A 72,089-nucleotide genomic window follows, 5' to 3' on the forward strand; every position below is an offset into this window, starting at 1 on the left:
ACCTGAGCAAATATGAATTTCTGTGCCAAAGGGGAAAGTGACTACAAAGTTATCAATCATTGTCTTACAGAGTTTATAGCATTGTTGGGTAAACTTAACTGATTTTATGATATTTACTCTTACAATCCATTCAGTGCCAAATTAAAGATATTAAGCAATATTTCTTCTGCTCTTTATACAGTTCTTCACTAAAAAAAGTGAGGAGGAATATCTGTGCCACACTGATTGATTGCTGTCTTCCTCTACTTTATTCCTTCTAATGGTTTCTCCTCCTCTCCCAACCAAATGGTGCTACTACTGTCTCTGTCTCTGGTGATACTGAGTCTGTCAAGAGCCCACACATTCAATTTTACACCCACACAAGTAGTCAGGATTCTAAACAAGGGAGCCTAGGGAGAATGGCTAAGCTTCTGAGAGATAATCCCTCATTACTGATCACACCTGAGCTAAATAGATCTTTAGCCCCATAGCAGGGACCCTCTAGTACAGGCTTCCTCTACATTCTCCCTCTGGGACTTGAAGGAGTAGCTGATAAATTCTCCCTCATAACCTATCCTTCCCAACCCGTGTATTGCTAAATCCAGAAATTTTTGGTGTCTCTAGTAGTCAACACAGAAAGAGAGGATTAAGAAGTCTTCAAGGAGGAAGGAGAGAATCCACCCCACTACCACTAGACAGTACATCAGGTCTACAGGTGAGATTTTGAGCCCACCTTCAGATAATAGAATTTTGGTGAATTGTAAGGGATATATGGGATAATCTAGTGCAGGAATCTGCAAATTACAGCCAACAGGACAAATATAGTAGATTACCTTTAGTATAGTGACTAAAGCACTGGGTCTGGAGTCAGGAAGACCTAGGTTCAGATTTGACCTCATCCTTACTATCTGTGTGACCCTGGGCAAATCACTTAATTTGATTGCTTCAGTTCACTTTCTTATATGTAGCAAGTGACTGAGAGGGAAACAAATAATATAAAGTTTCATACAGGCACTTGCGTCAAAGTGCTGTTCGCAATATGTTTGTTATTATCTTCTTCTATGGAATCCTTTTTGCCAGGGGAAAGCCAGAGATAGACTTCTTTAGGGAAGATGGGGCATCCATAGACAGTTCTCTGAAAGGTTTGGAATTGGGGAAAGGGAGAGATGTGTCTAATTGTTTTTCCTCCATGGGAATACACAAAGGAAAGTGTTGTATTACTTTTAAATTGAATTAGAGACAAATTTCGCCAAGTTCTTAATGGCTCATCTCTGACCACATACTTCCTTCATTTGCTTTTCCAGTTGTGTGAGACCAAGGAATTCCATCTGGCCTAATGGAAAGTATACTCACTTTGGAGTCATAAGACCTGGGCTCAAATGCTCGTCTTGGGGACAAAAAAATGAAAATAATGGGACCCAGGATTCAATCACATAAACATTTAAGCTCTTGCTATGTGAAAAGCAGTGTGATCAGCACTAGAGATTCACAGACAAAATGAAATGGATTCCAAATAACTAACCTTCTTTTAGAAGTTGGGGAACAATATGCTCAATAAATAGTTGTTATAAGACAATGTGAGGAAGGAGAGGATATTAACAAGGAGCAGGAAAATGGTAGGGGTGGACTCCATGGAGGACGTGAAACCTAAACTCTTGTGGAAAGAGAAAAATTCTGGGAGGAAGAAATAAGGGTGATGAATATTCCAGGCACTAGAAATGCCTTATTCAATTGCCTTGAGGCAGGAGATGGAATCTCAAGTTCAGGCAAAGCAGGTAATTTGGTTGGAACGTAGTTTATGAACCAGAATAAGCAATCATTTACCTGGAAGGGGAGGTTAAAGCTAGATTTGGAGGGCCCCAGAGTCATCTTGTATTCTTGAAGTGCCAAATGGTTACAAGCACTAAAAGTCAGAGCTGTGCCTTGGGAAAATCAGTTCAGTAGCTGTTTAGAGACTAAATTGGAGAAGGAATACACTGGAGTCAGGCAAGCTATTAAACTAGTATACACAAGATCAAATGAGATGATGTTTGTAAAGCACATTTGTCACAGTTCTTGCCATATAGTAGGCACTTAAGTGTTTACTTGTGAAAATTTTGTCAATTCAGAGAAGGGAATGGATTAGAGAAATCTGTCAGCTATAGAGGACAAGATATAGCAATTGATTGAATATGGAGTCAAGAATGACTCTTAGGTGTCTGAACCTGAGTATGTGGAAGTATGGCAGTATGCTCAATAGAAAAGGGAAATCTGGAATGAAGGGATGGTTTAATGGGAAAGATGATAAGCTCCATTTTTATCTTCTTAACTTTGAGACACCTATGGGAGATCCAGGTAGAAATGTTCAGTAGGGAGTAAGTGATGAGAGCACAAGGAGAGAGACTAGTGCTGTTAATGTGGATTTGGGGGTCATCTATGTAGAGATGAAAAGTGAATAACTAGTGTTGAGATCTTCAAATGATAAATGGTGGGGAGAGAAGAGAAGAGAAGAGGACTCAGGGCAGAGCCTTTGAGACATCCCTCCTTAGGAGTCAGGAGATGAAGCACCCCCTAAGAAAATTGCAAAGAAAAGGCTAAAGAACTAGACATTCTTTCCCCTCCCTTTTAGAGTTTTCCAGAGTCCCTGTATTCTCTGAGGTCTCAGAATGAAGGGAGTCTGAGCAAGCCTGGGAGGGGTAATGAAATGGGACCTGGGGCTGGGACCCGATCCCCTGGAATCCTGCCAAGAGAAAACGTGATCTTCAGTATTCTCCCACACCCTCCTTGGTACACACCGTGCTTGTTCTGTGGTGAGTTGGGCCCCTCTGTTACTGTACATAAGGGCTTGGCCCACCAAGTAGTAGAAGGGTTGGCCCCTTGGAGGGGGGGTAGGTTGGGGGATCTGGGCCCTTTGATTTAGTCAAGGCCTCTTCCTTGTATCAAGCCTCTCGAGTTTCTGAGTCAACACTGCTTACTGATGGGATAGAGAGTGAGTGGGATGGTGAGGCCCTGGCCCTGTATCTAAGAGAGGGGGAAGGTGTGAAGCAAGAATGGCTAGGAGTTATATTCAGGTAAGATAAAGCAGGAACTAGTATTAAAGATAGATTCAGGAGGCAGTAAATGGCTACATGGGGACCCTCCAAGGGGAATTCACCTGGATCAGATGAATAGTTCATTTGACCTCACATTTGCCCCTTCTAGTTTAGATGAGAGAACCCAGACTTATCCCATCAGCTCATTTATATCAAGTATTTTTGCAAACTTCAAAATACACATAAATACCAACTATTATCATTATAGTTATTATCATTGGGAGGATGTAGGGTTTCAAGCCCTCTTGTCAAATAGGAAGAAATAAAGAATGGATTCCATTCACTTTTTACTCTGGGAATGATCTAGGATAACTGAAAAAAAATACTAACAGTGTTTTGGGGAAATACCTTTTTTCTTTGTTACCCTTAAAGAAGAGGCGATCATTTGGAAAGTGATGGGTTTGGAGAACTAAAATCCTGACAGGTCATTTTGTGTTTGACTGAAAGGAAATCTGGGATAACAGAATCATAGTTTTGAAAGGGACCTCAGAGATTATTTTAGGATATGTAATGATTAAAAATGATAAAGGCTGATATAAGGAAAAATAATATTTTATTTAGGCCCATGTTGATAGAATAAAATCGGACCACAAGCCTGGCTATTTCAAAATCCCGCCTCCGCCATTTTGTTCCATACCTTCCCTACTCCTCTCAGTCCCCAGGGAGCACGCTCAGGTAGCAAAGAGGAAGTCAAATGCCACTTCCCAATATTTAAAGACATGCTTTACCTTGAAGATGTCATCCAAAACAGGAAACCCGTTGGACCATGGAAAATGCAGTTTCAAATTCCCCCACATGTCCACAGGAAGTTTGTCAAATACTTTTAAATGGAACCCCCAGAAATTCCAAATAACACAGATTTTAGCATTTTGGAACTAGAGGGGACTCTAATCTATCCTTAAATAAGAATCCCCTCAATAATATATTCAAAAAGTAGTCATTAAAACTTTGCCTAAAGGCCTCTAGTAATGCAAAATCTTCCCAAGGCAGCACATTCCATTTTTCATGACTAATTTTTAGGACATTTTTATCCTTATGTCAAGTCTAAACAGGTTTCTTTCACTGCTTGCTCCTAATTCTGACCTTTAGGGTCAAGGAGAACTTAGCTGACTTCTTTTCAATATGATAATCCTTCAACCCGTCATATACTTGAAGCATGCCTTCATTCTTCCAAGTTAAATAATCTGCTCTAAAATTTCACTCTTCCAGGTACATGGACCCAACTTCAATCAATTCTTGTATAGCATGCTTCAAAGCATTTCAGTTATCCTGGTTGTTCTCTTGGTGTTTCTTTCTTCCTTCCTTCCTTCCTTCCTTTCTTCCTTTCTTCCTTCCTCCCTTTCTTTCTTCCTTTCTTCCTTTCTTCCTTTCTTCCTTTCTTCCTTCCTTCCTTCCTTCCTCCCTCCATCCATCCCTCCCTCCCTCCATCCCTCCCTCCCTCCCTCCCTCCCTCCCTTTCTTCCTTCCTTCCTTCTTTCCTTCCTTTCTTCCTGACCTTGGAGTCAAGAGGAACTAAGTTCAATTCTAGCTAGACATTTACCAGTTATATGACCCTGAGCAGGTCACAAAATGACTGTCTGATCAGTATTCTCATCTCTAAAATAGGGATAATAATAATAGCTACCTCCCAGGGTTTTTGTGATAGCCAATAAGGTCAAAATGTTTTCCAATTGCTTTATAAACCTTAAAGTGTTATATAGGTACAGTTATTCCTTTTCGTTGTTTTACCACTACTATGACCATAATCACTACCTCTGCTGCTGCTATATATTAATATTAATCCTCTCCCTACTTCTAGTCTTTCCTTCCCTTTCTAGGAATCCTTCCTAGAGCAGCTCCAATAAGTCATCATCTAGTTATTCATCACCATTCCATGAACTTCTGCACAGTTCTCAATACTAAGATGATTTTCCTCATATCATATCAGACTGGAATCTCTCCATCTATAATTTTTACCCCCTTTTTTTTGAATTCTGACTTTGTTTTTTCCTGTAAATAAATATTTAAAATGATAAGAACTATAACTGACATTTGCATATGGTCAAGTTTTCAAAATGCTTTACATTTGTAATTGCATAACTACCTTGTGAAATAGGTACTGCTACAGGTATTGTTATCTCCATTTTACAGGTGAGTAAAAAAAAGGCATGGAGATTAAGTAACTTGCCCGTGGTTACCTAGCTAATGTGTCAGAGGAGGGATTCAAACCCAGATCTTCCTAAATCCAGCTCCAACTCTCCATCTATTTTACCACAGTGCCTCTCAAAGAGAAGAAGACACCTTGAGCCTCAGTGGCATATGGACAAGGAAGAGAAGCAGATGTGGGAGTCAGGGCCCTTAGGAAGTGACAATGGCAAAGATTTACTCAAATTGTGAACTGAGGGATCAAAGTTGGCTCAGGGAACAGGAAAGTCAGGGGTTTTAGAGATGACAGATTCAGGTTATAATGAGAGGAAACCCTGAGACAATCAGGTCAGTAAGTGATCTATTTTTTAGGGGAATCAGTAACAGATTCCCTGGTTTCTAGAGATGGAGCAACTATTAAATAAAGAATCATTCTCTTCCTATCTCTAGGGCAGACTTTGTCTCCTCCAGTCCAGATCAATAGTCAACCTCTTATCCCTACCCTCTAGTTCTTCTTAGATCATCCATTCCTGTATTGTAGAGGTTCTTGTCTCTATCTGACCTAAATCTTTCCTTCTTCAGCCAGAGACCAGTTGTCCCATTCATCTGCAGAGGAGCTCTAGAACTCTTCAATCAAGCCTACTGTGGCTGAGTAAGAGCAAATTCTCCCCATAAGAATCAACAGAGGGGGGCTCTCCATGGGCAGAAGAGACATGCAATGAAACAGGGTCATATCATCTATAACAGGAGAAGTACTGAACTCTGGAGAACAGGTATTATAGAGCAACAGTAGTAGAAGGGCATATTAGGACCCACTCATAGCATAGAATTCTAAGAAAGGACGGGTGGGTCAGTGAGTGGTTCAGGCATTGAGGAATATGGGAGATGCAGAAGAGAAAAAAAGAAATTGGAAAATTCAGGTAAGATGATAAAAATGGGGGTAATCACATTTTCAGACAGGGAATAGAGAAGTGGAAGTGGAGAAACAAGTTACAGAAAGAAGGGACTATTTCTGAAGGATTGATCATTATTCATAGTATCCCAAATCACTGGAGAGAAAGAGCAGAAAGGATGAACCACTTTGCAATAGGAGGAATTGTGCTTAGACTGAACACCAGGAAAGCATCCCTCACAATGCTGGGTGCTGAGGGGACATAAGAACAAAGCAATGAGAGGGCCTAAGGAACTCTCAGAGCAAGATGGAGCATGCTTCTCCAAACTCCATCCTACCTCTTTTTAACCTGAGCTTGGTGAGGCCTTGGCGACAACAAAGAACAGAAGGATAGATAAATTAAATAATCCCTTTCCTCTTCCAAGGTTCTCAAAGAGTTGTTCTTCCCATGAACCCAGATTCAGTCCCTCCAGGGTCAAGGCCCAGTCAAGGCAGTCAATGGAGCCAGGCCACACACTAATCCTTCTCAATCATACAACTCTGACCCTGGATCCCAGCTCCGGTCCTGGACCTTTTGTCCTTCTGGGCATTCCAGGACTAGAAGGTGCCCATGCCTGGCTTTCTGTGCCCATCTGTCTCTTGTATCTGGCTGCAGTGATTGGGAATTCCCTGCTCTTGGTCCTCATGGCGGCAGACCCAGCCTTTCAGGCTCCTATGTACCAGCTGCTAGGCATGCTCGCTGCAGCTGACCTGGTGCTGTCCACAGCTACAGTGCCCAAAGCCCTGAGTGTGCTTTGGGGCTTCTCCGGAGAGATTTCCTTTGGGGCCTGCCTGGCTCAACTCTTCTTTGCCCACGTGGCCTTCGTGGCAGAGTCCTCAGTGCTGCTGACCATGGCCCTGGATCGCTATTTGGCTATCTGCTGGCCGCTGCACTACGGAACTCTCCTCACTCCCCGAGTGGTGGGAGCCGCGGGAGGCGTTGCCTTAGTTCGGGGAATGTGTGTGATGGCGCCGCCTATAGCGTTGCTTCAGAAGTTGCCTTACTGTGGGAGGAGAGCAATACCGCACACGTACTGCGAGCATATGGGCGTGGCGCGGCTGTCCTGCGGGGATACCCAAGTTAACATCTGGTACGGTCTGGCCACCACGCTGCTGTCACCGGTCCTAGACGTCGGGCTCATTGCCGTGTCCTACGCGTTCATCCTCCGCGCCATCTTCCGCCTGCCATCCAGGGGCGCTCGCCGCAAAGCCCTCAGCACTTGTGGGGCCCACGCCAGCGTCATCCTCCTCTTCTACATACCCGCTCTCTTCTCCTTCCTCACCCACCGCTTTGGGAGACACACGGTCCCGGCACACGTCCACATCCTTCTGGCCAATCTCTATGTGGTGATCCCACCCGCTCTCAACCCCATCGTCTACGGCGTCAGGACGCGGCGTATTGCCCAGAGAATCCTGCGCTTGCTGGCACCCAGCCGAGTAGGGGTGGGAAGGGAATAGAGTTCAAATGGAGGTTCTCCAACAAGATAAGCAAAGAAACCTAAGCCAGAGAGCCCAACTGGATGCATATTTTGTCCTTCTGTGAACACTCTTTGAATATATGATTTTACCCCCCAGATCCCCCACTCTGCCCCAAGACACACACACACACACACACACACACACACTCTCTCTCTCTCTTTCTCTCTCTCTCTCTCTCTCTCTCTCTCTCTCTCTCTCTCTCTCTCTCTCTCTGCCTTTATGTCCTTCTCTTGTTCTTCCTATTTGCCCAATAGGAAATGTTCTCCACTTTCTGGATGCTAAGCCATGATCTAAATATCTCACTACCTAGGTATGCCTAGACTTTGAATTTTTCTTCACTTGCCTAAGTGTCCTCTTCTTACCTGCTTGTGGCCCCCCAAAATGCTTTGGAGGCCTGGGAGAATGGTTCCTGTCTATCTTTGCTGAACAGGAGGACGGAAGGTCAGGATGTCAAACCAGGTACACCAAGAGGTCAGAATCTGTTTCTGTGTCAGATTAGGAACCCTGAAGGGGGAATCTGGGTGGGTGCCTGTGTTAAATCTGGGGCCCAGAGGCAGGCTCTATGTATCTGTATCATTCGTAGCCTTGAGAGTAGTATCCATGTATGTAAGGTGGGGGAAATGAGGACAGTATCCCAATAATCGCATTTTAAGCCTCTAAAGAAGGACTTGGGTCTTGTTTCAGTTCAGCAAATTAAGTTAAATCCAACTACCATTTATGAAGTGCCTCCTATATGAAAGGTATTCTGGCAGAGTGGGCAGAGAGTTGGCCTCAGAGTCAAATCAACTTGGCTTTAAGCTATTCTACTGACTTGCTGACTTTTTAACACTAGGAAAGTCTCTTTGCTTCTCAGTGGCCTCAATAATTCTCTGAGGCTAAATTATAGAGTGAATGCCATACTGCATTAGGAGAGGGAATTTTCTGACTGGGAGCTCCCTTAACAGATGCAGTCCTAAGCCTAGGACAACTAGGGAATCTCCAAATTAAGAAAAAAAAATTGTCTAAGGGATATATATATATATATATATATATTTTAATGATGGTCTTTGCCTGATTTCAAAGAGCTGATAAGAATAATACATAGTAGAGTGTGCTAGGTACAAAGAAGAGAGTCAGGCAAAGGGACTCTGGGACAATTTGAGCAGGAAGAAAGCCCTGACAGCTAGGAACATCAGGCTTACCAGTGGAAGAGGCTAGAAGTTAAATTGGAGGATGATACATTTAGAACTAACAGGGACCTGGGATGTCTATCCTCCTTGTGTTTTACGGATGACTAAACTAAGATTCTGTAGGCCATAAGGGAACATGTAGAAGGAATGTACATGAAAATGGCTTGCATGAATGCAAATAAGAAAAAGAAATATGTCAAATTGGGAAGATTGATTATTTGTGGAACATGAAGTATGTGAAAGTAAATAATATTCATGAAATGAGGCTAGAAAGGTAGGCAGCAACCAGATTGTGAAGGCCCTTAAATAAAAGACCCTTTAGGGGTTGGTAATTTATCTTAGCAATACTAGAAAATAATTGAAGTTTTATGAGCATGATAGTGACAAGGAAAGGGTCTGGGCCTTAGGAAGATTATCTCAGCAGCTGTATAGAGGAAGGATTGGAGAAGGGGGGAGTCTGAGAGGGAGATAAAGACTCTGGAGGCAAGGGAGACTATTTGAAAGGCTATTTATAACTTTCTAGGCAAGAGATAAGGAAGGCCTGAACTAGGGTGGTGATTATGTGAGTTGGATCAAAGGGAGGGGTGAGAGGTAGTATGAAGGTAGAATGAATAAGAATTGGCAATGGGTAGGACACACCTCAACCAGTTGGTAAAACTGGATTTAGACACAAATTGATAGTTAAAATAAAGCTTAAGAAGGGAATGTTCAACATGTCAAACAACAAATTGTTTCTGTACCCAAAAGCAAAATGTTCCCTGAGTAGGGTCCAAATAGTGAGCCTTGGAAGGGCTGAGATAGAGAGGCTGGGAGGAATTATATGGGGTAAGAGGGGATGATGGAGTAGTTTAGACATATTTCTGCTGGGCCTCTCTCCCTCCCATTCCTTGACCATCCTTGTCCATGTTAATGCTCAAAAGTTGTAGTAATAGGGGGCAGCTGGGTAGCTCAGTGGAGTGAGAGTCAGGCCTAGAGATGGGAGGTCCTAGGTTCAAACCTGGCCTCAGCCACTTCCCAGCTGTGTGACCCTGGGCAAGTCACTTGACCCCCATTGCCCACCCTTACCAATCTTACACCTATGAGACAATATACCGAAGTACAAGGGTTTAAAAAAAAAAAAAAAGTTGTAGTAATAGTTAAAGGACTTTGCTGGGCTGAAAGAAACATAAACCTTGACTTTGTGGGCTGGGACCAATCTCCTGTCATTCTACACTTTCACTTTTCAGAAAAAAAAAAATGATGTAAAAATGGAATGTGTATAATTGGAATTGGTTTTCTCATGAACTTCCAGGTTCATAAAAAAACCCAATGTATTCTTATCTCTGAAACTCTGATGTTTGGGTTTGTAAGTGCTGTGGCAGATGAAAGATGAAATTCCTGAGGAAACAAAGATTTGATCTTTTTGAGCATATCAATTAATTAAGCAATATATGGAACAACAAATTGTTATCAGACTCCTTCCTCAGCTTTAGAACTAGACCTCAAATGCAAGAGGAGACAGATTTTTATGCATTAAAAACAATTAGTCAAATCAGACCAATTCATTAAGAGGGAAACAATACAATATTAGATAATCTGATTTCTAATTAAATGAAAGATTAAGAATCTTCCAAGTTGGAGTGGGGGGGGGGGGAAGTGAATTGGTGCAATTCCCTGAATTCAGAAAAAGAAGGATCCCACTACTCCCAGGTATCTGTGAACAATCAAAGGAACATGGAAACAATAACTGATTGATCAGTATGGGGCTAATTTTCAAGTAAGACATTTGGTTTGCTTGAGATATGTAATTGTGAGAAAACTTTTTGCATCAATTTATGGTTCTTACTGAGTTTCTGGTCAGCATAACATAGATTCGTTTAGTTAAGGGTTTCTAGAGGGCAGGCAGAAGTAGTCCAACTTCTCAAACACTCAGGGTTAAGTTCAAAAATATAATAAGATTCTCTCCCAATTCCCACAAATAAATAAAGTTTTCGAACAAGACAGAAATTGGACTAGACTCATAACTGAAGAGAAAGGGAACTGAGCTAACTCTGGGACTGAGTCCTAAGATGGAATCAGTGTGATTCACCCAGTTCCCACAATTAACCACTTATTCCCTCAATTTCTTCAAACCTTAGGCCTCACTTCATTCATTATGTACAAATCTGACCATGTCACTCCACTGCTCAATAAATTCTAGTGGTCCCTATTATAGTACTTCTAGGATCAAATACAACTACCTCTGTTAGGTAAATTGAAATCCCCCAGCCAGCCTTTGCAGGCTTTTTTATTATACATCATGATCCTTCACTCAGTTCACTCAGTACAGACATACTGGCATTCTTGTTATCCACCTCTCCTTGTCCCTCTGCTTGAAATGCCTTTCCCTGGAACTTCCACCTATTAGTATTCCTAGTTTCCTTCAAAGCTCTGACTAAAACTGCCTTCTCAAAGAGGTCTTTCCTTATTCCTCCCAGCTGCTAATCCCTCCTTCAGGTAATTACTGTGCCTTTATCTCCTATGTATTCTGCATGTATTTATATTGTTTCTACCATGGAATGAGTATAAACTCCTTGAAAATAGGTGACTCATTATTTTTGCTGGTGTATCTACAAATTCTTACAGTGATTTTTGTGTGCAAAGGACTATGCAAAATGCAGAGGACACAAATATTTTTAAAGATGAATCCATCTTTCCCTCAGCATGCTGAAATTCTGTTCTTTGGGTTCCATGCTTTTTTGGTTTGGAAGCTGATCCAGAATATCTTACCTTCAGGCTAGGGCTTTTGCCTTTCTAAGGTTTACAAACTTTCCTGATCCCTGAACTGCCTCCTACTTCCCTTGGAGTAATTCCTTCTCTTATGTTCCTAAAGTGAAAATCTCATCATTGACCCAAGACAACTCAAACTGTTTTAAAAATGTATTCATGGGAGCACACTGGATTAAGTTCATTCATTCATTTGTTCATTGATTCTCAACTGCCCTTCAGCCAATCAGGAAGTCTGAATGGGTAGAAGGTTTTGGTTGTCCTTCCCATATTAAATGCCCTCCTTAATAACACCTTATGGTTTGTAAAGCTCCATATGTAAATGTTATCTCATTTGAGCATCATAACAATCCTGGTAAATAGGTACTATTATTATAGTGTCCATGTTATAGTTGAGGAAACTCAGGCAGACCAGATAATTGACTTGTCAAGGGTTACACAGTTTGTGTCTGAGACCAGGTTTGAACTTAAGTCTTCCAGATTCCAGGTCTAGTGATCTATCCACTAGGCTACCTAGCTGCTATATTATCAAGTAACCACTTAGATAACCAAATTCTTCTCCCACTCCAACCAAATTTTTCCTTTCCCTTCCAACCAGTTTTTCCATCTAAAAAGCACAAATTATTCCAGCTGCCAGAAATGTTGGCCCCAAGCTTCACAGATATTCAGCAGAAGTCCACTCAAGAGACCAATCTAAAAGTTCTTCTGATATGGAAATGGGCCTCAGGTCCTATATTCAGGTTGATGATGTATTATTAGGGCCTGTAATCACCACAGTCTTACCAAAGGCCCACCTTCTAGAGAGAAGAGGGTAGAAATCTGGGAGAAAGGAAATCTGCCAAGAAGTACCACCCTAGAGAAGCAAAAGATATAGCAGACATGGGTAAGGCTGATTCTCTAGAAGAGTCATGAGCTAAAAACTGAGACAGACTGGAAAATGAAGGCTCTCTCTTTTTATGCTTCAAGAGACACCAAAATCTGTCATTACTGTTAGGCTTTAAACACTTACACTATTTTTATATTTATTATTTAAAGTTCCCATGGTTACCAGCAGTAAAATTCCTTAGAAACTCTAACAAAGGCTTTTTACAGTAACTTTGGAGCAGGGGAGGCAGATTTAAAGAAATTCCTACCAGTGCAAGCTGTCCCCAAATGCAAAAAGTTCTAGAAGGAACAAGGGAGTCCCCCTCCATATGCCTAGTTAGCATTTATGGTCTTTGACTGGGAGATTATAGATTGGATTCAGATTTCTGGGTGGGGTTGAACTAAGTGACCTGAGGTCCCTTCCCCTTTAGAGATGCTATCAGTTGAAAAACCTGGTCCTTTTATAAAGGATTCCAGATAAGGAGGGACCTAGGAGGGTAAAGTAACTTCTAAATAAAGACTTGTTGACTTGAAGTGGGAGGTCCAGTGATCCTAAGAGTTTAAAATGCAGATTGAAAAAGAAAATAAACTGTAGTCCAGGAAGTAGACCTGGTTCTGCTAAGTTTGAGGGGAGTAAGGGAGAGATTTCATATCATTAAGAGACCTCATGTGAAGGCCCTCCCAGCCTCCCTAGCCTTTCTGTCCCAGAGTTTCAAGCCTATAAATAAACTGTTCAGGATTAAGTTTCTAGGAGAGTCATTATTCCCTAAAGGTAAGAGATTGGGAAAGTGAGATATTTCCCTAATCTCAGCACCCTCTTCCCTTGGTTTAGCAGAGAGCACAAGTCCCTTTCTTGGCTATCCTAAATCCAGACTTAGAGTTCCCACAGATAGTCACCACTCCCCTGCCCCTTCCATTGGTACTTCGATGATGATAGCTAGGTCCTGGCACTGATCCATGGTCCCTGAATGCTATGTGTAATTGTGGGGGAAGGCGACCTGCCTATACCATCCCAAGGATCTCTGAAGACTTAGGAACCACACATCAGTCACTTGGATATTTCTTTATTGAATGCCGAATGGCTTAGGTCCTAGAAAGGGGTTCATGCTATAAAGTGTGGGAGGGGCAAAAATGAATGAAAAAGCATTTATTGGGATCCTACTATGTGTCAGGCACTATGTGAAGTGCTGACTGTATAAATAAAGGCAAAAAAATAGTACCTGCTCTCAAGGAACTCACAGCATGCAAACAAGATCTAAAAAGGCTAAATTGGAAATAATCAACAGAAAGAAGACATTAACTTTGAGGAGGAGCAGAAAAATTTTGTTGTAAAAGGTGGGATTTTATCAAGGTCTTGAAGGATGCCAGAGTAAGCAGGAGACAGATAAGAAAGGAGAGAATCTTAGGGATAGGGACAGATAGTGAAAATGCCCCAAGTTGGGGGATGTAGTGTCCTGGTCCAGGAAGGAGAACCGCATCAGTGTAACACTGAGTATATGAAGAAGAGTAAAGAGTAAGAAGACCGGAGAAGAAGGAAAAAGTGGGATTATGAAGGCCTTTAGAAATCAAACAGAAGATTTTATATTGGATCCTGGAAGTAACAGGGAGCCAGTGGAGTTGATTGAATAGAATAGTAGTATGGTCAAACCTATATTGAAGGCAGAGAGGAGAATGAGCTGGAGTGGAAATCTGAATCAAGAAATCCAGTGAGAAGAGCAATGCAATTGTCTGGTTGTGAGGGGATGAAGACCTTCCCCAGTATAGTGGCAGCATCCCTAGGTGAATGCAAAGCTTCTAGGTCAGTGTTCTGCCTGGGGCCCAAGACCACTCTTGCACCAGAGACTTGAAGAGGCACGGTAGAGACTTAACATCACATTGATATGTCAGGAGTTCAGGATTGCCAGCATTTTGAAGGGACTCTGGAAAGGTTGGTGAGCTTAGAGAGGCCCCATAGGTGATGCCCAGAAAACTTAGTTCAGACTTGGGGAGAACTGAGGAACTTGGGATTGGGAACTGAGGGCTAGGGCAGGTGGGGAATGAGGGAGCAACAGCCAGACAGGATGCCCAAAGAAAGTCCAGGCTCTGAAGCAAAGTCTATGTGGAGATGAGGATGAGATATAGACCCTGAAGTAATGCTCCCAGGGACACACACCATATCTTACAAGGCCTGTCCCACCTCAGGTGGTATAGGCTGGTAACACCCTGTTGTCCCAAAGATTCAGATTGGGTTGCAGTTCCTCTTGTGGGGCCTCATTTTGGTCCTTAATCCCCTGTGAAAAGACTTGCCCCTAGTAGGGCAGGACTGGAGAAAGGTAGCTCAGGTTCACTTTAATCTGTTTAGCTAGAGGGGCCTGGCTGACCTAAGGGTGGGATTAGAATGTTAAGGAAGTTCCCTAATTCCAGGGGCCCCTCCTCCCCCAGTTTCATCACCTGGGCCCTTGCTGTTTGGGGAGGAAGTCTGAGTCTGTCACTCATCCCACACCCTTTTTGTCTCCTAGGAACCATCATGACCCCCAGGATTAGTCTCCCCTTCCTTCTCCTCCCCCTAGAACAGGATAAAAGGCATTTGCTGCACTCACTGGTCCATTACAGCCACTTGGCCCATATTCCTGCAGACCAGATGCACTGCTCCTCAGCTTTCTTCCTAGGGCTGCTGTTGCCCATGGTGCTGTCCAGCCATCCCCAGGTAATAAGGAGAAGGGCAGAGTGGATCCAGAGAACAGGGAAAGGAGAGAACTCTAGAATTAAAGGTCCACAGAATGTCAGGGATAGAGGGGGACTTCGAGAAGATGTAGAGTAAATGTCAGAGGCAGGATGCAAAGCCAGATCTCTTCTAACTCCCAGAGTTCTATTATTCTTGCTCTACTTAATGGGGAATTCCATTGGGAAATGTCTTCTGAGAAAGGACAGAAACTAGGAAGAGAATGAATGGACTATAGGCTGATTTAGAGAAGGCTGCAGGAAAAGAAAATATTTGTAGGAGTTGAGGTCTTACCTCTGCCCTGTCACAATGGTTCTTTAATTCATTTCAACCTCATAATCACCCTGGAAGGTAAGTGCTATTACTATTCTCATTTTATAGTTGAGAAACTGAGGACACAGAGAGGTTAAGTGACTTATCCAAGACTCCTAGAAGAGTGACTAGTCCTGAAGGAAAGGTCATGAATAATCTTCCAAGGGTCTTCATCCAAATGCTGGTGGGACATAGCCTCAATATACCAGTTCCCCATTCTCAAGCTCTGCCTCAGGTGTCATCTCTGTGTAGAGCCCTAAAAACTTTCAGTATAGACCCCAACAGCTCTTTCCCTACTTTCTCCTCTCCTCATTATTTTTGTAGTTTTTATTTCCTCCTCTATCACTACTCAGATGAGTGGATACATTCAAATCCACTATTTACAACCCCTCAGAATCCTTCCCAGTCTCCTCCTTAGTCCTTAGTTTATTTATATCCTTCAACATTACTAAGTTTCCATGCCTTATCCCTTTCCTTGTCCCTGCCCTGTCACCTTCAGGAAGAAGTAGTATGCTCTGGTGAAAGAGAAAAGAACGTGGAGTCTTTGTGTTGCCAAGGCCTGTACAATGCTCATGAAATAATAATAATAATAATAATAATAATAATAATAATAACAACAACACCTAGCACCTTATGATGTTTATTGATTGAATAAATGAACTGGAATCAAGGGACCTGGATTCAAGGGCTGAATACAACTTACCACCTGTGTGACTTTCTAGATCATGGTTCACTCATATATAAAATGAAGGGATTGGTCTAGATCAAGGGCATCTTAGCCCTTGCCTAGCCCTTACCACATTTCTTAGAATTTATAGTAAGGTAGAAGGTAAGAATTTTTTAAAAATTATGCTAAGATGTCTGTAGGATTCCCCAGACTCTCAGAGTTGTCCAAAGTTCCTTCCAGCTCAAAATTCTAGGATCCTAAGAAATAAATGTGTGCTTGTTTATTCTTTGATCTTTCAGGTTGGAAAGGAGCAGAAACTTTGAAATCTGCTTTTAAAGAAACAGGGGGTTCTACTCAGCCCTCCAAAATGTAGTTTTCAGACAGTTTGCTTCTTCCCCTTGCAGGTCAAGCCTGAAATGGTCACTCACAATGACACAGCCTACAGTTTGGGTCAGCTCCAGGCAGGATCCAAGGTAGGATTAGGGAGGTCTTTCCTGCAGGGTGAAGACATCCCCATTGCCAAGTCCTTACTTCCTCTTCCAACTTTGGGTCTTCTATATGTAGATAGATGGATAGTCTGCAGAATAAAGGGCAAACACAGTCTATCCTCAGAAGTCCTGCAGTGGATCCTGGAACGCAGGGTCAGACCCACACTGCTCCTAAGCCCTGTCAGTGTTCCATTCCACCCCATTTATTGCCCTATACCATGCTTCCTAACATCCTTTCTTATCCTATGAAGTCCTTGCCATTTCAGAGAGTGAGCAATGTAGTGGGCTCCATGGATGAACAAGGCAACTGCCACTGTGTGATCTATCTACCCAACAGCCCCATCCCCCTGCAGCAAATAGAGAAGCTTCAGAATGCTGCAGAAGAGCTTGTGGAGAAGTATGAACTGGAGCTTTCCAAAGTAAGTATCCTCTAGGAAGAGAGGGAATTCCAGGAAGGAGAGGCTGGAGTCAATTAGTTACTATTTCCCATGGTGCTGATCTGGACTGAAAGTTAGATCCCTAAAAGTGGGGAGTGACAGAGGATGGGGATGGCATTGTTTATTCCTTACAGGATTCTTGGTCTGGAGGAGACCTGACTCTTAAACCTGGAGGGAGGAGATAGGATCCTGCCTTTAGGAATATCCCATTCTGATGGGCAATACCAATCTCAAGTTAATTCTGGGGTTTATCTATTAAAACACAAATGTGAGAGATATGTATTTTAGTTGATACCTTTGGAGAAAGTCCTTGGGGAATGAAATTTTAATGCTGGGAAATTCAGACCTGTGACTAGGGACATGGCCTCTCTGGTCACACTCTGTTCACCCCTATCTTGAGAATACGGCTTACTGGGGAATCAGGGATTGGCCTTTGGGAAGTTATATCTCATTAGGAAGACAGATGGTTCATTGGATGAACTAGAAGGGACTTTAGAAGTCCTTTATTGAACTAACTTGAAATATGTGCATAGGTAGCAACTGGCTGATCAGTTTGGTTCTTTTTATCAATAGGACATATGATTAGGAAAAGAGTTTCAACTACAGGTTATTTGCACCTTATTTTATTGATGATAGGAAAGAAAATAATGAAGGTTCTTGAGACAGAAGGGGCAAAAAGGATGGATGGATGTTTCTAAAACTAAAATTTTTATGTCCATATTTTTGTATCACCTTATTTTTTCTTTTTATTATTCCTACACTATCAACTAAATTTTTCTTTGTATTATTTCTTCCCCTTCCAGATGGATTTATAAAAAAAAAATTTAAGAAGGAGAAATGAAAAACTATTTGGCAAAAACTATCAATTTTTGACAGTGGTTTTAGAGGGAAGTAGAAGAGAATAGTCCCATGGTGCCAGGAAAAGAGCAGTTAGAGATTACCTCTGTTCCTCTTCTTGATTCTTTTTTCTTGATTTCTTTCTCTTTCTTGAATACCTTCTCCTTTCTTTCTTGTCAGGTGGATGAGCACACTAGAGTCATTGGAGCCCAGGAGAAGACAATGCTAGAGCTCATGCAGCACCTGGAAAAGAGGCAACAGGGCACTGGATCAGAATCTGTATCTAGCCATGCCTCCTATTCCTCTATTGATCGCGACTGGGATGCCCTTCGAGGGGAGCTACTAGGTGCTGAGAAACTCCTGACCCAACTCAAGACCCAGGGTAGAGTAATGGGAAGCAAGGGCAGCAACATTGATGGAATCCTCCAAAGGGTCAAGGGACAGGTAAGGCAAGCCCTATCCTCAACAGCCTCCTCAGCCCCTATTGTCTCTGCTAGGTACATTATCAAACGTTTACTTTCCCTCAGTTTACATACTCTCTTATCATTATATACTCCACATTCTTGATGTGACCCACATGTCATACACACTGATATAACTCTTTACACCATGCCTCCCATGACATATTTACTACATTATAGACTCACATATTACACTTCTCCTAAAACCCCTTCAGCATCTTCAAATTATATACTCCGGACCACCCAATTCCATATGACACCCATCTGGGTATAGTGAAAAAAAAAATAATGGATATGGAGTGAGGGCATCTGAGTTTCCATCCCAGTTCCATGCTTAGTACCAGTATGAGCTTAGGCAAGCCATTTCATTTCTTCATACCTCAGTTTCTTTACCTGTTAAATGAAGAATTTGGGCTCTATGATACCTAAAGCACCTTCTAGCTTCCAGTCCTATGATTCCATGACTCCTTGTGACTCCTCACCTCCACAGATCATAAACAGGACCAAATTATTATACGAATCATCCTATATTACATTTCCTAGTATCATACACTCCATGTGTCCCCCCCATTGCCCTACTCTCACATTATCTTTCTTATCCAATCCCTACAATATCACACCCTCAATTTTATTCCCCTTAACTCTTATCTATATCATAGCATCATTATGTAACTCCACCTGGCCCTGCTGTGTCATGTCCTCTCATAGATTTGTAAGAAAGAGGATGTCTAGAATTTCTTAATCTCCCAGTTACCTACAGAAAGAGGAAGCCACCTAACCAGACAGAAATCCATTTCCCCAGACAGAGTAGATCAAGAGCAGAATCAGGAAACAGTAAATGGACAAGCCAGATTGGGGCAGTCTAGGTGGCAGGTAGACAGAGTCTACATCCTCTCTTCAGTCTTCAATGGTAGCACAGAAAAATGGTGCCCAACCTAGCCTGAGGCAGTCAAGGTGTTAATCTTTTCCCCACCAAGCCCATAACTACCTCTCCCCATCCTAGAGGGTTCAATTAAACCGTTAGTGTAAGCCAACCTAAGGCAGAGAGAAGAGAAGGCTCAATCATAGTCACTACTCTCTGCCCTAATTAGCTCACAGTCTAGTTAGGGAAATCTGACATATTGGGTCAGGCAGTGAATAATATGGAACAGATTGTTAGGTATTATAGTAGAAAGGAAGAAGTCTAAGAGTAGTAAAGGGAAAAGAGAATTGATTTGACTGGGATGTGGCCTGAATGCCATTCATGTACTGTGTAACCGTGGTAAAGTACCCAGACCTCCCTGGGCATCTTTAGTTTTTCTCTTTCTGTAAACCCGAGAAGTTCATCTGTCCAATTTTTATAACATCTGAGAACTTTAGAGATGGAACTGTTGGAACTTTAAGATCATCTAGTTCTTCCCTCTAATTAAATGCCTGAAGGAACTGAGGTACAGAGTTTGGAATATAATCTGCCTAGGTTCACACATGTAAGTATTAGGACTCAGTACTAACTGTAGTATTATTTAATGCTAGTAAATGTTAGAATTTGAGTTCAACCTTGGCTCATCTTATCCCAATTTCAGGGCTTTCCCCCTTTATACCAGAGTCTCTTTTTACCTGGATGGAGAACTGGAAAAACAAAGGAAGTTTCCTTGGCACTAACTCTCTTTTCTCTCCTATCCAGGTGCAAAACGCCAGCATCATACTAAGGCATCTGGCCAGCTCTCAGCAAGACAATTTGCGGGTCACTCGCCAGGAGGTGAGTGCCTTGGAAAGCCAATTGAGTGACTGTGAGAAGCATCGAAGCCCTGGCCACCAGACCCAGAATCTTCCTCCTGGTGAGTGTCCCACCATATCTATATCTGGCCCAGCCTCGAAGATTAGAAACTTATTCTTTCCTCTTACAAATCTTTCCACCTCACAGGAAGGATGCCCTTGAGTGAAACATAAGCTGAACATTTAAATAACATGTTTTAAAATTCTACATGATGTGCTACTGAGAGGCAGATAACATAGACTCATTTGTTTATATTTTTGTTCATTCGTTCATTCACTCATTCATGTATTCATTTGTTACTAGATGTGTGATTTTAATGATGTATCAAACAATATAATGGAGAGTACAGTTTTCCATTTACTCAACAACTTATAGTCTTAGAGAGTAGAGCTGGAGTACTAAGAAGCCGTGACTAGCCCAAGGTTACTCAGCCACTATAGGTCAAAGAAACATGAGCTCGTGTTTCTCTGATTTCCAGATCACCTCTCTAAAGTGGCACTATATGCTATATGAATGCGTAAATTCATAGTCATTATCAGCTCAACACACACATATACAAGTATATATTTCTGCATGTTTTCTTAAATAAATAAATTAAATTTATAAGGGAGTAGGGGAAGGGAATAAACATTGATTAATTATCTGCTATTTATTAGGAACTATGATAAGTACTTTACAAATATCTCAATCTGGGAGTATTCAATACACAGAAGTTAAGGGTTTAAAAAAATTAAAAATAAAATAAAAAATAAAAATATTATCTCATTTGATCCTCATAAAAACCCTATTAGATATGCAACATTATTATTTCCCCCCTTTTTATGGTTGAGGAAATTGAGGTAGGCCAACATTAATTGAATTTCACAAGGCTATACAGTTAGTAATTGTCTGAGGCTAGATTTGAACTTGGGTCTTCCTACCCAAGGCCCAGTTCTATATCCACTGTTCTCTATCCACGTAGCTTCCAGGTAGATGGAAGTTCAGAAGTCGGCATATTTTATTATATTGACACATACCAACATCACACAGTCAACTAGTATTTATTCAGTCAGCTAACATCTATTAAGTGCCTGTGATATGTCAGGCACTCTGCTGTACTGGGGATCAATATTAGCTGCTGCCAACATACATACTGAAACAACTATACATTCACATTAGTACCAGCACAAAGGCTCATATACACACATGCTGTTGCACACTTATTCTCACATTAACATAGTGAACACAATGGTTCTCTAAGAGAAAATAGAAGTGACTCACTTTGCTTGCTTTCATGTTAAACAAAGTGCTTCTCTTACAAAAACCTTGAGTTCTGCAGTTCAGATATTATTTATATTATCTCCATTTTGCAGGTGAAGAACCTGAGGCTCAGTGGTTAAATGAGTGGCCAGTCATGAAGCTTCTAAGTGTCAGAGCTGGTATTCTAAGGCAGGGCTCTCAGACTTTACATCTAGTATACATTCATTTTGCCTCATCGCCTTAGTCCTACCTACCTTGCAGGAAAAATGATTCTGTAAATCATAAAGTTTCCACATCATGTAAAGATATTGATGGTTACAAATTCAAACACTCTAAGGACTCCCCTCCCAATACCCCTGAGTCTATTGGTTGTACAGTGGAAAACTTTGTTCCAACTCTCTGAGAAATAGCCCCAATCCCCACCCCTCCTCAGATTTTCCCCCAAGACCTTGGGGAAGGTAGACATGTAGAACTGGTTCTCTGCTCAGTCTGTACCACCTTTGGGGACCCCATAATGCTCTCTATTTTTCTTAGGCTCCTGTGCTCATGGCATCCTGCTCAGCGTCAGTCATCCCCTTGTAGTTCAGCTCAATTGGCGTGGCTTCAACTACAAGGCTGGTGCCTGGGGTCGAGATACTGGACTCAACCCTACCTCTTCTCTCTACTGGGTGGCCCCACTCCGTTCTGATGGCAGGTAAGCCATTTGGAAGCTGCCACATTTTGCCACTCAACCCTATCCTCTCCCTTGCCTCAGTACTCTCCGGCACCCTCTCCGCTGTCCTCTTCTCCTTTTCTCCTTCATCCACCTCCTCTCTCTGTCTCTCTGTCTCTCTTTCTGTCTCTATCTGTCTCTGTCTCTCTCACCTCCTCTTTCTTTCTATCACTCCCTCTCTTCCTCCTCCTTCTCCTCTTCTTTATCTCTCTCTGGGGAAGAGAGGTCTGCATATGCTAGAGTGGTCAGTCAAAAAAAGGCTTCTTGGAGTTGATGGACCTCCAACTCTGTCTCGAAGAATAGAGAGGATTCAGTAGTTCAGGGAAGGGAAGTCTATCCAGAACCAGACAAATCAGTATTTGTACCCAAATAATAACATTTTCTACTTTGCGTTGGTCCAAGGTACTTTGACTACTACCGGTTGCACAAGTCCTATGATGACCTATTACTGTTCAAAGACTATGAGGAATGGAAGATGGGCTATGGGGATGGGAGTGGCAACACTGTCTACAAGAACTTCATGTATTTCAACTACTATGGCACTGGCGACATGGCCAAGGTAGACCTGGCCACCAACACCCTGGTGCTTCGCAGGTCCCTTCCTGGAGCCACCTACAACAATCGCTTCTCCTATGCTGGAGTGCCCTGGAAGGACATGGACTTTGCCGGGGATGAGAAGGGGCTGTGGGTAGTATACTCCACAGAGGAGAACAAGGGTAACCTGGTGCTGAGCCGGCTCAATGCCAGCACACTAGCTGTGGAGAAGACCTGGCGGACAGGGCAGTATAAGCCAGTTGTATCAGGGACCTTCATGGCTTGTGGGGTCCTCTATGCTTTGCGTTCCCTGAGCACTCGCCAGGAGGAGATATTCTATGCCTTTGACACTAACACTGGCAAGGAGTACCACCTCAGCATCCTGTTGGACAAGATGCTTGAGACACTGCAGAGCATCAATTATAGCCCCTTAGACCGGAAACTTTATGTCTATAATGATGGTTATCTTGTCATGCATGACCTTGTTTTCCAGTGGCCTCGGCCACCTGCCAAAGGTGCAAAGGCAGGGCCCAAGTCAGGAAAGGCTTAGTCCCCCACACCTCAAGAATGGGAGTCCCCCTTAGTGGGGAAGTCCCATGAGTTCACAGCTTTCCCATCCCCTTCTTGGCTCTTATCACTCACTGCCCCTTGGTGATTGGGCAGCATTAATCAAATCAAGTCAACCTATTCATAATCAAATAGCCAGGTGACTTATAGCCACTACTTAATTAGTGATTTAAATGTTCTATTCTGGATCCTTCTAGCCCTAGTCTGTGCCCTGCAATATAAAGAATACTGAATCTGGTACCAGGAAGCCCCCCTTTCTCCCAGGCATTGCTACATCCTACCCTTTGTTAACCCCTCAGTTTCACTATCTGTCAGATGGAGACAATATGTGTTAGACTACCTGTCTTCAAGATTTGTTGAGAAAAAGAATTCTGAAAACTTTAAAGTTCAATAAAATTTGAACCATCATTTTGTAGTGATCTCATCCTGGGTCTGAGGGAATATGAATCTGCAATTTTATAAGTTGTGATTCTAGGATCTGCGGATCTATAGAACCCCTGGTTCTTGGATTCTAGGATTCAGAATTCTCAGATCTAGGTTGCTGTGAGTGAGTGTTAAGGTAGGCCACCTGCAAAGAGTCACTTCTGGTGGACAGAATAGGCCACAGGCCTATTATGACTATATCATGCTGACACAGTGTGGTATGCTTTTTTTCCTCAATAACTCTGTAGTATGGGTCATTATCTCTTCTTTACAAATAGGGAAACTGAGTGTCTGAGAGGAATTCCAGAGGTGATCTTTATTGGAAATATCCCATTGAATCTCAAAATAATTGCTTCTTATACTCAGAGTGCCTGCTATATAGAGAAAGAAACATACACACATTTTGACCGTGGTAGGATAAGGAGAGAAGATGTCAGATCCTCCTTGTCTAGCGATACTCTAAGGGAATGGCTTAGATTTTCAAACATCTCATAGACATTCCCTCCTAAGCATTCATGGCTATATTCTGGCTACATGACCACCTTTTGGAAAGTAGCTCTTATGCTAAAAGCCTTGTGGTCTGAAAAAGAGAGAGGATTTAGCAAGCTTTTCCACTCATTTATGCTTCTCCCCACCCCCACAAAATAGAAATATATTATTAAAACCTATAAGCATGTATGAAATCATTAATATTTTGTAAAAAATCAAGCAGCAATGGGCAGCTGGGTAGCTCAGTGGAGTGAGAGTCAGGCCTAGAGACAGGAGGTCCTAGGTTCAAACCCGGCCTCAGACACTTCCCAGCTGTGTGACCCTGGGCAAGTCACTTGACCCCCATTGCCCACCCTTACCAATCTTCCACCTATGAGACAATACACCGAAGTACAAGGGTTTAAAAAAAAAATTTGAAAAAAAAATCAAGCAGCAAGATTTAAAGAAAACTAGCATGGAGACTTTTTTCACCGATCTTCAATTGTTACCAAACTACTTAATTTAACCCTGCCTTCTAGTGCTAGACTTAGATGGAAATTGAAAATTTAATTTATCCTAAGCTTTATGCCAAAACCTTTACTCATGGCCTTCAACACTTTAGGGGGCCCTTTGAAATAAATAAAGAGCTTTTATGGTGGTTTCTGTTAACCCAGTTCTCACAGGAGGAGGAATGACCTAGCTTCCTACATGCCTTTGTTCTTCTGAGTGCCTCTTTTTTTTTTTTTTTCTTTTTTCTCCTGAAAAGAACCAAAAGAATGAGGAGCCACATCACACTAAACTGGACTGATCAATATCTGAACACTGTGTTGGCTTTTTCTTTTATTGGTCAGAAGTAATTTGTATATCTCTGACAAACCAGTTCTTAACTATTCCAACTCCCTCTGCTGTCCTGTAGATTAATTACTGCATTGTGAAAACAGCTGGATTTATGTCAAAGGGTCACCTAATAGCCCTCGTTAAGGCAGTCTAAGTGATCCGATTCAAAGTTACCTATTTCCCAACTATGTGAAGAGCTTAATTTTTGAAAATAACATGAACAAAGAGTTGAATGGCTAGTGGACAGGGAACTAACTGCACTTGGATTCAAAAAGACTCTAAGAGGGGTAAAAATTTCATTTCAGACACTCTGTGTCTGTGAGACCCTGGGCAAGTCACTTGATCTCTGTTTGCCTCCGTTTCCTCAACTGTAAGAGCACCTAACTCCCAAGGTGTTGTGACTATCAGATGAGATGACATCTCTAAAGCAACCGGTATAGTTTCTGACACATAGTAGGCACTATATGGATGCTTATTCTTTTCCTTTCCCTGTCCCCTTCCAGCTCGATCCATGATCTTACGCTCCTGTGATGCAGAAATTCTCTGTACAAGGAACAGTCTCATGTGTTTGGGTCATGGACCAGATGACCCTGCTTGAAGGGGGAGAGATATGATAGGGTAGGTAAAATGCAAGCCAATGCAATGCAATGCAATACTGCAGACAATCCAAGTTGAATCGATTCAAAATAATCCAATTTAATCTAGTGTAGGACGGTATAGTACAATATGATACTGCAAAGTGAGGCGCTACAATGCTTTTGTTGTTGTTCCAGTCACACCCAATTTGGGGTTTTCTTGGTAGAGATTCTGGCTTGCCATTGACTTGTCCAGTTCCTTTTACAGATGAAGAAACTAAGGCAAATAGGGTTAAGTGACTTGCCCAGAGTCACACTGACTAGTGAGTGTCTATGAGCAGATTTGAACTAAGGTAGGTGAGTTTTCTGGACTCCAGGTCCAACATTCTATCCACTGGGCTACCTCGTTGCCCTAATATAATTCAGTATTTTAAAGCAAAGCTGGGATGATATAATACTGCAAAGCGATGCCATGCAATATGCTGCAAAACAACTCAATATAATACAATAATGCAAAGTAATGCAAGGCAATATATTGCCCAAAAGCAATGCAATTTACAGTACTCTCAGTGCCACACATTACTAGAAAGCAATGCAATGTCATGCAATACCGAAGCTATAAAAACACTGGATTGTAAAGCAAACCGATATTGCAAAATAATGCAAGACATGACTATGAAGCAATATGTAAAACAGTGCAATGCAATACCCATTTATTTCTCCAAAGCACTGAGGGAGCCCAGGGAAAATCCAGAGTTTAGAGGCGATATCATCCCCGTGTTCAAGAGAATGACAGGGCCCGAGAGGGTAGCAAAGCACTATTTCAAATACCTATAAGAAAATGTGCAATGGATGCACTAGGGGGACGCAGTGCCGTAGGTTAGGGGGAGGTAAGGAGTGCCCAAGAGGAACGCTACCAAACCAAAGGGTAATGAAAGATTCATGAAGGAGGTGCAATGTGAGTTTGGTTTTGAAGACCTGGATGGGAATTCCCTAAAGAGGGCCAGCCTGAATGATCTGATTTAGGCCACCACGGGAGGGAGACCTTTCTCTGGCTTTCTGGTTGTCGCCTTAATTGGTATAGTTCTTGATGACAATGACTGAGAGTGGCCAAGGCTCCCCCCTCTTTGCTTTCTTCCTACAGACATCCCTTTACCCTGCCCCTCCCCTGCTGGAACTATGAGGTCAAGGGTGATTTCACAATACCCCCCGGTTGGGGAGACTCTGCCCTACGGGGCAGGGCAGGGTAGGGACAGGGATGGGGGGGGAAAGGCAGACTCACTTTGCACTAAGGATGAGCCAGTAGCCAGACAAGGCCACATCTGGAGAGCTGGGGTGGGTGGCAGAATATTCCATCAACACCCAGCCCACACCCCGTCCCTCATACTCAGGGGACACAACGATAGCCAGACCTAGCAGCCTGAGTAATAATCATCTGAGACGGGGAACAGTGGCGAAGCTCACCCACCCCCACCCCCTTCACCCTTGCCTTCCTGTCCACCAGGCCCCATGCCCCACACCACCTCCAAGTCCCAAGTTCCAGTACCAGTGCAGATGGCCCAAAATGGGCAGACTTCACGGCAGCCCCCAGGCAAAGATGTCTCCCCAAGCATCATCAGGGTATTGGTGAAGACGCCTAATGCCCAGGAGGAATTTGTGGTGTCGGACGATACTACCGTGAGTCAATTCAAAGAGGCCATTTCAACCCAGTTCAAATGCAATGTTGATCAGCTAGTTCTGGTTTTTGTGGGCCGTATCCTGAAAGATCAGGACACTCTGTATCAGAGGGGTATCTTGGATGGCTATACGGTCCATCTGGTCATCAAGTCCAAGAATGGTCCCCCACCCCAGCCCTCCGGGCCCCACGGGCCACTTCTCATGGACTTGGGCCCTCGAGAGGGAATAGGAAAAGTAGTGGGTAATGGGGGGCGACAGCCCATCATCCCTATCCGTAACACAATGCCGCCCCCCATACCAGCTAGTGAGCCTGAGAAGGCCAAAGCCCAGAGTCAGGTTCCACAGCCACGTACCGCAGAGAGAATGGCGCAGATGCTTGAGAGTCCTGTCATCCAACAGCTCCTCTCCAACACCGAGCTGATGAGGCAGTTGATCATGGACCACCCTGAGGTGCAGCAGCTGATGAAACAGAATCCTGAGGTGGGCCACATCCTGGACAACTCAGAGATTCTGCGGCACACCCTGGACCTGGCTCGGAATCCAGCCATGATGCAGGAGATGATACAGAGACCTGATATGCCAAGGCCCCCAGAAGGCTTCTGGGGTAATGAGACAAACCCTGGAGGGGACAATGCCCTGGGGCGGAACTATACCGAGCTCCCTGATTCCTTGTTTGGTGGTATTCAGGATCCTTTGCGGGAGAATCTTTTCACAGAGCTCATGCATGGGGCTTCATCCCTGGGAGGCACCTCCCACACTCAAAGCCATGAGAAGCAGGATTCCAAACCCATGCCCCGTGTCCTACACAATCCACCCCCCGGCCATCCCCTCAGTGGCCCCACTCCTGTTGCTGCTGCCATGGCCAATGCCCCAGCTGCCACTTCCAAGGGTTCAAGCCGGGCACGTACCTCTAGCACCCAAGGCGTCCCTCCCCTGTCCACAGAGTCTCTTGACCATAAGGCAGACAGGAACTTCCCCAACATGGCAGATGACCCCCAGCTTCTAGAAGACTTGACCTCTGGGAGCCGATTTACAGGCAGCATGCTACAGCTGCTGGTACAAAACCCACACCTGGCAGCACAGATGATGCTGTTCATGGGGTCACCTCAGCTCTATGAGCAGATGCGGCAACAGCTCCCCACGATCCTGCAGCAGATGCAGCTGTCAGACCTGCTGCTGGCCCTGGCAAACCCCAAAGCGTCCCAGGCACTGCTGCAGATTGAGCAAGGTCTCCAGATGCTGTCCACAGAAGCTCCAGCCTTGCTGCCATGGCTCACCCCGTACCTGTGGGGCTTGGGGAGGAACGGCTTCCCCGAGACCACCGCAGCAGGGGCCCAGAGCAAGGAGGCGCCTGGTCCTCCGGGCAGAGGGAAGACCGATACACGCTACCAACCCCTCGCCATCCTCCAGCGTCTTCAGGCTCTTGCTGGAGGATACTCCCAGCAGATGCAGCCTCCTGAAGTCCGATTCCGTCCGCAGATGGAACGTCTGAGAGCCATGGGCTTCCGCAACCACAATGCCAACCTTCAGGCATTGATTGCCACTGAAGGAGACACCAGTGCTGCTGTCCGTAGGCTCAAAAGGTCCCAGGCATCTTAGTTGTGTTGTTCCCCTTCTGTCTCCTTGCTCTTTCTTCTGGGTTTGCCTGTCGTAGGACATGAAAAAACAACCAAGATCCCTTCCCTATGGAACAACTGACCACTGGTCACAGTGGAAATAAAGTGTGATGGCTACATGTGATTTGTCAGCTCTAAAAGCTTTTGTCTCCCTCTTTGGCCCAGTCTTCCCTCCCTGGACTCTTTTTGGGGAAATGGCACTAGATTAAGAGTTTGATCACAGGTTCATGGATATAAAGTTGGGAAGGAATTGGGAAACTATCTAGTCCAATCCCTTCATTTTATAGGAAACTGAGAATTATATATTAAATGACTTATTCAAGATCATCCAGACAGGACTCAACCCTAATTCCTCTTACGGCAAACCGGTACTTTCCATGTTCCTTCTTGCTTACAGGACAGTGAGTTTTAAATTAATGCCCTGGACTAATATTGCTTCTCTTCTTCCTCCCCCAAACACCATCACACCTACCCTCTCATGTTTAGGTATCATAAACATATGTGCAATGATGCTCACATTCATGCAAAGACTTCATCATACATGTCCAACTGCATGTCCACTCAGAGACTAATTTGCCCACATTCATCCAAATGCATTCACTGGAACATGATTTTACAAGTGTGCAAACACAAATGCATATAAGCAGTTCTATCTCCATCTCCATCTCCATCTCATCTGCACCACTCATTTGGAACATCATTGTTGCATGGTAGAGAATTGGTCTTAAAACTGGGAAACATATAGTCTTATGGAGGTCAAGTCTCCATCTCTGACATGATGGGCTGTAAGCCAAGGCCTTTAACATCTCATTCTCCTAGGTAGCCCTCTAGGACAATACCTTGCAGGGAAGGTGCTGGGCTTCATGGGGGAAAGGAGTTCCCTAACTCAGGGGGTTAACTATACAGTAAAATCATAGGTTCAGACCCTATTCCTTAGGATTCCCATTAAATGTTCAGTTAGATTGAAATCAGCTCATATCTTTTGAATGCCATCAAGCCCTGTACTTAGCTTTATTTTTAGAAAGACCAGGAGAAGAAGCCTGTACTATTGGTAAGGGAAGAAAAAATCATGACTGACTGAATAAGACACAAAAGATAACCTTGGAAGTTGTTTTTTGTTTTGTTTTGTTTTGTTTTTTTTTTAAATCTAGACACCAAAGATAGCAGTTCATACAATTTCCTAGGAAAGTAAGTCAAGGGCTCCTTAGAAAGAAGCTCGGGGGGGGGCAGCTGGGTAGCTCAGTGGAGTGAGAGTCAGGCCTAGAGACAGGAGGTCCTAGGTTCAAACCCGGCCTCAGCCACTTCCCAGTGACCCTGGGCAAGTCACTTGACCCCCATTGCCCACCCTTACCAATCTTCCACCTATGAGACAATACACCAAAAAGTACAAGGGTAAAAAAAAAACAACAAAAAAACAGAAAGAAGCTCAGTGATCACAAGAACTAGTATAGATTCACACAGGAAAAATTTGGACTAGAGAACGCCAGAAGTCCCTGCCAACTTTGAGATCCTATGAGTTTTGAACTTGAGCTTGATTAATCAAGAAAGACTTGATTAATAAGGGCCAAAATAATGACCCCTCCTTTAAAAAAGAGATAGGGATTGAGCTAGGCCTAGAATTGGAAGGGTAAAAATAGGTTAGGAACTGCAGTTCAAACAAATTTCAGTCATAAATATCTGATCCCATGGAATAATGGAGATTCTGTGATCATAGGAAATAACATTTCTCTTTCTCACAAGAGCTCTTAAAATAGTTTGCTATCTGTCTCTCATCCTTGAAATGTTTTCCCTTCTTATCTCTGCTTCTTCCCTTCTCTGGCTTCTTTCAGGTCTCATTTAAATCCTGCCTTTTCCAAGGAGTCTTTCCTAGTCTTTCTTAGTTCTAGTGCATTTTGCCTATTGATTATTTCCTATTTTCCATCAATATAGTACATGCTGTCTCCCCAGTAGGATGGGTGCTTCTTGAGAACAGAAATTGTACTTTTCCCTTCTTTATATTTCTGAAACTCCTCGACACAGTGCCTGGCATGAAGAAGACATAATAAATTTTTACTGACACCTAGCATATCGTCTAAATCTTTTGTTCTCCAAATCAATCATCCCAGTTTCTTCAAGTGATACTTGCATGGCTTAGTTTCTAATGATCTCTGCATCCTACTTACTTTCCTCCCTATTTTTTCAGCATAATACTACTTCTGAGATTCTGGAAAATAATCATAAGAACTCACATTTCTGTGGAATTGTAAGATTTCCGTCACTTTTCCAAATAGTTTAACCTCTCAACCTTATTCTTCTCATCTAGGAATAGTGTGGTTTGGCTAGATGAACTCTAAGTTCACTTGTAACATACTCTAAGTGGATTAACCTCTATCTATAGGAAGAGATAGAAATCCCTTTGCCTAGAAAATGAGTCCCTCTGCAGTCAGACTTAAAGAGGCATCACAGACTTGTAAATAAAGTGCTAATACAGGAATCAGGAATCAAATTGAATATTTGACATTCAATAGCTTTGTGAAATTAAATAAATCATAACCTTCAGGCACTATATAAATATGACCCATTATCATTAGACAACATGTACTTCCATCAATGATGACAATGAAACAAGGCAGAACCTCAACCTCAGAGTTCACAGTCACAGTCTCTTGTCTCTCAGGGGCTTTTCTCTATCTCCATTATTTATATTCTAGCATAATCATAGTGTTAGCTTGGTAAAGGTAGAAATGAAAAAGAGAGTGAGTATGTGATGGTATGCTCCATTACACCAAATCATCCACATTACTGACCTTGCCATCATCCTTGACTCTTTACTCTCTCCCCTCTGACACCACATCCAATCAGAAGACAAATGTCATGGATTTTCCTTCCACAATTCACCATCAGTCTCTTTCATACCTATGAAGCACTTCACAGCAGGTCTTCATCATTCCTCATTTGACCTATAATTAACCCAGCAGTATGAAGAATGAATCCTTTGAAATGGTCCCATTGTTTGAAATTCATACCCAACTAGGATAATAATAAGGTGGGGGGGGGGAGGGAGGAAAGATGAAGCCAACATGGTGGCTTAATAGCAGCAAAAGCTGAAGCTACTCTGGCAGTTCTTCCAAACCAATCTTTAAAAAGAGCCTCAAAATGATGAGTCAAAAACCAATAGCAAGACAGAGTGAGAGGCTCTCCTGATGAATGCAACTTGAAAGGTAGGCAGAGACAGTCGAGTTTTATGGAATAAGAGAGGGAACCAGGAGCAAAATTGCATACAGAGGAATGTTGGCTGACCACCACCCCCTCCACCTATTGTGCCAGGTTCTGATTCTGGGAATAGGCCAATTTTGGAATCATAGGACCCTGGCTACAACAACAAAAGAGAATCCCACACTCCAGACTCAGCCCTTGAATTCCCAGGCCTTGGCACTATCCCAAAATGAGGCCTGGAAGTCCATAGAGCTTTCAAGCCTGAACTGTAATGAAGACTAGCCCCAGGGCAAAAGAGCTCACAGGAAGCCATCAGCAGAGGAGACAGAATCATCAGCTTTCAGAATTCCTAGTTTACAGTAAAAAAAAGACTGGAAACTGAGTAAACAGCAATAGAAACTTCTAACCCTAGAAAATTTCGATGGAGACAAAAAAATGGAGCACAGAAGGAATAGGGAACAATAAGATTGAAGCAACCACATGCAAAACTTCAAAGAAAAATAGAAACTGGTCTCAAGTCCTACAAGAGCTAAAAAAGGAACATAAAAATCAAAGACAGGGAAGAAAAATGGGAAAAAGAAATTAAAATAACACAAAAAGAAAGTAATAGCTTAAAAAGCAAACTTGATCAACTGGAAAAGGAGGCAAAAAAAAAGCCAATGAAGAAAGTAGTTCCATGAAAATAGAGTGAACCAAATAGAAAATGAGGATCAAAAGGTCATGGAAGAAATTCATTCTTTAAAAATTAGAAACAGGAAAATAGTAGATGATGCCTTCAGGAGACATCAAGAAAAATAAAACAAAATCAAAAGAATGAAGAAATAGAAGAAAATATGAAATATCTCACTGAAAAAAAAACTGACCTGGAAAATAGATCCAGGAGAGACAATTTAAGAATTATTGAACTACCTGAAAATCATGACTAACTAGATTAATAAAACCTATATAGTCCATAGGGTTGCTGTATGATTCAAATAGGGTAATGTATATGTAGTATATTAGGGTATGTAAAACTTCATCAAACATGAAATAAATGCCTATTATGATTTCAACATAATTTTGCATTTTCTTTCATTCTCTTCCCCTTCACATACTCTATTCCAACAAAACTAGTTTTTTAGCAATTTCTTAGGACTGGTCATTCTATCACTTGTCTTCTTTCTAATAAACGGCCAAGTAACAAGGCCTAATATCTAGTCTAGTGTCCTTTCTGCCTCTCCAAACCTCTTCCTTCTAGCTCAACTCCAGTGTTATCTCTTCTTTGAAGCCTTCTCTGATCTTTCCTAGATGATGTTGTCTCCTACATTACCCTTGTACATATTTTAGTGGAGATGCTAAAGCCTTAAAGGAGAATATATACTCTCCAAGGATATAGATCAGTGATTCCCAAAGTGGGTGCTACTGCCCTTGGTGAGTGCTGCAGTGATCGGGAGGGGGGGTGATGGCCACAGGTGTATTCATCTTTCTTATTAATTGCTATTAAAATTTAAAAAAAATAATTTTCAGGGGGGTTAAGTAATAATTTTTCTGGAAAAGGGGCGGTAGGCCAAAATAGTATGGGAACCATTGAAAAGATAGTTTCATATTTGTCTCAGAATGGAGGCTCAAACAGAACCTGGATGACTATTTATTTTTGGGGGTTATCGAAGGTCATTTCTCATATATGAATTTCTAATTTATGTCCATTGAAGGAGTTTCCCTACTAGGAATTACTTACACTAATGCAGGGGTTGTATGGCTCTCAAGCCATATCTGGCTCCACCTCCTGACCAGCCAGTCTGGGCAGAGCCCCAGGATGTGCCCCAGGGGGCCCTTCAGCCCCTGCCCCATATTCCAGCACCTTCTGCCTCCATCCTCCTCCTTCCACAGGTGTTTATGGCTGTCACGGCCAAAAAGGTTGCCGAAGGTTGCACTAATGCAATGACAGGTCTGGATGTGAGGTAGCTGGGTCATACAGTGAGGAGAGACCCAATCCAGGTCTAAGTCCTCCCTGCCACATAATGGCCGTGTGACCTTAGGAAAATCATTTAAGTTCTCAGGGCTCTAGGTAACTAAAGAAATTTTAAAACAGGTGATGGTCTACATTGGTAGAGAAAATTTCTTCACTGACCTATAACAATGAAAAGAGATGTTTATTTAAAAAGGTAAGGTTCTTGATATGACAAAATTTATACATTTATCTATTAACTATCTACACACAAGGCTCATCACTATCAGTATCTCTCTCTTATACCTATTAATCCCATTTTATAAAGAAACTGAAGCAGATAAAGTTTATCTCACTTGTCCAAGGTCACACAGCTTATAAGTATTTGAAGGTTGGAAATGAATTGGGTTCTTCCTTAATCTATCCCTAATGGTTTATTCACTGTACTACTAATTGCTTCTAGGAAAAATGGGTTGAGGTTTCAAATGGGAAATTTTAAACTTTATATAAAGAAAAAATTCTTAACAGAACTATGCCAGAATAGAACAGGATACCTCAGGAAGTAATGTAATTCCCCTTACTAAAGACCTTCAAGCAAAGGCTACATAATGCCTTGTTATCTGTATGTTGCAGAGATACATAAAGTATATATGTAAATCTTGGGTTTCAGGTTAGAGTAGATGAGCCCTGAAGTCCCTCTTAAACTCTCCAAATCAAAGATTCTAGTTTAAATCCCAGTTCTCCTTGAGTTGTGATTGTCTCTCACCATTCCTGCCTCTTACCAGTCAGTTGCTGAGTTGTCATTTCTACCTTTGTAGCATCTTTCCCATATACCCAGTTCTTCTAACACTGACACCATTCTGGTGCACATATTCATCTCCTCATACTTAGATTAGCACAATGGACTGCTGGATTGTGTCTGCTACAAGTCTCTTCCCATTCCAGTGCACTTACCATTGAACCACAAAAGTGAACCTCTTACAGCACAGGTCTAGCCATGTCATAGCTCTATTTAATAAACTCCAGGACCTTAATACCTCCATAATCAAACATAAAAACTTTTGATATCCATAGCCCTTTATAACCTGCCCCTCACTTTCCAGTCTTCTTAATCCTTCCCTTCCTACAACATATTCTGTGATTCATTGACATTGGCCTCTTTGCTGTTCCTTAAACAAAATACTCCATCTCCTTTCTCCAGAAATTTTCATTGGCTACACTCCCTACTTAGAATGCACTCTCTCCTCATCTCTCTCTCCTGTCTTCCCTGAATTCCATCATGTCCAAGCTAAAATCCCACCTTCTATATGAAGCCTCTTCCTACCAATTAATGATAATCTTTCTTTTATTTATTATCTTAATTTTTTCCTGCATTTCTCTTGTTTTGTATATAATTTTTTACATATTGTCTCCCCTTTTAGATTATGAGCTCCTTGAGAGTGGGAACTAATTTTTGCTTTCTTTTTTATCCCCAGAACTTTACACAGTGCCTGGCAGTGCACTTAATAAAAGTTTATATACTGGCTGGATAGCTATATAATCTTAGGCAAATCATTTTTTCTGAGGCTGCTTCCTCATCTGTAAAGTGAGAATGCATTAGATTCTTTCTAAGGGTGCTTTCAGCTCACATCTGATCATATGTTCAAGCTGGTTGGAACCCCAATGTAACTCCTGCCTAGCCATATGACCTTGGGCAAAACAATTCCCCCTCCTTCAACCCCAATTTCCTAATCTGTCAAATGGTGATAATAATCCCTTGCTGACCTCCTTCACAGGACTATTACAACTATTGTGAATTTTTTCCTGGTTTGTGGACAACACTGTGAAGAGTTGATTTCTTTCTTCATCCCTTTCCCACATGTTTTGGGATAAAAGTTGCTCTGGTTAATTCTTACCAACTACCATGGAAGAATTGTGGGTGTTGGAGAAACATCAGAAACTGTCATATTAACTACTCCCTGTAAGATGTGATAAAATATTAGGTAACAGACTCCCTGCCAGAGGAAAAAGCACCATCTTGATGGCAGCTCAGGAGAATGGCACCCATAGAAAGCTGAGCAGTTTCAGAAGCAGGGTTATAATGGATAGGAAAGGACAGGATATACTACCAAGGGCATTGGCAGCAGAATTGGTTGCTCAGTAAGTGCTAAGAAGTGAACAATCAAAAATAAAATAGATACTGGGGAATAAAGAGCTGAGTTAAAATTAGATTCGTGGGTTGGGGGATGGACAAAATAGTCAAAGGGATATACCTCCATGAGTTGTTCTGTTTGCTAAATTGAACCTATCCCTAGGTAGCATTTGGTTTTGATCTCATCTTTCTTAGAGGTTAAGAGCTTCTGTTCCATCAAGACTCCAATCTGATATCATTTGTTAACATCTCTTAACTTATGTACTTTATGTGGTGATATGGAAAGTTTGTTGACTCAAGAGTCAATAGACCTGTCAAAGTTTAAACTTTAGCATTTCCTTACTTTGGAAGGGCCATTTAATCTTTCTAGGCTTCAGCTTCCTCGTCTGTAAAATGAGGTGGCTTGACTAGATGTTTATTCTTTGGTCTTTTTGCCTGTCTAGATATGATCATAAGTAAAAGAGTTATCTATAGTTTTTTTGTCTTATTCTTCTACCATACTGTCGGTTTCTTGGGAGCAGGAACTGTAACTTATTTGAACTGTTAGTTTGTTCATATGTTCCTTCTTTAGTATGCATAGCTCAAATTCCCACATCCTTAAAACATTAATATTTTAGAGTTCTTTTACAGTTATGTGGTGTGATCTTATGGAAAAAGAGCTGACATCTAGACAGAAAGACTTGAATTCCAGTTTTGTCATTGGCTCATAATAGCTTTGTGATCTTGGGCATGTTACATAAATGCCCAGAGACTTGGGAGGCTATCTAATAGAGCTTTTATAGTCCACTTGATGAACTGGATCCATGGAAGGATCTTCTCAAGGAGGCATTACCTACCCAGTGTAATCTTAGGTCTGGAAAAATTGTCCTTCAGCAGATAGATGGCTAGTGTTTGCTGAATAAGTGAACAATTAAATGAATAGAGACATTTAGTACTTCACTCTGACTGAACAGGGCAATGAGTGGGGGTCTTTCCCAGAGGTGAGAAGTCCCAGAAAAAAGTCCTCAGTCTTTAGTGGAAGACAATTATCATCACAGGCTCAGAAGAAATGAGATATTGGACCCAAAAGGCACCAATCTATAGAATCAGGGTCTTTTGTGCATAAACTGATTCTTTTCCATGCCCCAAGGCTTGCTTTTCATATTATGATTGTTATATTGAATCTCTGGGAGCTTGAAGATCACTTTTGATTGACAAATAAGTCAGTTGGATGGAATGTTCCCAGGGAGTCATGCGAGAGGCAGGAGGAGGGGCAGTTGAGAATCCCGAAAGGGTTCTGGGTCTTTGGCCTGTGCTGAGGCTGGAGATCGGGGGACCCTGGTCTTGGAGTGAGAGGGTGCAAACATCTCTCTGCAAACTCTTCCTGTACTTGAGATACCATTCCAACCTGTACCTGACCACCACCTTGGTGTCTACTGCCCCTAGATATTAGGAGTTACATCATCTAGATATCTAGACTTCCCAGGGCCCGGGAGGGATCCGGGAAGTGGGCAGGAGACAAAGAAGAGGGTGGAAAGGGTGGAAATAACTCAACTGTAAGGCTGAAGATCTATTGAAGAAGAAGTCAAAATATCCCAGCAGTTTACCTACTCTGGTTTAGTCCTGGCCAGGCTGAACCAGAGGGAAGCTACATTGATTCTTCATCTGCCAGCAGTTGAGATTTCATTAGTAACCATTAGAATAGGGTCTCCTCTACCACAGTCCTTTACCCCTATCCTTCTTGTTAATATAAAGTTTAAAGTACTTTCCTAAAGCAATGTCAAAGCTTGTTTTGGGAAGGGAGAAATCCCAGTCAGAATACAAGGCGTTATCCTAGCTAAAGAGCCCAAATCAACATATCAATTAACCCCTGGTGGGTCCTGAAGGGATATACCCCTTAGCCCGGAAGGATCCTGCCTGGGCAACTGTTATAAGGGAGAAGGGTCATCTTATTCTCTCTGTACATCAATTTACAATCTCAAACATATCAAGAGACTCCCAATAATTATAACATGATAAGGGAAGGAAGTTCAGAGTCTGTTTTTATGCTGATTTACATGCTTCATCAGGCAGCTAGTGGGATATAGTGGATAATGCTACAGGCCTAGAGTTAGGAAGTTCAAATCCAGTCTCAGATACTTGCTAGCTGTGTGACTCTTGGCAAGTCATTTAACCCTATTTGCCTCAGTTTCCTCATCTTTAAAATGAGCTAGAAAAGAAAATGGCGAACCATTCCTGGATCTTTGCCACAAAAACTACAAATGGGGTCACAAAGAGATGAATGCAACTGAAATGACTGAAAATAACAAAACATGCCCTACCCATGAGGATTTCTTCCTCTAAATCCTCCCAAGTCTAATTATTTTTTTCCTTTGGTTTTGTTTTCATGTTTTTATTGTTCTACTCCCCCACCACACCCCGCACCTCCCTGGCCTGGATTATATAAATTCACACTACCACCTGAAAGAAAACCACATGCTCTTCACAGACACCATCTATGAATTCAGGTAAACGATGCCCAAAGCATCCTTGAGGCCACCCTTGAGGCCATAGCTATTAGGGTATAGCTTTCTCTTCTTGGGTAATTACAATGCTTTCTATTCTCATACTCTGGAGAAGTTTTCTCAATATATATCTTCTTTTCTCACTTATGGCTCCATCTCTGATATCTTTATACAAACCAATTTTCTATCTCAAGTTGGCTTTCATGTTATGAGTTCTTTCGATTGTGGTTGATTTTCATGTAGATAAGAGTTACCAAGTCAAAGTTGATTATCTTTATAATATTGCTATGTTTATAGAAATCATTGTCCTAGTTCTGCTTACTTCACTCTGTGCCAGTTCACTCAAGTCTGGCCAGGTTTTTCTGAAACCATTTTCTTTTTCATTTTTTATAGGACTGTAATCTCTATTACATTCATATATTGTAACTTATTCATTAGTTCCCCTATCTCCTCAGTTTTTCAATTTTTTGCTAGTATAAAAAAGAACTGCAATAAATATTTTTGTATATATGGGATTCTTTACTTTTTTTCTTTGGTCTCTGAAATTTAGACCTAGTAGCTGGATCAAAGGATATATACAGTTTAATAATGTTTGAGGCATAGTTTCAAATTGCTTTCCAGAATGGTTAGACCAGTTCTCAGGCACAGTAATAGTGCATTAATGTTCTTGTCTCCTTAATATACTGCCAGCATGTCGTTTTACCTCCCCCCCCAATATCTTAATCTGATGAGTGAGGTGCTATCTCAGTTATTTAATTTATATTTCTCTAATCTTTAGAACATTTTAATATGGTTATTGAGAATTTAGATGTATTCTTTAAAAATTGCTTTGACTTTATCAACTGGAGAATGGTTCTTTTTCTTGCAAATTTGATGTAGTTCCCAATATATCTTAGAAATAAGACTTTTATCATGGAAACCTGAAAAAAGATTTTTCCTAGTTCCTTGTTTTCCAATTTTAGCTACATCAATTTTAATATTTGCTTTAAATTCCCTTTACTCAACATAATTTTTATTGAAATATAGTCAGTAAAAGATACATTTCATATTTCTGCTTTTCTATATTTGCTTTAATTATTTAGGTACTAATGCATAGTCATTTTTTAGTGTGCCATACAGATCTGAATAAAGATATACTCCTTTCTATTCCCATTCAATATTACCCATTCAATATTATCCAGAGATTTAGCATATCTAACTTTTCTAAATTATACTCAGGTCTTTGATTTATTTATTTTCTGGTTAATTTTTCCTGTATGAAAGAGGTAAATTTAGTAAATTATAGTTCTAGGAAATTTTAATTTTATTGCCTATTTCTTCCTGTAACTCATTTAACTTTTTCTTTAAGAATGTATATACTATGCCATTTGGTGCTTATGTATTTAATTTCAATATTGTCTATGGCACTGTTTAGCAAAAGAGTATCCTTGTTTATCTTTTAACTTAGTCTGTTTTTCTTTATAGGTGATCATAATCACTATCCCTGCCTTTTTTTACTTCCACTGAAGCATAATAGGTTCAGCTCCAGCACTTTATTTTTATTATGTGCATCTTTGTTTCAAGTATATTTCTTGATGGATTCTATTTTTTTCATTTTAAAGGGGAGATTATCCCCCTTTATGCCACAATTGTGATTTCTGTACATTTCTCATCCTCCTATTCTTATATTTATCATTTTTCTTTCTGCCCCTTCTTTCAGTCCTATTTTGCTTCTAATGCTTCCCTTAATTTACCTTTTCTATAATTCACCCTTGACCTTAACTCTTTTTCCTTTCTATTTTTGCCCATTGGAAAAAAATGTAATTCTATATCCAACACTGTGTATATATGTATTCTTCCCTTCTTTAATCAGTCCAGATGAAAGGTTCAAATCACACCTACTTCCCTACTCTACCGTTCCCTTTTATTATAGAAACACCATTTTGTGCATTCTATGTGAAATGCATTTTTCTTCCCCCTTTCTTATCTCAGGCAACTCTCTTCTCCATCCCTTCTATTTTTCTAAGATTATCCAAACACAATAGAGATATATTCCATATAAATAGTCTCTCTGACCCCTGGTAATGATAAAGTTCTGAGGAGCTATATGTATCATCCCATATAAGAATATAAAGAGCTTAACCTTTAGTCCCTTACAGTTTTTCCACTCATCTTTACCTTTTTTTATGCTTCTCCTTTTGTGTTTGTATGGAAAAATTCCTATTCATCTCTGATCTTTTCATCAAGAGCACATAGAGGTCTTCTATTACATTAAAGATCCATTCCCCTCCCCTGTAGCATTATACTTAGTTTTGATAGGAAGATATTTTTTTTTGTCATAAGCCAAGATCTGTTGCCTTATGGAACATTATACTCCAACTCTTCTACCAATTTATTATGGTAGTTGCTAAAGCTTTTGTGCTTTAACAAAATGCTTCTGACTGTAGTTCCTTGGTACTTGAATTATTTCTTTTCTGGCTGCCTAGAATAGTTTTCCCTTGACCTGGGAGATCTAAATTTTGGTTATAATATTCCCAAGAGTTTTCATTTGGGGGCTTCTTTCAGGAAGTGACTGGCAGATTCTTTTAATTTCTACTTTGTCCTATAGTTCTAAGATATATGGCCAGACTTATGATTTCTTCAAAGATGACATATCTAGGCTATTTTTGTACATCGCTTTCCAGTAGTCCAGTGATCCTTAAATTATCTCTCCTTGATCTTTTTTGGGGGTCAGTTGTTTTTCTATATTTTCTTTTTTAAAGTCTTTTGATTATGTTTTTATTGATATCTCACAGTCATTAATTTCCATTTGGCCAATTCTAATTTTTAAGAAGTTATTTACTTCATCAAAGTTTTGAATCTTTTTTTTAAACGTTACTTCTCTTTTCATATCTTCCTTCCTTAGCTATTTCTTTTCTCATGCTTCCCTCTACAGTACTTGCTGTCATAACCATTCACTTTGTCCTTAGTGTATGTGCCTTTGAGTTAAAATTAATGTCATTTTGCTGGGAATGATCTTGTTTCTTGAAGGCTACAGTATAGCATAAACTCTAGTCCAGGATTATCAAAGTTTTTTGGTTTTGTTTTTTTTACCACCTCAGGACTCTTTTACCTTCTTAAAAAGTCATTGAGGATTCTCCTCTTCCCAAAAAAAGAGCTTTTGTTTATATTTATGGGCTATATACATCCAGTGGAATGCTATAGCCAACTTGTACCAGAGGTTCAAGAGAACCAACTATTTTCTGTGAGTTTTTACACATCAGAAACTGCCAAATGTTATAAAACAGGGCTTAATTTATTATTTTATTGATTATCTAAATTTAAGAAAGTTGGTGGGAAGAAGCTTCAAAAGCAAATTTAACAAAAGTATAGTATCATACTTTGGGAGGAATGATATGAGGAAGAGAGGCATTTGTTAAATATTTATCAGCACACCATTAGAAATCTATCAGTATTTGTCACATTAAAGGTAAAACATACTTATATTATGAAAATAGCTTTGACCTTCAGGATGCCTTGAAAGTGACTTGGAGACCTCCATCAGTTCATAGGTCACACTTTGATTATTGCTTCTCCTGAAGATTCCATTATTTTGGAAAGGCTGGATCTTGAAAGCCAGATGCCACTTTCAGATTGCTAACCAATCAAGTATAATGATACTCTTTGCCAGTAAGCTGATTTTTGCTAGTGCATTCTTTGACCATAGCAAAACAATGTAGTTTTAGAACAATAACACAATCACTACTCTATTTGTTCTTCTCTAAAAAGTTTACTCTGTGTACTGCATTCTGGTTATGAACTCTTTCTCTGTCCCTTTTCCATCTGATGGAATTCCAACATCATTTTCATCATCATGCTAGCATATCTCAGACTGATCTTCAATTTGAATGTATAATATTATTAAATAAATCTCATCTTCCTAAGGTCCCAATTATTAATGCATCACAATGTACTCTGTGTTGTTTTAACAAGAGTGATTTGATTCTGTTCTTGACCATATCACTGAAAACCCAGATCAATTGATGCCAAAATTATCATCCCATGACCCAGATAACCAAATTCTGTTGCTATAACAAGTAGTAGCATATTCCTCCCCAACACTGTTTTATGGGAGACAGAAAGAGTTCTCAATACTGGCTCTTAGGGTAAGATTCAACCATCTCTTGGCATTTTTTCCAGTAACAATCATAATGGTAACACCTCACATTTACATAGTGCTTTCAGGTTTGCAAAGTGTTTTCTTATTGGGATTTTTGTAAGTAATGGATATTGAGAGCTATTTAACAGTGTAGATATCCTGTCTCTCTTACTATTATATGGTCCATTTGGGGCAAAGATGTTGACTGATTATTCTTTGTATCCTCACTCTTTGGCACAAGAGTGCACTTAATAAAGTTTTGCAGATGTTGACAATAATGGAACAAGTTGTTGAAGATAATGATGGTGATAAAAAATCAAAAGTTCCGTTATTCTATCAGTGCTGAGTATTTCTTTCACCTGTACTTATTTCATATTCTCCACTCAGTAGTAGATGCTTTTCTTGAGTCACTATAATGTGGATAGGAAAAGAAGAGGGGGAAATCTATCATTTTGTGGTCAGTCAATTGATGATGATCCTATACCAACTTAATTACCTAAGTTAGTACTTGATGAAGTCCATCCACAGCCCATCTCTGAGTCCTACTTAAACTGGTAGTATCTGATGAATCTTCCAGGCACCAATGCTAAGCACAAGGGATACAAATACAAGCACACACAAAGAAATACAGTTCCTGCACTTGAGGGGTTTACATTCAAATTGGAAAAACACACACAGATGGAAATGAAAGGGAAAGGGATAAAAGTGTAAGATATATGTGTGGACATGTTAAAAGTCTTGAAAGTGAGAAGTAAAACTAGGAATTCAGAAAATTGGAGAACTGGATTAGATCATCTCTAAATTATTTTTCATTTTTAAATCTATTGTATACTCCCATATCATGAGTTTTCCTATTTTTTAAGTATTCTAATATTTAAGAAGTTTTTCTTTATGTATGAACATTTGTAACTTCTCCATGAGAGGTACTGACATTCACATTTACAAAACATTATCCAATGCCCCAAGTCTTTCAGGTCTTTTGACCTAGGAAAGGACTTTCTTCCAGAAGAGAAATTTGGCTAAGATGGAGAATAAGAGGTAGGATTGCAGGCAGACTCCTGAACAAGCAGAGAAAGAGAACCAAGCAATGCCTCTGTCATGGAAAAACAGGAACAGCTCTCAGGTGATCAGACCAGAAACTTAATAAACTTGAAACCTTAGACTAAAGTACTTAACCTTCCTGATCCTTGTGCCACCTTGATTTTTAGGTTCTGAAACTGATTGTACCCTATGTACTTTCCCTGCTATTGCCATAATCCCCAGTATTCCTCTTCTCTCTTTTCCATCTCCTAAAATTGAGAAGTTCTTAGCCCAGGTTCCTAGAAAATCAGCAGATCTACGTTAGTAGAGGTCAAATAAAGTGAGCAAACTGAAAAAACTGAAAAAAATTTAGTAGTGAACTAAGAAAAAATGCTTTCTGGGATCACATTTAACTACCCAAGGTGCACATTTGGTTTATATAACTTTCTCAGGGCTGCTCAGAGTACAGTCAGTCAGCAGCATTATGTTTCCTTTAAATGGATTGATATGATATAGTCTATCCCTATAAGAAAATTGGTCTGGCAAGTCTCTCATAGCCTTAAAATATCTGGGGATCAATCTATCAAAACACAAAAAAGGCTTGTTTAGATTCAATTACAAAGTGCTCCTTTAAAGAAATAAAGAACAACTTATAAAGTGAAAAGAACGTTGTTCATGGCTAAGCTATGCCAATAGAATAAAAATAACAACACTACCAAAGCTAATTTATACTTTTAATGCTATATTGATCAAGTTATCAAGGGAGATATTTTAAAGAACTTGATAAATTAACAAAATTTCTTTGGAAAAACTAAAGATCTAAAATATAAAGGGAAATGATGAAAAGAGATATGAATAAAGTGGGGAATAGCACTTTTAAACCTCAAACTATAAAATAATCACCATCAAAACCATCTAATATTGGTTAAAATATAGGTACATCAAGAGGAAGTCCCTAGTTGTCTGCTGGGGGCAACATCTGTAAAGTCCTGTGTAATAATGTTTAGTATATTCCATGAGCAGAATTGGAGGTACTTGAGTGAGGCTTTTATTATTCAGTCTCCTGCAGAAAGTAGGCAGTTCAGTCAAATTTAGCCTGAAGCAGAATAGGGAAAGGAAGGGGATAATTTATTCAAATAACAGATTCAGATATCAAGTTCTTTTTGTTTTTTTTTTGTTTGTTTGCTTGTTTTGTTTTTGTTTTTCTCTTCCCAACCCACATTCCAGACTACAAAAATGAAGAAATAGACTATAGCTTACCATAAGAAAAAGCTTTCTAATTAATCATAATTAAAATTACCCCTAAAGTAAGATTGAGCTGCCTAAGTAGGTAATGAATTCCTTATCACTAGAGTTCTTCAAGTAAAAGCTGGATGATCACTGCTTAATTGTTTTAAAGAATAGATTTTGACTTATTTACAAAGAAATGGAAGTACCTTTTGGTTCTAAGACTTCTATGGTTTATTCACAAGGGAAAATATTAATAATTTTAATAGGCTTGTATCAAATCAAAAGGACTTTTAAAGATCTCTACCCAGTTCAGATGGGGGCTTCTCAAGCTGACTAATCTTACCAACTAATTTCAAAGGCATCATCATCAAGATTCTTTAGATTCCAGATCTGTGTTGAGGTACCCAGCTCCACCATGGCCCCAAACAAGAGCACCTTTAGTCTATGATACTCATTATTTGTTAAAGTGTCTAGGCTAGCTAACTCTCTCCTCCTTTTCCACTCATTATTCCTTTAATATTCTACCCTTTAGGAATCCACAAATGACACTCAGGTCCCCATATTGGATCTATATATCTAAGACTCAAAAATACTATAGGTCTATAGAGTACTCATAATTCTCCCATTCCCTTGGACAGGGCTTCTTAGATTTCAAAGAAGAGGCTTACAAATAGCTAGTTCACTAGCATGCATCTACAATCTACCTAGTTATAAAGATATTTGCTGAAAATTTTTTTTTAAATCCCAAAAGTTTATAGGTGTTATAGATAATTAGTCTAGAGATACTAGCCTAGAAGAGACAGAGAGTTAGGAAGAGACAGGGATTTGCTACTCTTTTTCTAGGAATCAGGGAGACTAGACTAGCTAATTAATTACCATCACCCTTTCTGGGTTCTCCTACCATCAATATCAATATCAATAAACATTTTAAGTACCTACTATATGACAGGCACTGTGCTTTATCTCTGTTACTTATGATCTAGTTATCCTATATATAACTTGCTTTGTGTTGTAAAGGGAATGTACACCCCTCTCTTAGGGTCTTGCATAGGATGTTGTTTTCTTGCCTATGTTTCTGTCTTCCTAGAGATGCCTTGCTTCCATCACCTAGACTAGTCACCTAGGTATGTCACATAGCATAGGCTACATTGACTCTGAACTTGATCTGGAAATGATTGAATTTCAACCAGATGTAAAAAGAGTGGATGAGAGGGGCAAAGGAGGAAGCCCTTGTTCTTTCTGTCTCTGGCATCTGGCCAAGAAGGCTGCTAGTGTAGATCACCCTGGAAGTACCCATGTTGGAACTAGATTAGGATATTTTATTCTATATTTTGATCTCTATTTATCATCTTTTACCTATTCAAGTAATTCTAATAAACTTTATTAAATTATAAGGACCGGAGTTCTAATTTTACTATAATAGTATGAATATGTTTACACATTTGGTTCTCCCCCATTAGTCTATAACTTTCCTTAGGGTTAGGTCTATCTTTTGCTTCTCTTTGCATATCCAGCTAGCTTAATGTTTTTGGATTGATATAAGAAAAAGAAAGATAACCCCTTCCCTCAAAGAGCTTACAGTCTAATGGAGGATGATAGGACATAAAAGGATGCTAGAAAAGGATGGGCTAAAGTTGAAAAAGAAATGGCAGGGTGGAATGAAATCTAAGGAATGCAAGTGGGAAGAAAAGAAGAGTTGAACTGTGAGTTTGCTTTAAATAGAGGTTTTGGTCTGGAAAACAAAATTTATAACAAAAGTCTCTGATAAAGATTTAATTTCCCAAATATATAAGGAACTAAGCCAAATTTACAAAAGATCAAGCCATTCCCCCAGTTGACAAATGGTCAAGGGATATGAATTGGCAGTTTTCAGATGGAATCAAAACTATCAATAATCACATGAAAAAGTGTTAGAGAAATGCAAATTAAAACAACTCTGAGGTACCACCTCATACCTAGCAGATAGGCCAATATGGCAGAAAAGGAAAGTGATAAATGTTGAAGGGGATGTAGCAAAATTAAGACACTAATACATTGCTGATGGAGTTGTGAATTGGTCCAACCATTCTGGAATGCAATTTAGAATTATACCCAAAGGGCTTTAAAAGAATGCCTACCTTTTAATTCAGCCATACCACTGCTGGGTTTGTACCCCAAAAAGATAATAAGGAAAAATTTTTGTACAAAAATATTTATAAACATGCTTTTCATAGTGGCAAAAAATTGGAAAATGAGGAGGTGTCCATCATTTGGCAAATGGCTGAACAAACTGTGCTAGCTGATAGTGATGGAATACTATGTGATATAAGGAATGATGAACTGGAGGATTTCTATATAAACTGGAAAGACCTCTAGGAGTTGATGCAGAGTGAAATGAGCAGAACCAGGAGAACATTGTACACAGAAACTGAAACACTGTGGCATAATCAAATGTAACAAACTTTTCTACTAGAAGCAATACAGTGATCCAGGAGATTTCTAAGGGACTTATGAGAAAGAATGCTATCCACATCCAGAGAAAGAAGTATGGGAGTGGAAATGCAGAAGAAAAACATATGATTGATTACATGGTTCTATGGGTATATGACTGGGGTTTTGCCTTTAAAAAGATCACTCTATTGCAAATATGAATAATATGCAAATAGGTATTGAGTGATAATACATGTATAACCCAGTGGAATTGCTTGTAAGCTCTGGGAGGGGGGAGAAGAGGGGTGGGGAAGATAACGAATCATGTAACTATGGAAAGAAAGAAAGAGAGAGAGAGAGAGAGAGAGAGAGAGAGAGAGAGAGAGAGAGAGAGGCAGGCAAAGAGAGAGAGAGGAAGGAAGNATGGTCTCTGAGGTCCTTTCTTGCTAGCTATAATCCTATGAATCCAGCCTGAACAGAAATTCCCTCTATGATGTCTATAGAATTGGCTCCAAAGCCTCCAAATCACTAACAAATGGTCATTCAGAATTCTTTTTAAGTCCTCTTGAAATGGGGAGCACTCTGTGGACTGAGGTAGCCCATTTCTTTTTGGAAGTAGCTCTTTTTTCCTTAATTTATTTTCAGTTCCAAACTCTGTCCTCCCCATTACTCCGCTTACCACTGAAAATGAAATGAAAACAAAACTCATTTCAAATATATATATAATCATGCAAAACAAATATCAGCATTAGCCATGTTCTAAAAGGAAAAGGGAAGGAATGAATGAAAGGAGGGAGAAAGGGGGGGTAAGAGAGAGAGAGAGAGAAGGAAGGAGGGAGGGAGGAAGGAAGGAAGGAAGGAAGGAAGGAAGGAAAGAAAGAAGATTTTGGGAGGATTTCTTTGCTCTGCATTCCAGCACTATCAGAGGAAGAGGATAGATAGTGATAAGGTATGAAAAACTGATGTAATCTCACAGCACGATGAATTTCTTGGTGATAAGGTCTCCTAGAAACATGTTTATAATGGATGGAGTTCAAAGAGTGTACCTGGTGGGAAATTTCTTTCCCTTGTCTTCTCCACTAACATGTTTTCATCTATCTTGGAGGAGGTGGCATGATAAGACTGGGAGGAGCCCTGGATTTGGAATTTGACTTAAAATTCTACCCTTTTCCATTTAATACCTGTGCCTCATTTGGTTTGGGAAGTCATATCATCTCCTTGGGCTGTTGTTTCCTTATCTGTAAAGAAAACATGTTAAACTGGATGACTTTCATAGACTCCTCTTGCTCTAAATCTATAATCCTATCGTTTTTCTTTCTGATTCCTTAATAGAGGCATTCCAGAGAAGTCTATTCTTGATCCCCATTTCCTTTTTCCCTACCTTCTCTTCCTTGATAATCTCAATCACCTCCACTAAACTATACTGATAGCATTCAGAAATTTATCTCCAGCATTGACTCCTTTTTCTAAACTCTTGACCAAAATGATCATGATATTTATAATCTCTCAATCTACCTAAAAAATCCTTCATATTTATGATTTAAATTATAATTTATTTGTAAATAACTGTGGAGCTGATACTATAGAATACAATTATCCCTCATCTTGCAGATGAGATGGAGGCTCAGGATCATATAATTATGAATAATTATTATTATATTATTTTATTTATAATAATCATAATAATTATATCTGGGGCTTAAATTCCTATCTTTTGATTTCAAGCCTGGCACTCTTTATGTATTAAATCATGTTGCCTATTATAACTGCCAATAGGATGCCTCCATTTTGTTGTCCCACTGTAAATTCAAACTCATCATATCCCAAAATTTTATTGATTTCTTTTATATTACATTTATAGATGACTCCCATTTTATGAGTGCCTTTTCTCTTCAATCTTCCTTAACCTGACTTTGTGAACTATTTTGGTCTACAGCCCCAAGTTGTCATTTGCTTGCATGATCTTGGGCAAATCACTTACCTTCTCTTGGCTTTCTGTTCCTTCATCTTGTATGGAGTAAAAAAAAATCAGTAGTCCATTATTCATTATTATGGTTAACATTAGGATTAAGGGTAGTAGTGATAATTCCTGATCAATTATTCCTGTAACTCTCCTATACAGATTAGATCATGTAAAAGGAAAAAATTAGGGTTTGGTTGGACTGAATATTAAAAAGGGTTGGTTGCCAGGAATTGAATAAATATCAATTAAAAATGATTTTTTATCAATTTATTTATAGAATATAGGAGAGAGTGAAAGTGGAGAAAATCAGAAGAGAGGATAGGGTAAGATAACTAAACTAACACAACTAAGTAATTTGCTCCTCACCTGGCTCAACCCAGGTAGGGCTAATAAGTCCTCAGCCAGAGAAGCCTCAGCCTTTAGTCAAGGGCCAAGGGCCAAGGGATGAGGGATGAATAAAGCAAAGGCCTCAGTCATGAAGTCTTTCTCAAGAGGAGAGTCCCTTCAGGAAAAATCCAGGAAGAGTCAGTCTATTTCACTCACCATGCATAGTCCTAAGGGAGAGATTTAAGAACAGTCTCACCAAGATTGAGTCTTTGCCAGCACTACTCCAGGTCCAGTTTAAGGCGAAGAAGTGAAGAAGAACTCACTCACAGGAAGTTGTCACTCCCTTTTAAAAGCACTTCTTTTGCGTCACTTCCTGTGCCTTCCTCTACTTTATATGTATCAATCACAACAAAGGCTTTGCTTAGGACTGCTCAGGGGGCAGTTAGTCAATTCTGATGCATCACCCACTTTTGCACTCCTGAGTTACAGACTTCTCCCACTTGAAGATTAAGTGGTAGTGTTTACACTTTTGGTGATTTAATCTAAAAATGAGCAGGGTAGGATTAATCCTATCATCACACTCAGTTTGGCCCTTCAGATAAAAGAGAAAAGAAACCTACCTCTAAATAACAAACAGTAGAGACATCCTCTCCAGAAGTGAATACACCTTTCCCCCATCCAAGCCCCTTCTTATTTCCTTACTACTTCTTTAAAAGCAGACAGACAAACATCTTTCCTTCTCTTTGTTTTTGATTCTCAATTGACTTGCAACCAGCATTTCAAGAATTAAGAAAATGAAGCCCTATGGAAAATTGCAGTACAAAGATTCCAATGAGGAGGCCATGGAGTCTAGAAGATACAGTATCTAGAAAATTGTTGGAAAGACTGTGGCTCTGACCTTGAACATTCCTGAATTATGACTAAAACAGAGAGAGTGTTAATTTGAGAAATACTCTCCCTCATTCAGAGAGCCTGGAATCAAAAAGGGGGAAAGGAATATGTCAGATAAGAAACCAATGACTCATACACAGGTGATGGTAACTCAAGGCACCATTGTATAGATTTCTTATAAAATAAGGATTCTTCTTGTAAAGCAATGGACATTGTTGAAGTAAAAGCCAGCAATACTCCCTGCTACTCTTTCTCTTATAAATCTACTCTTTCTCTTATAAAGGCTTCTTCCTGTCACCATCTTATGTAAATCTCCTGTCTGCTCATTAGAGTGATTTCTGGGAGTGGTAGACCCCCCCAAAAAAAAACTCAATCCACCCAATCTGTAAAATGAGAAGTTTGGCTTAAATGATTTCTAAGGTCCCTCTTTAATCTAAAACGTAATCCAATGACTTTGATTTATCCATTTAGTCAATAAGCATTTAAAAGGGCTTACTTATATACCAGGCAACTGTGCTAAACTCTGCAAATACCAAGAAAGTAAAAAGGAATTCCTACCCTCAGGGGGCATCCATTTGGGGATGGGATTGGGGAGATAATATATAAATATCTAAATACATACGATATATATATACAGTTTATGCTCACAACAGTTGATTATATTTTTGACTCTCACTACTCATATTCAGTCAGTAAAGAGTCCTGACAGTTCAAACTCTGCAATATCAAAAGTTAATATTTATGTAGTTCTTTTAATGTTTGTAATATTCTTTTTTTTAACAAGATTTTTACTAGAATGAACTGTTCTTTTTTTCTTACTTTTTTCCACTTTGCTCTAATTGGATCCTCTGAGTGGGAGGGGGCAAAAAATGTATTATAAAATGAAGGTGATATAAAAATAAAATATACGAATGAAATACATTTTTAAGTGATTCTGTACTGCCTATCTAACAAAATCTACACTCATTAGCCTGGAAGGCCTTCTACCAATTGGGCCCAAATTGAAACTTTCCATTCTTTTTTTATGTTACTCTAATTCTCTTAGCAAAACTAGACTATGTCCATTAACTAAACACTACTTACTTCCTTGCTTACTTACTTAATTCATACACTACTGTGCCTCAGAAACCCTCTTCCCATTTTTATTTATTTCCTTTACTTACACTGTCTTCCTCGATTTTTTCCTCTATTGAATTCCTAACAACCTTTTAAGGACCAATCCAAATGTTACCTTCCTTGGAAATCCTTCCTTGATTCCCCTAATCGCTAATCACCTTCCCCCTACCATTTTGTCTGACAACTCATTAATGTACCTATTAAGTGTATGTAAGTGTATGTAGGTATATTATATATACACATATATACATTTCATATATATCTGTGAATATGTCCTATAGACTTACTAGGCCCAATGTACCTTGAGTCCAAGGTTTGTTCTTATTCTATTTTTTTCTTACACTCCCACAGATAAGACTCTGTACATGTAGGACACTGGACAAGTATTGGTAAAATTGAGTTGAATATGCTTGAATGCTGGACTTAAATATTAGAACTTTATCTTTTTGGCAATGGGGAAGGATTTAAAGGTTTGATTAGGTATAGGAATTGCTATGATCTTAAGAGCACAGATTTTTAAAGAAGGAAGGAACTTTAGAGGATACATCTGACCTCTTTTTATAGATGAGTTCTCTTAGGTCCAGGGAGTCAAATGACTTGCCCAAGGTCACACTGCCATAGTATATGTCAGACAAGATTTGAACCTAAGTCTTCTAAGACAAGAAGTCCAGTGTCTTATGCACTAAACCCAAAGTGGTTCAATGTCATATGTATTAAGCATCAGAAAGATCAATTTGCTATATTTTATAGACCACAATGGAAGGAGCAAGAAAAGGAAGAGTGAAGAGTTGAGAACCATTCCTTTTGTTCAACATACATCCTCTTATTGAGTTCCTTTCTTTCCCCTTCTCTTTCCATTTTCAAATTCAGTCCACCTCTTTTGGCCCAGAAATACAGAATGGAAGTTCTAGAAATAGAGAATTGACAGATTTCTAAAATCTTAGGCTTAAGCAATACTTCAGAAATTTTCTACTCCAAACTATGACTTTATAGGAAATTGCTATGCATCCTTGACATTATCAGCACTAATTGCTAAGCCTTTTCCCTCCATTTTGACAAAGTATCTGCAAATTCCATGCTTTGCATCTTCACATAACAAAGAGTATGGGTGACAAAGAGATTTAAAAAAAATATTTGTACAAAAATATTCGTAGCCATGCTCTGCATGGTGGCAAAAAATTGGAAAATGTGGGAATGTTCTTCAATTGGGAAATGGCTGAACAAATTGGGGAATGGCTGAACAAATTGTGGTATATAATGGTGATAGAATGCTATTATGCTGTAAGGAATGATGAACTGCTTGCTTTCTATAAAACTGGGAAGACCTCAATGAACTGATGCAGAGTGAAACAAACAGAACCAGGAGAACATCATATACAGTAAATGAAATATTTTGGAATGATCCACTATGATAGACTTTGCTTCTAACAGCAATACAGTGATCCAGGACAATTCTGAGGGACTTATGAAAAAGAATGCTATCCACCTTCAGAGAAAGAACTGTTGGAGGAGAAATGTCGATGAAAACATATGACTTATCTCTTGTTTATCTGGGTATAGGATTTGGGGTTTTGGTTTTAAAAGATTACTCTATTATAAAAATAATAATATGGAAGTAGGTATTGAGGGATGATACATGTATAACCCAGTGGAATTATTTGTCAACTCCAGGAGGGAGGAGGGAAAGAACATGAATCATGTAACTCTGGAAAAATACTTAAAAATTAATATTTTTTTAAAGTATGGGTAGAAAACAAAAGGCTAGAAACCTCCTTTAATCTTCCCCCCACAGGATAAACTAACCAGTCTTTTTCTTCCCCTCCCTGGGGCTTATTATTTCTTCCTGAGATCCTCAGTGATAACAATTCTCAACCCTAAGGAATTAGGCTATAGATGAAGTACAAGCTAGAAATAAGCTGCTTTCTTCTCTAGTTCTAGCCACAATATTAGATGTCTGTTCTTTTCGCCTGGGGCTTTGGACCTCTGGCAACACAAGAGGCCTGTGAGTATATGTGTGGGGAGGAGCAGTTTTAGGGTCAATTATTGTAGGAAGGAAGATGAAGAACATCCTTTCTCACCCTGGAGACAGAAGGCTTGCAGGGAATTCCTAGAGCTCCAAGACTTCCTGAAGAAGCTGGGTGGCTGTGATGTCAGCACTGAGGTCACAGACAACAGGATAGAGTAGGGGGATGGATTCCAGCCCAGAAGGCGTCCGTCTGGGGCTGAGGGAGGATGAGGGCTGCAAGGAGGCTTGCCTGAAAGGAGGGACGGGGCCGCGGCAGACTGGTAGGTGCACCCAGGCTGGGGGCTCTGTTTCTTTGTGAGCAGGGTCCTAGGCCTTTCTCATCCTCACTCCTCTTCCTACCTTGGGCTAATTCCACCCCTGTACCCCTCTGACTGTCCCACAGCTACTTGGTCCCCCCCTTTAACTCTCCAAAGCCCCCTTTTCTCCCCTGTGACCCCTCCATGGTCCTATAAAGAATCAGTCCCAAGCAGGAAGGAAGCCTATTAGAGAGTCAGGGAAAAACCTCTTAGAGGGAAGGTATTCTGCCATTTAGTTGTGAGTGCTGGACCCCTTTCCTCTCAGGGTAATTCCTTACAAGTTTCCCCCTCCCTTGGCCCAGACCCTAAGGCCTCGTCCCACCCCCACCCCTCAGCTGCGTCCCCACCGACCCAGCCCCCCTGCCCACCATGGCCAAGAGCGGAGAGGTCCCACCCCGGGCCAGCCCTGCCTCCACCACAGACCCCCACATCATCAAGGTGACGGTGAAGACACCCAAAGACAAGGAGGAGTTTGCAGTCCAGGACACTTGTACCATCCAGCAGCTGAAGAAGGAGATCTCTCAGCGTTTCAAGGCCCACCCTGACCAGCTGGTCCTTATCTTTGCGGGAAAGATCCTCAAGGACCCAGACTCCCTGGTCCAGTGTGGCATTCGTGATGGACTCACCATCCACCTAGTCATCAAGATGCAGAAGCGGGGTGGGGGGCCAGAGTGCCTGGCCCCCAGCCAGCCAGCCCTGCCCCCTCCACCCCCTCCACCCCCTCCACCAGTCCCAGTCCACCCTGGTGGGGCCCACCCCTTCAGCCTGGGTGTCCTCACGGGGCTCAACGGATTGGGGCTCACGTCTGGCAGCTTCCCTGACCTGCAGAGCCAGCTCTTGTGGCAGCACATATCTGTGCCCGAGCTGGTGGCTCAGATCATCGATGACCCCTTCATCCAGGGCCTCCTCTCCAACACTGGCCTGGTCCGTCAGCTGGTCCTCGATAATCCCTACATGCAGCAATTGATCCAACACAACCCCGAGATTGGTCACATCCTCAACAACCCAGAGATCATGCGCCAGACCCTGGAGTTCCTGCGTAACCCAGCCATGATGCAGGAAATGATGCGGAGCCAGGACCGGGCGCTCAGCAACCTGGAGAGCATCCCCGGTGGGTACAACGCTTTGCGGACCATGTACACGGACGTCATGGACCCTATGCTAAACGCAGTGCAGGAGCAATTCGGTGGGAACCCCTTTGCGGCTGCAGCCACCACCTCTAGCGCTACTAACTCAGGATGTAGTCAGCCCTCTAGGACCGAGAACTGCGACCCCCTCCCGAACCCCTGGGCCACCCACTACGGGATCACCGCTGGAGGACAGGACCGGCAGCACGGAGGCCAGGACTCCAGGCACATCCCACTCAGACCAGACTCCCAAGAGGGATCTCCTGGCTTCCCGAGCATAGGACTCACAGGCTACCTACAGCAGCTCCTGGAGCCCCCGCAGGGCCTGGGGGCTTACTTGCAGGGGCCAGCATCTCCTCTGGGTCTCGGTCAAGAGCCTAGCCCAACAACTCTGTCGGGGGGCCACGCTCCCCCAGCAGTACCGCCAGCCCAGCAGTCTGGGACCAGGCAGTCCTTACCCAAAGAGCCTCTTGCAGTCAAAACCAAGACCACCTGTCCTGCATTTTTAAGACCTCCTACAACTAGCAGCTCCAAAAGGGGTAGTGACAAAGAAGATGGCAGTGTAGGCCCCAAGGGCCATAGCACCAACATGCCCAATCTGGTGTCAGGTCTGACAGCCACCAGTGGGGATGGCTTTATGACCTCATCCACAGCCCCAGTTGCTGGGCCCCCTCAGGCGCCAGAACCTGCATGGATGGCTAGGCCAACCTACGTGAGGCCCCCAAGAACGGTCCCCATGGACACCTCCACTAGGGGTGCCCTACAATTTCAGGAAGAGATGCAAAGGCAGTTACCCCTGCTCGTCCACCTCCAAGCAGCCATGGCAAATCCTCGAGCCCTCCAGGCACTGTTGCAAATTGAGAACGGCCTACAGACCTTAGCCACTGAGGCACCCCGTCTCTTGCTCTGGTTTTCACCTTCCCTAGGGATCCTGGGGATCCCATCATTCATGCCTGGAGCTGAGATGGGCGGCTGCCCCCTAAACAATCCAACATCAGTGGCAAACCCAGAGGATCCCCCGGAGACAGTTGCCCGAACTGTGTCTTCTGGTCAAGGCTTGGCTGAGGTAGAACCTCATTCAGCCCCCTTCTTCCAGATGCTGCAGGTCTTGACCAACACCGGTCCCCAACTGCAGTCATCACCACTGCAGCAGCCTGAGGCCCAGTTCCAGCCCCAGCTGGAACAGCTACATGCCATGGGTTTCCTCAACCCAGAGGCCAACCTCCAGGCCCTCATTGCCACAGAGGGCGATGTGGACAGGGCTGTGGAGAAGCTGAGGGAGTCACAGATATCCTAACAGGATTGAACCTCCCCTCACCCCTGCCTTTACCCCCAGAACTGCCCTACTCCCTGCTGCACCCCCCTTGGAATGCAGCCACACTATGAACTAAATTTACCGAGATGCCCTTTACGTGGAAAAAGTGTTGTTCCAGATGACTGAGGAAGAGAGAGGGAGAGAAAGAGAGGGTGGGCCAATGTACAACCAGAAGGCCTCCAGATCTTGGGGGTCTTCTCTGCTCAATGCCCCCTCTGCCCTGTGCCTGCCTCGAGGATGCAATTACATCCAACTTCCAGTGTCAGTTAATGTCTCTGTCTTCATATTTGGTGGGACTGGGGAGGTGGGAACAGGGGAGCTGGTGTGGGGAGGGCAGTCTTCAGAGAGGAGAATGTAGGGGATTCAGGAAGGAACTGGAGGGAAGGGGAAGAGGGGTCATGGCAGGAATAATGGATTTAAGAGTAACAGGTATAGTAGTAATAGCACTATGGAACAGAAGTCAGAAGAAATGGATTTGAACCTTGGTTCCTCCACATAGCAAGTCATATTCTTCATCTGAAAAGTAAGACCTGATATTAAAGTTCCCACATACCCCTATATCATCTGGAAGGAGCATCTAAAGAGGAGAGATTTGAGTCGGGGAAGAAGAACTGGTGGGGGAGGAGGTCGATCTCTCTCAGAACTACCATTCTTGTGAACCCTAAGTTTTTTCCTCTTTAGCCTAAATCTATTAATCAATTAAGAAGGCTAATTTACTGTCCAGCTCATCCACCCCCTTAATGTGTTCTGTTTTGTCAGTGCATAAGACATAGGGAACAGATTTGTGACTCATTTTCATAGTAAACTCCTGGATCCAGACATCCCCTATTTCAATTGAAGTTGAGCCCCTCTATAGCTCAGTCCTAGAGGTGACTAAAGTTTCCTACCACCTTGTCCAGAATCATAGCCAGTATGTACTGAGACAGAGGCAGTGCTTGAACTCAAGTCTTCCTAGCTCCAAGATCAGCTTTTAGTCTACAACTACACTAGAAGGGAGACTGTTAATGACTTTCCTAAAAGTGATGTTTAGAACTGAAAGTACTCCAGATGGGTTCAGAGTCAGGCAGAGTAGATTGGAATTAATATCTATTTGGTTCTTGGGTGTTGATGGGATTATGGGAAGGGAACAAGAATTTATTCAGCACCTACTACATGCCAGATATCTCTGCTAAATGTTTTACAAGTATCATCTCAATGGAGATATTGGACCAAATTCTAGACACAATATTTCAATTTCAGAACACTCAGATTGAAACACTTTGGTTCTTACTGTTATTTTTGTTTCCATCAAAATAGCTACTGCCTCACACAACTGACTGTTGTTGATTTTTCAAACCATAAAATTTCCAGGCATTTCTGTGCAAACATCATTTTTTTACATCTAGTCGTGTCTCTCCTATTCTGTATTTTTACAGTTATCTCAATCTAAGTAAAGGATTTTTGCACATATCCCTACATTCCAGACAGAATCTTTACATTCCCTCTTCCTATTAGATTATGTCCTTGGTTCTAGTCTTGGCTATAGGACCTCAAACAAAGCATTTAATCTTAGTGTCCTGGGACACCTTAATTTTTTTGATATTTGGTTGTTTTTATTCACCATTTTTTTTCTAATTTAATGTTTTATTTCCCCAATTAGATGTAATAATGTTTCTCACATACATTTTCCAAAATTATAATATACAATGTCCCCTTCTCTCATCCCTCCCTCCCCCCTGAAATGATAAGCAATTTGATCTCAGTTTTACCTGTATAAATTTACAAAACATATTTCTATATTGGTCGTGTTGTGAGAGAGAATACTCATATAAAACCAAAAACCCAAAATAAAAATTAAAACACACACACACACACACACAAAGTTAAAAACAGTATGCTTCTGTCTGCTTTCAGATTCCATCAATTCTGGAAGTGAATAGCATTCTTTGTCCTAAAATCCTTCATAATTGTCTAGGATCAGTTCAGAATAGCTAAGTAATTTATCACAGTTGGTCAGCAGACAATCTGCTCACTTCACTCTGCATCATTTCATGTAGGTCTTTCAGGCTTTTTCTGAGATCATTTTGCTCATTTCTTAGAAGGCAATAGTTTTTCCATGACAATTATATGGCACTATTTGTTTAGCCATTCCTCAGTTGGTGGATAGCCCCTCACTTTCTAGTTCTTTGTCTCCACAAAAAGAGCTGCTATAAATGTTTTTGTACAAATGAGGTATTTCCCCAATTTTATGGATCTCTTTTGTTTATAGACCTAGAAGTAGTATTACTGGATCGAAGGTTATGCTCAGTTTTGTCATCCTTTGGGCATAGTTCCAAATTACCTCCCAGAATGGTTGGATGAGTTCACAGCTCCACAAACAGTGAATTATTATACCAATTTTTCCCCATTCCATCTACATTTGTCATTTTCCTTTATTGTCATGTTAGCCAATCTGGTAGTTTTGAAGTGGTACCTCAGAGTTGTTTTAAATTGCATTTCTCTAATCAATAATGAATTAGAACAGTGGCTCCCAAATTTTTTTGGCCTACCGCCCCCTTTCCAGAAAAAAATATTCCTTAGTACCCCTGGAATTATTTTTTTTTTATTTTAATAGCAAATAATAGGAAAGATAAATGCACTTGTGACCATCACGGCCCCTCTGGATCGCTGCAGCACCCACCAGGGGGTGGTAGTGCCCACTTTGGGAATCACTGATTTAATATAATGAAAATTATGCATTTTACATCTTGTACTATGTGTTCTCCTCCATACTATTTTCCCTCTTTCACCCTGCTTTTTCTTTTTCCTTTTACTCTTTCCCTCCTTGCAAATTTTATTTCTAACACTGCCACCCCCAAATTATCCTCCCTCCTATTAGCTACCCCCTTTTCTTATTCCCTTCCTACTTCCCTATAGGGCAAGCTGGATTTCTTTTTTATTTTTTTTAAACCCTTATCTTCAGTCTTAGAATCAATACTATGCATTAGTTCCAAGGCAGAAGAGTGGTAGGGGTTAGGCAATTTAGGGTTAAGTGACAGGGTCACATAGCTAGGAAGTATCTGAGGGCATATTTGAACTCAGAACCTCTTATTCCTAAGCCACTGAGCCACCTAGCTGCCCTGTAAGCTAGATTTTTGTATCCAACAGAGTATGAATGTTATTCTTTCTCTGAGCCAAGCCCAAAGAGAGTAAAGTTTGATCATTGCCCATCAACATCATCTTTCCCTCTACTTTGATAACTTTTTTGCACCTCTTTAGGTTAGATAATTTACCTTACTCTACCTCTCCCTTCCCTCTTTTTTGAGTACAATCCATTTTTTTAGTCCTTGATTTTTTTTTTTTATTTTGGCAGGGAAGGGATATCATGTCATCATAGTCAACTTATTCCCACTCCCTCAGTCTATGTATATATTCATTCTAACTATCCCAATAATGAAGAAATTCTTGAATTACAAGTATCATCTTTCCACAGATAATGCAAACAGTTTGACTTTATTGAATCTAAGTTTTCTCTTTTCCTGTTTACCTTTTTATGCTTCTCTTGAAGCTTCCCTCATATTTGAACATCAAATTTTATGTTCAGTTTGGTCTTCATCAGGGGCTACTGTTGGTTTGCAAAGCTAGGCAGATTGCTAGGGCTTGGGTCCCCACTATGGACCTCACTGGTGCACTGAGGACTTGTGCTGGGTGGGAGTAGAGGTGCTCTGCTTTGGGTTTAGGCAGGATCTCAGAGTCTTGCTGATAGCCTGGGCCTACGATCAGAACCTTGAGCAGATGGGAAGAGAGGAGGGCTGCCATGTTATTGACCTGTACTACTGGTGAGCCTGGACTCCTCTCACACCCCAGTGAAGTTGTCTTCTGCTAGATGGCTCTGCCACTCTAGTATTTGTTTTGAAACTTTATTTTAAGGTAGGGTAGAGGGGGTTTTCAGAGAGACTCAGAGGCTCCTGCTTCTTGGCTGCCAGCTTGGTTCTGCCTCTCGACTTGTCTTGGTAGAGAGGTTGCTCACCATATCAGTTAAATCACAGGTGCAATACCGATCTCATTATTTTTTTAATTTTTTAGATTCATAATCAAGCTCATTGTACTAGTTTGTAGTCAGAACTCTTGCCTGGTTTCCTTCATGATTAAGCCTGATCTCACATTCTAATACATCAACCCTACACCCACCACCTCCTTTGTTCTGAGATTACCTTCCATTTACTTTGTATATATCATGTAGGTATCATCTATCTTCCATTAAACTATAAATCTGCTTAAATTCCTTTTGGATCACCAACACTTAGGACAGAGCTAGGCGTGTAGTAAATACTTGTTCACTGACAGTTCTTTCTGTACATGGAAGATATACATTCATCCAAGTCTGGTGGAATTAACTTATGAAGAAAAACAAGGTGGTTTTCTTACTATATGCTTACTTTGTAAAAGTATATGGTGGGAGCAGCTAGGTAGCTCAGTGGATTGAGAGTCAGGCCTAGAGATGGGAGGTCCTAGGTTCAAAACCGGCCTCAGACACTTCCCAGCTGTGTGACCCTCGGCAAGTCACTTGACCCCCATTGCCCACCCTTACCACTCTTCCACCTAGGAGCCAATACACAGAAGTTAAGGGTTTAAAAAAAAAGTATATGGTGAATATGTTGGAATGTTAAACATTTATCAGCACACCAGTAGATGGCTGTATTCTACAAACCACATCCTTAGAGGAGGAAATAGATGAGAATATCAAGAAACAAACCAGAAAAAAGATGTGATATACTGGTGTAAGTGAGGAGAAGATGGAGATCTTCATCCACCCATCCATCTTCTCTCTCTCTCTCCCTCTCTCCCTCTCTTTCTCTGTCTGCCTCTCTGTTTCTACCTCTATCTCCCTGTCTGTCTCTCTCAGAATTTCTTGATCCAACATGATGATGAATCCATTTTATAAAAGGTAGAGGAAGGATGGCATTCCAGACTTGGTTTTTCCATTTTTTAAAATAGTATTTTATTTCCCCTGATAACCCAAGTAGTATTATGTGCAGTCATTGTACTTTTCTTTCTAGGATAGAGCACAAATTGCATTCTTTGGGTACATAGCTATTTTTTGATACTAGCAAAAACACAAGCATAGCATATCCTCTGAAGCATCAGTTAAAAATTTCCTTTACTCTGTTCTTTAAAACAAAGTCATCAGTTCTTTATTATTGTTGTTGGTGACTCTTGGAACTAAGAAAGACTTTATTCTTATTTTTTTTAACCCTTGCTTTCCGTCTTAGAATCAAAACTGCATAGTGGCTTCAAGGCAAAAGTGTGGTAAGGGCTAGGCAATGGGGATTAAGTGACTTGCCTAGGGTCAAACATCTAGAAGTATTTAGGTATTAAGTATTTAGTATTTAGTATTAAACCCAGGACATCCCATCTCTAGGCTGACTGTCAATCCACTGAGCCACCTAGCTGCCCCTAAAGGAGATTTAATTAACAGCAAGTTTTTTACCTTTTTTCTCAATATCATGGTGCTTTCAGATCTGTTGAAACAGATTGAAAATTAGTTATTCCTTCTAAATATTTAATAACAAAGTTGGTGGTTCAGGTCATCCTCTGCACTGGAGCAGAGTACAATGAGTATATAATAGTACAGATTCCCTTTGCTTTTATGAATTTATTTAGTGAGTGAGCTTTTTTTGTTTCCATGACAACCCATATTGGGTATTCAGTCCATTGAAATCCACTGCATCCTTGTGGCAGCTGAATGCTTTCTTCCCAGAAACCCAACATATGGCAGTGAACAATATGGTCCTCCTAGTGCTCTTTCTCCTGATGGTTCCTCATCTAGCTTTGTTTCAGGTACTATCCAATGCCACTTTGCCCTATGCCCTAGCTCCCAAGTGATGCCTGCTCCTCAAGTTGTCTCGATATATCCATATTTACTTACAACTCATTCCTTTTCTCCCTCTTTTATTTTCCTTCTATAGCTCCTTTCTTTCTCTCTTCTCCCTCTCGTCCCCTCTCTCTGTCCCTTTCTCCAACTTTCTCTCTCCCTTTCTCTTTCTTCTCCCTTTTCCCTCTATTTTTCTTTACCCTCTTGCTTCACATTCAAAAGTCTCTATATTCTTCTGACACCTAAAATCATCTCTCCAAATCCAGTGTCCACCTTGGGACATAGCAAACCAAGCAACTGGGATTGTTACCAGCTCACCAGGTGTTGTAATAAAGTTATGATCCAAGAATGCAAGTAGTTACAGTTGATTTTGTAAGGAATATCCTTTGGGATCATGAAGGTATCTATGTCAAGGAGAAAATTCCATATGCTATAAATATTATTATTATTATTTATACCCTTGAATCTCAAGGTCTAGGCCCCTTCAAGCCAGAATAAGGGTTACTGTTGTATCATATTTTGCCCCCTTTGAATGCATCTATGAATGTCTTCAGAAGACTGGCTCCAGCATTTCTTACTCTTCCCTTCACACACACACACACACACACACACACACACACACACACAAATAAACTTAGTTTTATTCTTGAGGGAAGAAATTTAGAAGCTTAACCTATAACTTTTCTAGTTGGAAGTTATTCCAGTGATAAAAGCCATTGTTTATAAGGGGATAGAAAATCTCATCAAAGTTATTTCTAAATGTAGTACCTCATCTGAGCTTCTTCCCCAAATTTGCACTAAATAGTTGGAATGAATTCCCAGAGGACACTGACTACTCTTATAGATTTTAGGGGATATCTTGTAGATAACTGTTCCTAAAATATTAATCTCCACCAATGTGCTTCCCATTAACAGCCAATAGACACTATTACTTTTCAGAAATAAGAACAAGAAGAAAACACTAATAAGATGATATAGGAATAACATTAGTTATAAAATATTCCCTGTAGAAACCAAGGTCTCATTTCCCCAAAATGTGTATAGTATCCTTAAGAAGAGCAGGCACAAACTTATAGTACAATGGTAGTATGGCACACATATAAGGAAAATGGCCAAGGCAACTCACAAATTTGTTATGATAGGGTTTCCAAATCCTTCCTCTCTTTCCAAAGTCCTCTCTGTAGTAACTCTCAAAAGGCAGGACTATAGTTCCAGAGGTCATTGTCTTTGAAGCTGCTTCAAAACAACCTATATGTGTATTCCTCAACCTTACCTCAAACTCTCTAGAACAAAATCTCTGACTTTATATAGGGTATAATCCTCTAGGCAAGGAACTCTGCTATTGGTCACTCATCCTGCTCTCCATTTTGCATATCAGAAATGATATTACACATGGCTGGTGGGGAAAAGAAAATTTCATCTTCTCTGATAAGAAATGAACTGATTTTTTCCCTAAGAACCATCTCTTGGTAAAATGGCCCAAACTGCTAACTATTTCCAGGGTTTAGCTATTTAGAACCCCCTCCCCCCAAAAAAAAGATATCACTTTTTTTGTTTATCTAATGACATCATTCCCTTCTGACTCAAAGAAAGGTGTTCTGCTTCATTCAATCATAACAGATAATACAGAAATAATAAGGATAACTTGCTAATGAAACGTATTATCTGATTATAGTCTGTTACTACAGCAAACTGAATTGGGAGGGAATCAAATTCCCTCTTCTTTACATATGCAGCTAAATATAGTGTGAATAATTAATCCACTAAAGTGGTTATATGTATTTGCTCTACTCAAAGTTATGTAGAAATGACCATTCCAATGCAAAAGAAAAATAGTGTGAATTTGAACAATGTGATCGTTTCAAAAATTTCATAATTTGCATTAATCAGGATATATATGTGCATGCATAAATATATACACAAATACATATACGTATATATATGTACACACATAACATTCACAGCAATTGTCTTCAAGCTTTCTAAATTCTAGGTACTACCTACGAATCACTGCAGGGGTTGAACTACATCCTCGGTTCCAGAGCCTGAAGTCCCAGCTATTTATGTCTCTTCGATTCTCATTTGCAGATATGGGAATCATCCTCAGAGATATGATAACTGAATTAATGGGGCCTGATGAGATGTCCAAATGAGACAGTATAGAATGAAGTATAGTATAGTATAGTACAGAGTCATGGAGGGACAACTTTGGTTACTGGATATAACATGAAGACCTAACAAGGATGGATTTAGAGTGGTAAGACTTAATTGAAGAGAACCAGAAGAAATAGTATCATGAAAAACCTAGAGAAAAAGGAGTATCCAAGAGGAAAATGTGCGCAATAATATCTAATGCTGTGGAGAATTCAAGAAGGATAAAAATTGAGAAAAGGTCATCATAACTGATATTAAAGAGATAATTGGTGACCATGCAAATTCAGCTGCGTGATGTCAGAAGCCATAAAGCAGAGGGTTTAAAAGGGAGCAAAGGGAAAGAAAGGGAAAGAAATAAATGGTTTTCCCAAGTCTGGGCATGAAAGATGGGAGAAATAAGTAATAGGGATGGTATTCTCCATAACCTAAAAGGAAATGGTATGGTACAATGGAATGAATATTAAATGTAAAGTCAGCAGATTTAAGTTGGAATCCGGCCCCTGCTACTTACTAGGTTTGTGACTTTTCATGATTGCTTAATCTTTCTTGACCTTGATTTCTTTAATCTGGAAATTAAAGAGTTAAACTTTGAGCTCCTTTCCAACTCTAAATTTGTGATTCCCATCCAATCCACAGTTTAAAAGTTATTGTTCAGTTGTTTCTGACTCCTGATGACCCCATTTGGGATTTTCTTGTCAAAGATACTAAAGTGGTTTGCTCTTTCCTTCTTCAGCTCATTTTACAGATGAGAAACTGATGCAGACAAGATTAAATAATCTGTCCTGGGACACACAGATCAATTTGAACTCACAAAGATGTTTGTTTCTGACTCTAGGCCCAGCACTTTATCCAATAAGCCATCTAACTACCCCTTGAAAAGTAGTCCCCTCTATATAGTATCCCTGAAAAATGGTCATTAAATATCTGCTAAAGGACTCCAAATGATGGGAAATTTCATTCCTTTGTTGTCTACCCCATATCGTCCACCTGCTACTGAGCCATTCAACATCACTTTAGGAAGTTGCCATCATGCTATCTCTGCTGTAAATATTTATTACCTAAATTCCCCTCCATTATTTACATAATAATCTTTTTTTTATTATTCCTTCATTCACTTTCTATCCAACTTCTTATGGTCTTTCTCTCAAGTTTCTTATATCATCTTTTCCCTTCCCTTTTCTCATCTGAAGACTTTACATCTTGTTTTACTGGGCAAATAAGTTATCCTTCATGAGCATCCTCTTTTGCTTATTAGGCACTTCAAAAATATGACATTCTGTCCTCCTTTACTCTGTTTCTTAGGTATTTCTTCTCTTTGTCATGGCCAAATCTTATGTTTAACCTTGATACCATTCTCTTCAACCTCTTGCCATTTTAATCATCCTAATTCATTTTATCTTCAGTCTCACTTTAACTATAGGTAACTTCTATATTACCTACAAATATTTCCAGTTTTTCCTCCATCCTAAAAGAACTTTAATTTGACTTTCCAAGCCCAAAAGAGAGTCTCTGCCCTCAAGCAACATATATTCTAATGAAGGACACATGTAAATAACATGGTACATGCCAGATTTATACAGGGTCGATGAAGGTAACCAGAGAAGGTCTTACTAAGCTGCTTGAACTCCATAAAGCCTTTCATAGAAAGTAGAATTGGATTGTCTTTTAGGAAGCCAGGGAAACTAAGAGAGGTGAGGAGGAAGAGAAATTTCTCATCATTCTCAACCTCTTTGCAGCTCTTGAGAATATGGACCATTCTTTCCTCTTGCATATTCTCTCCTCCCTCAGCATTTATGAGATTTCATGACTGTTAATTCTTTTTTAAAAAACCCTTACCTTGTGTCTTAGAATCAATACTGTGTATTGGTTCTAAGTCAGAAGAGTGGTAAAGGCTAGGTAATGGGGGTCAAATGACTTGCCCAGAGTCACACAGCTAGGAAGTGTCTGAGATCAGATTTGAATCTAGGACCTCCCATCTCTGAGCCTGGCTCTCAATCTGCTGAGCTACCGAGCTGTACTCCATGACTGTTAATTCTTACTTTTTTCTTGATCATCAGCCATGTCCCATTCCTTAAACATGGAGGTTCCCAATGTCTGTCCTAAGCCTTATTTTCTATATCTTTTCTTATAGTTTCAATTATAATCTCTATGCAGATCACTCACTAATCTTTTTCCTAAGCTCCAGGCCTTAAGCTCAGCAAATGTCCTCTGAAAAGTTCTACCTAAATTTCCTGTAGACATCTCAAACTTGCCAAGACTACAGTACAACTCACAATTTTACCTCCTTTTATCTTTTTGTTTTTATATTGAAAATACCAGCATTGTTTCAGTCACTGAAGGTTACGATATTTTATTAATACTCTAATTTTCACTCTACCTTTTTTTAAACAATACTTTCCAATCTTGTCCAGCCTACTCAAAAATCTTGTCATCTATCTCATGCCCTCAGTCTTCTAGGCACTACTCCCTCTTCCTCCTTACCACCTCTTTTTCCAGAAGTAATTAAATCTAACATTTCTTTTTCAAAGAGCATAATAATTGACTGCCCTATGACTCTATTCATAATCACTGTTACTGTCCAGTCCAAAGTATCTTTCTCAGGTCACCATTCCCCTCAATTTGTTGTTAAAATGTAAGCTCTTTGAGGGCAAGAACTATCTTGGATTAATTTTTGTAGCTTCATGTATAGCACAGTACTGGGTACATAGTAGATGCTTAAATGTTTTTTTTATTTATATATTCATTCATTAATTATTAAACATTTATGAAGGGGCAGCTAAGTAGCTTATTGGATAGAAAGCCAGGCCTAGATGCAGGAGGTCCTGGGTTCAAAATTAGCCTCAGAAACTTCCAACCTAGTAAGTCACTTAGCCCAAGTGCCTACCTCTTCCTTCTCTTTTGCCTTGGAACCAATACTTAGTTAAATAAACATTTATGGGGCATTTACTAGGTGTCAGGTATGATGTTAGGTACCAAGGAGAGCAAAAGCAGATCTTTTGTCCTCTAAAAAACAGCCTTTGTCCTCTAGAAGCTTAGAATCTAATGGGGAGACAACATATAAATAAAATACGTACAAAGCAAGCTATAAGCAGGATAAATAGGAAATAAGAAAGAAAATATTAGAAATAAGAGTCAGGGAAGGTTTCTTATAAAACAATGAAATTTTAGTTGAGACAAAGTAATCCAGAGATGTCAGTTGGCAGAACTGAGGAGGGAGGGAATTCCAGGAATGGGAGACAACCAGAGAAAATGTCTGAAACTGAGAGGTGGATCATCTTGTTTACGGAAAATCCAGGGGGCCAGTATCACACAACTGAAAAGAATGAATGGAGAAGAGTAAGGTGCAAAAAAGACTTGAAAGGTAGGTGGGAGCTGGGTTATGAAGGGCTTTGAATGCCAAACAGAGCATTTTGAATTTGATCCTGGAAATAAATTTGAGTAAAGGGGTCAGGGAGGAAAGGACATGGACAGATCTGCACTTTAGGAAAATCAGTTTAGTGGATGAATAGAGGATAGATTGGAGTAGAAAGACTTGAGACAGGCAGACCCACCAGCAGATTATCATAATAGTAGAGGAATGAGGTGATAAAACCTGCACTAGAGTGGAAGCAATGACAGAAGAGAGGAGATAATATTTGAAATAGAATGTGCAATTGATAGGCCTTGTCAACAGATTAGATATAGGGATGAGAAAAAGTGAAGAGTCAAAGATTACTCCTAGGCTTTGAGCCTGAGGGACTAGAGACGTGAGATTACAGGTCTACAGAAAGATTAGGGCATGTTACAAATAAAATTGATATAGATGGATATATTCAATAATATTAATGATTTATTGTAATCCATATTGGTAATTAAGCCACGTGCCTTCCAAGATCTAATTCAAAATCCCCACCATTACCTCTGCCCACCTGGATGCTCCATAGCAAAGAGACAGTACCAATCAAGTTTTCCCTATTTAAGCTTCTGTTTATGTTGGCCCACATCACCACCATAAGTCAGGAAGTCCATTGAATCATGGGAAGTGTAGTTCTCAAGTCCTCTAAGTGTCCACAGGAAGTTTATATAATGGATCTGAATATTAAGACTCAACAAACCCCAAAGAACCCCAAATTTCCACTAACACAGGCAGAAAATAGATATTTGAGGATCATCAGCAGAGAAGTGACAATTAAATCCATAGGAGCCTATGAGATAACCAAGTGAAATAGTATGGAAGAAAAAGAGAAGAGAACCCAAGATAGAACCTTATGGAACATCTAAGATTAAAAGGTATGATCTAGATGAAAACATACAAAAAGAGAATAAGAAATAGTGATCAAATTAATGGGAAGAAAATCAGGATATCATTTATCAACATTTCCTTTAATAATTCTACATTCTCACTATCATATATATTATACACACAAATACAGCGATCTTGACTTTAATTACTGGCAAAAATGTAAAAATTATTAAGTGGATGAGTAGTAAACATCTAGAAAAAGTTAATAATCATTAAAAACCAACAATGAGATTATATAGAATAAGTCAAACCATAAATCTGGCTTCGGACACTTCCTAAGTGCAAGACCCTAGGCAAGTCACAACCCTTACTTATTATCCCTTACTATTCTTTCTGCCTTGGAAGCAATACACAGTATTAACTTTAAGACAAAAAAGGCAAGGATTTTTAAAAAGTCAATCCAGACTAAATATTTTTTTCTTTTTGACAAGGTTATTAAAAAGTTCTCTATTTTAGTGGGGGAAAGATGGAGGGATATGGCTTAGATGATAATGTAGTTTACTTTTAAACTTCATTGGGATGAAGTCTTCAATAATTCGTTATCAACTTGAAAGAAGGCTTGCAGGTGACAGCTCCAGAGTTCAACTCTTGGTTTTATACTATTCTTATCAATAACTCTGAGAGAGAAATAAATGCCAAGGTTATAACAATTTTAGAAGACACAAAGAAGAAACAGATCACTAACATTATTTTCATAAGAATCTCTTTTCTGAATTCCCCTTAATGCTAATGCTTTCCCTGTGATTATTGCCCAATTTCTCAAATAAACATGTGTACATATGTACACATACATATACAAATACATACATCTCATTTGTCCATAGCTGTCAATATGTCATTTTGTTAGATTATCTTCTTGAGAATAGGGCTTTTTGCTCTTTTTCTTTTTGCATCCTCAGTGCTTAGCATAGTGTGTCATACATAGTAGCTATTTAATAAATGCTTTTGATGATTCAGCATACTAAAGGACTGGGCCAATATTCAAAGAAAAACAAAATAGAATATTGGACCAAATCTAAGTGGAATGTAATAAGAATAAATATGAAGTCTTATACTTGTATGAAAAAAATCAACTTTATAAATCTAATATGAAGGAAGTGTAGTTAAAGAGAAGCCCTTCTGGAAATTTTCTCTAGGTTCTTTTGGAATGTAAACCCAACATAATTCAACAATGCAATATATCAGAATTAGCACAATGCCCATAATAGGTGCTAATAATTTTTTTTAAGTTGGTTGACAATCAAGAAAAGTAAAGATAGTCTTAGGCTGCATTCTGAGGATCTTAGGCCCAGGACTAGCTAGGGAGGTCAGTCACATTAGATTCTCATCTAGAGTAATATGTTTTGTTATGGCTGACACATATGATTGCAAATGGCCTGTTTTCCCTTTGGGAAGCTTACCAGTGACCATATGTATACAACAAAAGTAAGGTTTTGAGGAGGAGAAGGAGGAGGAAGATGAGAATAATTTATGGGGTGATCCCTAGAAGAGAGAGGTATGGCTTGTTTAAGTTTTGCTTTCTTCCCTCTAATTCATTTGTATGATAACAGAGGGAATCCTGGTATGGTGAATATAGACTTCAGACCCAGACAGTGCTTGACAGTTTTTTGAAAGGGAAGTTCCTCTCCAAAGGAATGAATTTTGATGATCAGAAATTAAGGAATTTCACGAATTTTCAGTTTCTAAATTAGACAGAAGCTTGGGATAGAAACCTTGCCCCTCTTTGAATAAACCCAGAAAAGACAAAGAGACACGACTTACATGTGCCCATTAGCTAGAAGACTGGGCTGTTCTGTGTTCCAAAAGAGAGTGTCAATTGTGGAGGCTATTCTTGCTCAAGAATGGGCTGAGCCACATGGCTTCTGAGGTTCTGTCAAACTAAAAAAATTACAATTTGATGGCTAAGTAGCTACTTCTCTATATCTTCCCCTTTCCTGACTCAGCATCTTTCCCCATGCTTTTCTTCATCTGTAAAATGTTAACCCTTCTCCACAAACCCATCCTCTCATGATGAATCTTGCCTTCCTTCAAATGATGGTGCAAATTCCACTTCCTCCAGAAACTTTTCTATGATAACTAGGAAAACATTCACTTAGCAATCAGAAAGTACCTTTCTTTTCCTCCAATCTCAAATAACACCTTATTGGCACTAAATGCAGCAGCAAACCAGAGTTGAAATCCAATTAATTATTTAATCTCTCAGAATTATGGAATATAAGTAAGAATTGGAAAGGAGCCCTGCAGTTGTCTAGCCTTAACCTAGACATGAAAAGAATCGCCCACTGAACAATCCCTGGCAAGTGTACATCCAGCCTCTGCTTAAATATTTCTAAGGTGGAACCAACTACCTCTAGTAGCAAGCTCATTCTACTTTTAAACAACTCTGATTATTAGGTGACTGTTCCTGATATCAAGCCTTAAATCATATCCTCCTGCAAAAATTGGGAAAATATCAATGATATCTACTTGCTAGAAGTCTATCATGAAGATCATCTGTCCTAAAAGAGTCTCCCTAGGCACCTTAAGGCACCTACAAATATCAATTTTTTTCCCATTAGTAAGTGCCAACCCTATCCTATTTTGTATTCCAGTTATCTGTGTCATGTCCCTTCCAATTATAAGGTTATGTGATTATCCAGAGTAACCAATTTCACCATTGAATACTATGAATTATTAAGAAGTTGTCCTATCCAGTTTTGGAGACAAGAATTCACTATTTGGCAAAAAAAAAAAAAACAAAAAAAAAACTGCTGGGAAAACTGGAAAACAGTATGGGAAAAATTAGATTTAGATCAATATCTTATACCCTATAACAAGATAAATTCAAAGTGGGTAAATGACTTAAATAAAAAGAATGAAATCATAAATAAATGAGGTGAATATAGAATAATATACCTGTCAGATCTGTGGGAAAGGAAGAAGATCAAGTAAGAGACAGTGAACATTACAAAATGTAAAATGAATGACTTTGATTATATTAAATTAAAAAGGTTTTGTACAAACAAAACCAATGCAAACAAAATTAGAAGAAAAGCAACAAAATGGGAGAACATTTTTATAACAAAACTCTCTGACAAAGGTTTAATTTGCTAAATATATAAGGAACTAAGGCAAATTTACAAAAAAAAAATCAAGGCATTCCCCAATCTACAAATGGTCAAGGGATATGAATAGGTAGTTTTCTCATGAAGAAATCAAAACTATCTATAAGCACATGAAAAAGTATTCTAAATCCCTCTCGATTAGAGAAAGGCAAATTAAAACAACACAATCTCATACCTAGCAGATTGGCCAATATGGCAACAAAGGAAAGTGATAAATGTTGGAAGGAATGTGGCAAAATTGGGACACTAATATACTGCTGGTGGAGTTGTGAATTGGTCTAACCATTCTGGAGGACAATTTTGAACTATGCATAAAGGGCTTTAAGAGATTGCCTGCCCTTTGATTAACCATACCACTGCTGAGTTTGTACCCCAAAGAAATAAGAAAAAATACTTGTACAAAAATATTTATGGCCATGTTTTTTATAGTGGTAAAAATTGTAAAATAAGGGAGTGTCCCTCGATTGAAGAATG

At 40.3% G+C, this 72,089-nt stretch overlaps 4 protein-coding genes across 4 annotated transcripts; all 4 read left to right on the forward strand.

Annotated features, from left to right (window-relative positions):
• Positions 1 to 5,872: 5,872 nt before the first annotated feature.
• Positions 5,873 to 23,056, forward strand: LOC123238675 (olfactomedin-4-like). Its single transcript, XM_044665882.1, is given in 9 exon segments — positions 5,873 to 5,891; positions 5,894 to 5,947; positions 14,861 to 15,048; positions 16,447 to 16,515; positions 16,797 to 16,949; positions 17,985 to 18,248; positions 19,929 to 20,082; positions 21,795 to 21,954; positions 22,375 to 23,056. Coding segments are annotated over 9 exon segments (1,743 nt in total).
• Positions 6,565 to 7,563, forward strand: LOC123239068 (olfactory receptor 52D1-like). The gene has a single exon (XM_044666339.1). The coding sequence runs from the start codon at positions 6,565 to 6,567 to the stop codon at positions 7,561 to 7,563; it is 999 nt and encodes a 332-aa protein (XP_044522274.1).
• Positions 23,057 to 26,885: 3,829 nt separating the features above from the next.
• Positions 26,886 to 28,652, forward strand: LOC123239245 (ubiquilin-like protein). Its single transcript, XM_044666500.1, has 2 exons — positions 26,886 to 27,657; positions 28,042 to 28,652. Exons 1-2 carry the CDS (start codon positions 26,886 to 26,888, stop codon positions 28,650 to 28,652), a joined length of 1,383 nt encoding a protein of 460 aa, XP_044522435.1.
• A 25,481-nt stretch (positions 28,653 to 54,133) lies between these two features.
• UBQLN3 (ubiquilin 3) lies at positions 54,134 to 56,224 on the forward strand. The gene has a single exon (XM_044665883.1). It carries the CDS (start codon positions 54,170 to 54,172, stop codon positions 56,222 to 56,224), a length of 2,055 nt encoding a protein of 684 aa, XP_044521818.1. The 5' UTR covers positions 54,134 to 54,169.
• The last annotated feature ends 15,865 nt before the right edge of the window (positions 56,225 to 72,089 follow it).

This window comes from Gracilinanus agilis, chromosome 3, assembly GCF_016433145.1.
Source record: "Gracilinanus agilis isolate LMUSP501 chromosome 3, AgileGrace, whole genome shotgun sequence".
Lineage (NCBI taxonomy): Eukaryota > Metazoa > Chordata > Mammalia > Didelphimorphia > Didelphidae > Gracilinanus > Gracilinanus agilis.

Coding starts and splice junctions, on each gene's coding strand:
- LOC123239068 (XM_044666339.1), top strand. CDS start 6,565: ATGGAGCCAGGCCACACACTAATCCTTCTCAATCATACAACTCTGACC.
- LOC123239245 (XM_044666500.1), top strand. CDS start 26,886: ATGCCCCACACCACCTCCAAGTCCCAAGTTCCAGTACCAGTGCAGATG. Junction 27,658..28,041: donor GCCCCCAGAAGGCTTCTGGG/GTAATGAGACAA, acceptor CCAACATGGCAG/ATGACCCCCAGCTTCTAGAA.
- UBQLN3 (XM_044665883.1), top strand. CDS start 54,170: ATGGCCAAGAGCGGAGAGGTCCCACCCCGGGCCAGCCCTGCCTCCACC.